Source organism: Adiantum capillus-veneris, chromosome 26 (assembly GCF_014529385.1).
Source record: "Adiantum capillus-veneris isolate H3 chromosome 26, ASM1452938v2, whole genome shotgun sequence".
Taxonomy (NCBI): Eukaryota; Viridiplantae; Streptophyta; class Polypodiopsida; order Polypodiales; family Pteridaceae; genus Adiantum; species Adiantum capillus-veneris.
The window spans coordinates 55,970,533-56,042,621 of NC_140956.1; the positions used below are offsets into that span (position 1 = coordinate 55,970,533).

The 72,089-nt window shown below is 41.2% G+C and overlaps 1 protein-coding gene across 3 annotated transcripts; it reads left to right on the forward strand.

The window, feature by feature from the left end:
* Nucleotides 1–39,645: 39,645 nt before the first annotated feature.
* Nucleotides 39,646–47,881, forward strand: LOC147423490 (auxin response factor 6-like). Of its 3 annotated transcripts, none has more exons than XM_086501638.1 (15): nt 39,646–40,677; nt 41,768–41,880; nt 41,960–42,058; nt 42,302–42,358; nt 42,457–42,609; nt 42,692–42,776; nt 42,859–42,949; nt 43,009–43,176; nt 43,287–43,409; nt 43,486–43,561; nt 43,715–43,850; nt 43,997–45,463; nt 45,545–45,804; nt 45,889–46,079; nt 47,039–47,881. In XM_086501638.1, exons 1-15 carry the CDS (start codon nt 40,671–40,673, stop codon nt 47,190–47,192), a joined length of 3,180 nt encoding a protein of 1,059 aa, XP_086357764.1. In that variant the 5' UTR covers nt 39,646–40,670; the 3' UTR covers nt 47,193–47,881. The 3 variants fall into 3 exon arrangements, with proteins under 3 accessions (XP_086357764.1, XP_086357765.1, XP_086357763.1); XM_086501639.1 differs by having other exon boundaries at nt 39,647–40,677; nt 42,499–42,609; XM_086501637.1 differs by lacking the exon at nt 39,646–40,677 and having other exon boundaries at nt 41,722–41,880.
* The last annotated feature ends 24,208 nt before the right edge of the window (nt 47,882–72,089 follow it).

A 72,089-nucleotide genomic window follows, 5' to 3' on the forward strand; every position in this document is an offset into this window, starting at 1 on the left:
CAATTAAAATTGAAAACTCGATGAGGACTGGATTTGCTTAGAATCGGTCCCCCTCCAAAAGGACTTATATTATAATTATCTCAAAAGAGAGCTTGGTTGCAATACATGTGTTTGCTCTTGCATAGCTTTTCTTGAATTGAGAAAATGGAATTTTTCAAGATTCCATGGTATAACCCTCCTTCCCAAACCCTAAACACCTCAGCAAGGAGAAAGGAACTACACAGTGAGAGGAAAATGAGGGTGAAAAGAAGTATTTTTCAAGCAAGAGAATTGATACTCTATGTATGCTTGCTCATGGGAAAACTCTTAGTATAGCTTAGTATAATAGAGTAGTAGAGATGGAGAGGAAGAAACTGGCTTGGATTTGTATCCATAGCCAAGAGCTTGAGCATATAGTCTATCTCTAGAGCTCCCATGAGAGAGAGAGAGAGAGAGAGAACTTGGGCACTTGAGAGAGTATGTAAGAGGAGCAAGAGTGCAAAAATCCAACGAGTCCCCCCTTTTATGCTTAGGCTAGTATGCAACTACTCTTGTATTGGAATGCTTGCAACTTGACCAATGAGATGGGAACACCTCATAATGCAACTTACACTTATTCCACACTTGTCCTAGATTGACTTTCATGAAGAAACCACCCCTCCTCATCTCCTCTTAGACCCTTCTTGGACAATGTAGACACCACAGACACTCACACATGCTTGTTAAGTTCACCCAAAGCAAGTGTGTGCTACTTTGGACATGTGGCATTGCCAAGTGTTAACCCTCACGGCTCACGAAAACCCTATTACCTACGACGGGCGTTGTAACCTACGGCGGACATTGTATTATTTATTTGGTAGAGTCAGGTACTGGGCTTGTCGGTCCAATAGGAAAAGGGTAAGAGTGATCGCCGATGAGAGGCGCACTCTAACTGGAACATTCAAGGGATTAGTTGGCTAAGCATGGGCGCCCAAGTGTGAATGGGGTGAGCTCATATAAAAGTCAACTAAACCTAAAATTCACTCATTCTCTCATTTGTGCAATAGAAGAGTGCTCTTGCTCCATCTCTATCTTCTTCTTCTTCACCTCCTTGTGTGTGTGTGTGTATGTGAGAGAGAGAGAGAGAGAGAGAGAGTGCGATCGAGCATTGCGGTGGCACGGCGGCAGCACGGCGGTTGAGCGCGGCGTAGCGGCGTCTCCTTCTTCTTCGTGGCGAGGAATCCTCCACGAAGCAAGCGTAGAGCAGTGAGTGACACACCATCGCCTTCTTTGAGCTTACTAGTTTAGGCTTGTTGTGTGCTTGGAGCCATTTGTGGCTCGCACACGGTGTATCGGCAAGTTCCTTGCATTGACACGTGCGACATACACGCACATTTTTGGCGCCGTTGCCGAGGAGTGCCATACATGAAGCTCGAGTAGCACTCTGTGCTTCTCCGTGGTGCAATTTCTATTGTAGGAAAGGTAAGGAAGGAGTGTGTGTGTGTGTTGAGAAGAGGGATTTGGTGTTATACTGTGTGTTTTATTTATTAATGGAGTTTTCAAAGGTTCTGTGTTTATTCTCTGTGTATTAAGGTAGTTAGTTTTCTTTGTTAATAGAGATTTCAAAGGTTCTTTGTTTATTCTCTGTGTATTAAGGTAGTTAGTTTTCTGTGTTCAGTAAGTAGGAAGGAGATTAGTGAGAGTTAATAGAGTGTGTTAGTGTGTAAGAGTAGGTGTATTAGTTAGAAGTAGGTAGAGAGAGTGTGTGTGTGCTCTCGCGCAGGCCGCGGCGGCCTTATCCTTTATTTTTTTAAAAAATTAAAAAAATTAAAAAAAAATTAAAGGTAGGACCGGGATTGGGAATATCTCGCAGATCCAAGCCCAGACCTAAGCCCAAGCTCACGCTCAGGCCTTGGCCTCAGTCGCCTTTTAAAAAAACGAATTTTAGCTTCACACGTAGCTAAAAATTGATTTTTGAGGACCAACGGAACGTCAGATGCCCGAAAATTGTGTTGTAAAGCACACAGTGACCCTTTAAGTGATACGCTCATTTCGAGCTATCACACACTTCAATTAAAAAAAAATCAAACATTAAAAAAACATCAAAAACAAGAAAAAACCAAGTAAAAAACGGGGTGCAAAACACCCACAAAACAAAGCAAGTAACTTTTAAGGGTACTTGCCGACACTCGTAGGTCACCCAAAGCACATGTATCTACGCTCTGGTCGTGTGCTAGAGTCCGAACAACTAGCTAGTGCTTCGATTTACAGGGGTACTCACTATCCTTCCACGCTAGGGTCTACGCCCTCGGCGGGGACCCAAGGTAGTGTAACCCAAGACCCAAATATAGTGGCTAGCGACTCTTCCTCTGACTACGATATTATGGAAGAGCATCTTACACAAAGCCCCGGGGGAACAAATGAAACTGTGCCTAGCTGGGCCCAACAACCTCGAACTAGTGCTTTTAGCCGTTTGATGGAAACTTTTAGTAGAACTACGTGCTCTGAACCTACGGCTAGTGAAGTAAACGAAGGGGGTGGGGAAGTAGAATCACCATTCACATCTCCTGTAGACCCCACACTCCCTCAGAGTGTCCACGTGGACATTCTACCTACCTCATTTAATGAGGTCCCTAATGAGCTACCACCTTCCAAAGTCGCCTCTAAGGTAGCGGTGACTAAAAGTCAAAACACGGGAAGCAACATTGCATCCACCTCACGGCAACCCTCTAGTACACCAAGTTTGGACGGGGTATTTCTCAATGAAAATTGGGAATATGACCTACACACAGAGACTTTGACCGACCTATACATGGGCTATCTGCAATGTCATCCATAGGATTATCCAGTCCGAGAGGCAAAATCGAGGAATAAACATACCTTCGACGGGTCCTATGCGATTTTTAGACACGGGCAAAGGGAAACAACCCACTCTATCACAAATGGAGACTCCCTCAGTGAGTCCCATCGATCCCCCATATGTTGTTTCGCCAGGGGTCTCAATGCAATCTGAGCCCACAAGTGATAGCTTTACTTTTCCAAGTCTAGCTCATCTTTTCGTTGATGACACCACGGCTACCATGCCTGGGCATGCCAAGAAACACGCCACGGACCTCGTTTGTTAGTAAAGCACCGCTACATGGTAGCTCAATGCCTGCAATAGTACCTACAAGTACGAACCAATCGTATGCACCTATGGGTCCACGTACTCATGTAGTCCCTACCCCTCCCATTGTTTCAACTACCTATGTTCCACAACCACAATACACAAGTTCTTATTCCCATGGGACTATACCGGATAGCATTAGCATGTCACATCCGACGTCTGCTATGCCTAGGGCCACTCATATGAACTATGGACCACCACATGGCACAACATCGTACCCAACGTGGAACCCAAGGGCTTCCTATGCGCCAAGCCCAATGCCAATACCTACTCCACGTGTAGTCTCTGGAGCACCTTCACCCATGGTGCCTGCTCACTTAGGTGACTTGGCAACATTTGCTCAAGCTATTGGTCGATCTATTGCTGAGAATATGCGTAACACGCCTGATAGAGAGCCTAGAAGTAAGGCAGTACAAATAGCCAAGCTCACACAAAAATTTAGTGGAGACGGGGATGTGAGAAAGCATATCGAAGTGTTTGAACAAATATGCGATTCTCTAGGAGAACACAATGACCTATATAAGAGCAATGCTTTAAGCCTAACCTTAAGTGAGAAGGCAGGGGATTGGTATAGAACCCTAGGGATGGAAGAAAAAATGATTTACCCTACTCTTAGGAGACTGTTCTTAAAGGAATACATACGAGAGGGAGTGCTTTGGGGTGTAGCCTCTCAGCTTCAGAAAGCCCAACGAGAGGAAGGAGAGTCGGTGAGAGACTTTATAAGTCGTTTGAAGCATTTGAATTCTCATTGTAATCCAAATGAGCGCTTCAACAATAACCAATTGCTTGATAGATTCATTAGGGGATTACGACATGAGGATATCTACAATGGCCTAGTCATTAGAGGTATCACCACTTGGGAAGCAGTCACCACCAATGCGATCCAATTGGAGGATAATTTAATGATTCAAGGAGAAAGAGTGTATGTTGAGCCTAAATCTATTAGCTCACAAGCATCGGGGCATCAGCCAATGACCCTAAAGCCTATTGCTAAGGAGCCAAAGATATCTGAGATGACTTTAGCAGATCTCACCAAGGCTATTCAAGAGAGTCTTAGAGACAATCGTGCTCCGTAGAACAATCATATGTATCCAAGAAGGGAGCAGCAATGGTGCTCAGTATGCTATGGACCGCATAGTACCAGTGAATGCCCTACTTTTAGAGTAAAATTCAATGGGAATTGCAATGCCTGTGGGAGGTATGGTCATCAAGCTAAGGACTGCATATTATTTAAGCGCGTGATGGCCAATAGACCAACCTTAGCATGGATAGACACACCTCGAGTGCTTGCATTGATTCCGGCTCCACCTCTTGAACAAACAGCACACCACATGGTCCCTAGGGCCCAAAATGTTGTTCAAACAACACCCTTACCACCTCCAGTGCTAGGACCACAACCACCACATCCGAGAATCACTTCTGTGAATCAAGTGGGTTGTGAGTCATCTATTTCTTGTTTGGAAGGCTATGAGGAAGATATAGATCCTAATATCGTCTATGGGATGGATGTGCTTGAAGAAAGTCCACAATACTACATGGAGGACTATTGGGGACAAGTCAAACCTGTATATCAAGTAGCTGCTCTTGCGGCAAGAGGCCAAAATATCAACTACACTGCTAAGAGACCACCTCTTCAATGCTATGAGTGTGGAGGTCCACATCGTGTAGCCGAGTGTCCTATTAGGCTACAAAGGAACGCCACACTGATGCAAACCAATCAAGCGAGCACGTGTACAATGCCAATACTCATGTGTAATCGATGTGGCATAGATCATTTGATTGCCCAATGTCCAAATAATCCAAATGCACCGAAGATCACGCCATTAAACTTGATTGAAGTTGCCGAGGAGCCATCACCAAGTACACCCGTGGTACTAGAAAACGTACTCACACGATCGATGCTCCAAAAACAAAATTATATTCTTGAGGAAAGAGACACGGCATCAATTGCCCAATCTCAGAAAAAGAAGAAAACACAAAGAAGGAGATCGCAAAAAGCAGCGAAGTCAGACCCCAGTTCAAAGACCAACATAGGGACTGGTGACGACCCCGTATATATGAATGACGCTGAAGAAGATTCTGACTCTGGTGAAACCATGGAGACCAAAACGACCACTAACATAGAAACCAACAAGGAAGATCTTCATGAGCCACAATGGCCAGGATCCAAAAAGAAGATAGGAACTTACCCAAACCCTACAGAGGAGATTGAGCGAGTCAAGCAATTAAGGAGTTTGGTAGAAGATACCCAGAGGGATCTAGAACCAACACCTAGGAAGATCCAGATTACAGACATCGTGTTCCCTACACAACAACAACCTCACCAAGTCCATAGACCCTTGGACATACCTAGTGTCATCCAAGAAGAAAGTGACTTAAAGTCATGGGAAAGTGGGCGTACTCACTTCTTGATGGAAAGAATGTTTACAGAGGGACTACCTGATCCTATCGAAGAAATGGAGATCCCATCTTCCCCACGTCAAGGGACTCAATGCCAAAAGGTGCCGTTAAACATTGCCAAATTGATGGATTTCATGTCTTTAGAAGTTAGAACCACCATCATGTCCAAACTATATAAAGACCCCGAGCTAGTTTCAGCTCTTCGAGCCTTCCTCAACGGAGAACTGAAGTTTGGGCTACCACAATTTGCACAGATGGATGGAGATGGGGAGATGCCAATAGAGGAGGAATACATAGATCCACAACCCAACCTAGATGAGAACCTTGTTATAGAAATACATGTTAGCAAGTTGGGACAATACTTTGAGGGTGATGAATCCAATGCGACCATACCAATCACTACTAAGGGATTAACTGTGAAGGGAATCCTTGATGGTGGCGTCGGGGTTAGCATTGTGACTAAAAATTGCTGGGAAACTATGGGAAGACCTCACCTTGCGACCACAATCATAGTAGTGAAAATGGCCAATGGGTATCGTTAAACCTATTGGGATGCTAGAAGACCTCAAGATCAAGGTCTTTGGACATAAAATAAGAGTTACCTTCATTGTTATGGATTTCTCCAAGCACATTATGGCATCGGAGATGATCTTAGGACGTCCTTTCATGAGGGAAGCAAAAATGGTGCATGACTGGTCTAAAAACCATGTCTACTTGCAGTTCCAAGATTCTGTCATTCGAGTGGATCTTGTGACAGGTGGAGCACATCCTGTAGGAAACAGGTTTATAATTGATCATAGATCTGACACCACAGTTCACTCAGCCCCATTGCAGTATTGTTATATGTGTAAAGCGAACACTAATGTTGGGGAAGATTCTCCTTATATGGATGTATTACCTGGGATGACTGAGTCGGACAATGTGGATTGGGTCCACGTAGCAGCAACCATAGACACTTGGGGAAATAGGGGAACAACCTGGGTAACACCTGAGGGGGATGAAATACCACCACTTGTACCCTTAAACATGCTAGAAGCAATGCATATAGCTTCTGATGATCTACAAGATGAAAGTTTGACCGGCATTGAAACCAGTAGCGCCTCACAAGACTATAGCCCACACGATTTGGGGTCAGAATCATCAGTTGAAATTGACTCTGAGGACAAAGAATCTGAGTTAAATCTTAGTGCAAATGTGGGGACAAACCATTCAGGGCCCAGTGGTAACCTAGATGATAATCTATCCAAGGGAGCAGAAGACACAAGTTGTGATTCATCTAGTGAGTCTTCACTAGAAATCGACCGTAATCGAGAATTAAACAAGAAGAGTAAGAGATATAAGAGGCGACGATATCGAGAAAATGTGCGTGTTAGAATAAATGAAAAGAAATCTATCGCAGAATGGCTTAATTATATAGGGGCATGTGATGCTCATCGAAAGTTGGTAGATAACTAGGGTGAATACCTTCAAAGCATTATGTGGTGTAGTCCACAACCCATTGACATCACACAACTAGAGGCTACAGAGAAGCCAAAGTTGAGTCGTACCCTAAGGAGACGACAAAATCGAGAGTTAGCTCAACAACAAAAGGAATCAGAAGTTAAATCACAGTCCACAGACCAACAGGACCCCACAGACTTACACCTTGCACCTGAACATTTCAAATCCTATACCACAGAGGAACGTAAGGTTGTGTATACAAAGGCTCAAAGAAAACCTATCGATGGTAGCAATGGAGTCTATGATGGTCCAACGATACTTAAGGAAATAGAGTTAGCAGACCTAGGAGAAGAGTCTAAACCTGTTTTCATTGCCCAAGATCTGACCAAGACTGAGGAGTGTGTACTTAAAGAACTTCTCAAGGAATTCAGGGATATATTTGCCTGGACTTATCATGATATGAAAGGTGTTCCACCTTTCGTGGTGCAGCACACAATCCCCATGAATAGCATGGCTAAACCAGTTCAGCAGACCCTACCCAATGAATCATAAATATGCAAAGATCGTTCAAGAAGAGATTGAAAAGCTTGTGGAATGCGGATTCATATACCCTATTTGAGCACTCAGAATGGGTGTCTCCAATAGTGATTGTGCCAAAAAAGAATGGGAAACTCAGAGTGTGCGTGGATCTCAAGAAGGTCAATGCCGCCACTAGGAGGGACCATTACCCCTTGCCATATTCAGAACATGTGCTTGAAAGAGTTGCAGGGAAGGAAGCTTATAGCTTTTTAGATGGGTACTCTGGTTACAATCAAATCACAATTGCGCTAGAGGACCAAGCTAAAACAACCTTTATAACCGAATTTGGAGTGTTCGCATTTTGTGTTATGGCTTTTGGCTTAACCAATGCCCAGGCTACCTTTCAAAGATTAATAAACAGTGCTTTTAGAGAATATTTGAGGGAGTTTTGTGAAGCTTTCTTAGATGACCTTTGTGTTTATTCCTCTTGGAAAGAACATCTATCATGCTTACGAAAAGTGTTTAAGAAGTGTAGATTGTATCGCATCTCCTTAAACCCTTTCAAATGCCAATTTTGGGTTAAACATGGAGTCATTTTAGGGCATATAGTATCCAAAAATGGGATTTCCACAAATGAGATCAAAATTAAAGCCATTGTTGAATTACCACCACCTACAAACTATAAAGGAGTTCAAAGGTTCATGGGCCATGTTGGTTATTACCGACGGTTTATTTTAAACTTTGTCGAGATAGCTCGTCCTTTGTACAAGCTTCTTATTGAGTTCCAATGGACTACGGAGTGTGACCATGCTTATGAGTCATTGAAAAATACCTTGACTAGCGCTCCTATTCTACGAGTGCCCGATTGGAATGTAATTCTTCATGTGCATATTGATGCATCGAACTTTGCTATTGGGTGTGTTCTAGCTCAACCAGGAGAACATAAACTGGACTACCCCATTAGCTTTGCAAGTCGTCAGTTGAATGATGTCGAAAGAAACTACACCACTACAGAGCGAGAAGGTTTAGGTATGATTTATGCAGTGAAGAAATTTCGCTACTACCTTCTGGCCAACAAGTTTGTGTTCTATGTTGAGCATCAAGCCTTGTTGTATCTAGTAAATAAACCTTGTTCCACGGGAAGAATTACAAGATGGTTGTTAATTCTCCTTGAGTTTGATTTTACCATTGTGGTGAGACCTGGTAAAAGACATGTCATGGCTGATCATTTGTCTCGCATACCCAATGGGGAAGCCCCTACTGGAGTCGATAATGAATTGCCTGATACTTCTCTATTCCTAGTCGAAACCATACCTGAATGGAGTGAGAAGATTGTGAACTTTCTAGTTAATGGTTTTCCACCCAAAGAGCTTCGTAAAGACAGAGCTCGAAAACTGTTAAAAGAATGTGAACCTTACTCTCTCATTGCGGGAACTCTCTACAGGCTAGGGAAGGACGATATTCTGAGACGTTGTGCCCGTGAGGATGAGTATTTGTACATACTCCAAGAAGCCCACATGGGTATAGCCGGAGGACATTTCTCAGGGAAACTAACAGCTAGAAAGGTCTTGCAATCAGGCTATTGGTGGCCAACCTTATTTAAGGATGCATCACTTTTTGCAAAAGGATGTGATGAATGCCAGCGTTACAAGATCACACAAGAAAAGGATAGGATGTCCTTACATCCGGTTAAAGTGACTCAACCATTTGAAAAATGGGGTTTGGACTTTGTAGGCCCAATTAGTCCTGCAGCTCGTAGCACTCAATCTCGATATATTATCGTTGCCACTGACTATGTGACAAAGTGGGCGGAAGCCAGGGCGACACGTAAGGCCGATGCAAGGTCAACTGCCAAGTTTCTCTTTGAGAACATTGTTACAAGATTTGGTTGTCCCTTTGAGATTGTGAGTGACAATGGTACTCATTTTATAAATGGAGTAATAAAAGAACTCACTACCAACTTTATGATAGCTCACCATAAATCCACACCTTATTATCCACATGCAAATGGCCAAGCTGAGAGCACCAATAAGACCTTAATCTCTATCTTAACCAAAACGGTGGAAGCTCATCACACAGATTGGGATTTAAAGCTTACATCACCTCTATGAGCTTATCGTACTGCGTATAAAGTTGCCATTAACTGCACACCATTCAAGATGGTGTATGGCCAAGAAGCGGTTATGCCATGGGAGTTTGTCGTTCCTAGTCTTCGAGTAGCTTCTCAAGAAGGTTGGGATGGTAACCCCTTAGTTGAGCGATTATACATCCTTGAAAGGCTAGATGAAGAGAGGCAATTAGCTGTGAAAAATGCACTTGTGGAGAAAGATAGGAGGAAGAAATGGTTTGACCGTCATCTAAAGAACAAAGATATCAATGTTGGTGATAAAGTCCTCATGTATGGAGTGCGTAACGAAAAGAAAAAGTTGAAATATGTGGGAAAAGGACCATATAGAGTATGTGAGATCACCCCACAAGGAACCATTCGTGTGGAGACTCTTGATGGAGTTGAAACCATTGGATTCCTCAATGGGAGCAAATTTAAAAGATACTATGATCCTTTAAGCCAAGAGGAGTTGCGTGCCATCCATACAAAAAAGGCAGCCAAGGCACAAATAGAATTGAAGAAGATACAAGCTCAAGCTGAGGCTAAGGAGCGACAACAACGTATAAGACGAAAACGAGAGGCTAACCTTGGAGTCACACATACATTCCGCGTTGAAATCGACGAGGATTGGTTGGACTCTGACACACCTCTACGATACCCTATTGAGCTAAATAGCACCTATGGAAAAGTGCTATATAACGCCTTATTGGACACGGGTGCTAAATATAATCTGCTATCATATGGGGTGTGGTGTCAGCTAGGGAAGCCACCTCTATCTAAGAGTATTATCCAAGTCAAGGGTGTCAACAAGAAAAAAACTACGATTTTTGGAATCTGGCACACTTCTGTCAATTATGACAATGGGGTTGTAGCTCAAGACTTTTTGGTCATGCCTGTTGGAACTATGGAGGGTAATATAAACCTAGGACGCACGTGGATGATAGCCACCAAATGCACTATTGATTGGGGGACTGGGGTGTCACAACGCAAAAACCAACTCTTATCCCTACCACTCAAGCCATAGTCCCTGAGATATTGCATAAGGAAATAAAACCCAAGACATTGCATGCCCAAGAGGTTAAACCATACGTCCCCATAGCCCAACTCTCTAGAGCTTCAAGTGATGTAGTTGAAAGAACGCTTGAGACACACAAGAACCATCCCAATATAACAAAGAAAACATACAAGTGGGTCCCTAAAGCTTCTTTAGTAACCATAGCTGATGCTAAAAAACGGAAGCCTCATAAGAAACGTCCCCCTCACTCCAAGAAATTTAAAGAAATATTGCGTTGGATTCCTAAACGACTATTGGAAGCCCAAGGATACTATGAAGGTAATGATCAAATCTGGGTGCCTAGACGTAAATTTTACTCTTACCTGTCACCGGGCCCATGTGAGCTCAATCATGTGGCTCCAAAACAAATTGAAGATCGTGGAAAGGAAAAAATCACAGAATGCGACACACCTGCTCCAGAGCTAGTTTGGGTACCAAAGAAAGAACAATTTGTTCCACATAGCTCAGGAACAAGGAAAGCAAATGAAGCTTCTTGCTCTTCATGTAGTTCCTATACGGAAATAGAAGCTTCGATACAACCTCCACCTACCATTGTACATATCCATACAAGCAAGAAAGAGTTTACACCTCCCGTTGTAAGTTCACCGCCTACAACGATGTTGCAAATAAAATCATGGGAGAGTACCTTACCACCCTTGCAACTAGATGAAACGCATAGAGTGGTCGAAAAATATTGGTTAAAGCCTTCACCTCTAACAACTTGGAACAACTGGTTTCAAAGGGTGACGACATCATTTCAAACGGTATGATCTACCCAAGGAAGGGGGGAGTGTTTGTTGACATCCATCATTCACTTGCTTCCCTCTCAACCTTTCTCCCTGACCTCTTAATCTCCAATCTTAGGGAATGTATATATAAAGCCTTATACTCACAAAAACAAGATAAAAAAGTAAAAGAGCAAGAGCAACTAGCAACGAGAGAGCACCCTATCAGATCCTACACATAAGTCTAAATTCACCATGTCACATCAAGCAACACACAAAAACAACTCATGTTTTAAATACCTAACCAAATCTATTTGTATTCTCAGAGATGGCTAGTTCACCAGAGGCATGCGCTTCTATTTTTTATAAAAGGTACCCTTTTTCTTTTTCTCAAGTGTTTCACATCTGCTACCCTGTACTTTCTTGCGAATGGGATTTGGTAGAGAGACTTGCACGTGAGCGAAATTTTGAGGAGTTAGAATGGCTGATACGTCCATTGATAACTAGTGATCCCTACCCAGTAGCGAATGTTTCTCCGGTGGCACATGCATATTCTTTTGCACAGGATGAGTATCCACGCATCGCGAGGTTCTTGATTAACACACTTGCCCAAGAGGATGATGAAGAAGAAATAATAGAGACCGAGGAAGACTATGGCCTCACGAAAAATGATTTCGTTTATCTAGATGATGAGGATAGAGGCCTAGCCTTAGGGTGGCCACCCGGTTTATATAATATCCTCTTTCCTTGATTCTAAAAGGGATGACAGATCGGTAGGTTAGGGGTCTGGATTGTGTTTTGAGTTTTTTTTCTAGGAGTTTTAATTTTTTCACACTGACATGCCTCCTAGAGGTATAGTGCTTGTTTTTTGGATGTGTTAGGTAGGACTTATATGGATCTCCATCCACATGGTTGAGGACATCTGCTTCGACGAAATGAGCAACTCCATACCTCCAGGTGTACTACTTTCCATGATTCATGTTGGTGGATATGTATAATTGCTAATAATGATTTTTCATGGTTTATTTGAGTGCAATAGTTATGTTTGTTATCTGCCATTATAGATATATAAATTTGTCTTTGTTTAAGTTGATGGAACTAGAGTTTAATCTTATGGATGAGCCTTGAGATTAGGAGACCGTGACTTTAGGTTAACTCATTTACTTGACCACTAGGCCTAGCTGATAAAATTATCTGAGTATTTGAGACCTTAGGAATGTTTAAGGCATAGAAAAGCTTGCTCACTTAAACAACAAAAACACTAGTGAGAATACAAAGGAAATGGAAGCAAAAAACATAAGTGCCATAAATAAAAAATCTAATGCTGAAAGAGAAATCTTGGCTTGATTTGGTACTTCACTCACATGTATTGTCTATGGTACTAAAGCCCTAGAGGTTCCCAGTGTGGGCGCTTTTCCTTGAGAAGCAAAAATCCCCGGACATACAAAATAAGCACACACGTCAAATGATTGTGAACCAAAGAAAAAAAGAGAAAAAGAAAGAAATGAATGACATTTAAAAGACTTCCATCGAGTTTACAGTTAACATTTCAAGCTTTTGTTTGCAGTTGTGAGAGCTAGTTGGCTAATCAAAGCTGAAAAGCACAATTAGGGAATCTTGCATTTAGATAATCTTCTTAGCTTAGCTAGTACTAGAGTAGTTGTTTTAACCTTAGTCATAGCTAACTAATTGATAGACTCACCCATAAGCCCAAAACTCTTGATTAATTAATTTACTCAAAGTGCGATTTATTTGTCCTTAATGGCAGTCTAACATTTCATAAATCTTGCATTTACTCATTTCCACATGTACTTTACATTCCCCTCATGATTTATGGAAATATAATTCCGCTTGCTGAAACAGTGACTTTGCCTTGCAGATTCAAATCCAGATACTCTACAACATGGACATAACAAGCTTCAACTCAATAGCTTCCGAGGACGCAATCTACATCAGGAAGGGGGGGGGCATGTTAACCCTCACGGCTCACGGACACCCTATTACCTACGACGGACGTTGTAACCTACGGCGGACATTGTATTATTTATTTGGTAGAGTCAGGTACCGGGCTTGTCGGTCCAATAGGAAAAGGGTAAAAGTGATCGTCGATAAGAGGCGCACTCTAACTGGAACATTCAAGGGATTAGTTGGCTAAGCATGGGCGCCCAAGTGTGAATGGGGTGAGCTCATATAAAAGTCAACTAAACCTAAAATTCACTCATTCTCTCATTTGTGCAATAGAAGAGTGCTCTTGCTCCATCTCCATCTCTATCTTCTTCTTCTTCACCTCCTTGTGTGTGTGTGTGTGTGTGTGTATGTGTGTGAGAGAGAGAGAGAGAGAGAGAGCGATCGAGCATTGCGGCGGCACGGCGGTTGAGCGCGACGTAGCGGCGTCTCCTTCTTCTTCGCGGCGAGGAATCCTCCACGAAGCAAGCGTAGAGCGGTGAGTGACACACCATCGCCTTCTTTGAGCTTACTAGTTTAGGCGTGTTGTGTGCTTGGAGCCATTTGTGGCTCGCACACGGTGTATCGGCAAGTTCCTTGCATTGACACGTGCGACATACGCGTACACCAAGCTTAGTAAACAAAGACTAAAGTCAACTTACTAAATGGGAAAGGGCTGACCTAACAGCTTTTTTCTTTCATTCATTAAAAACCATAAACTTACCCTTTTATTAATCAACTCGGGTGCAAGACCTTTCACTTGTTCTCTTTTTATTTTCCATGGACTTAAGTGGCCAAATTAAGATGGAAAATACTTTTAGAAGGTGTTAAGGCGGTTACGCCGCTAGCGGAAGCTAAATAGCGAGAACTCAACCAACAACAGAATTTGTCAGACGAGGACGAAGCTTGACCCGTAGGCGCATGGAAACAACTAGGTGGGTGTCAAATCACCTACTCGACCTTCTAATGACAATCACTACTAAGGAAATCAAATCTAAGTTCTAAAATACGCAAGTGACTGAAATCCGTACTACGAACGAATGCTATACGAAACAGGATCTAGAATCATCGAATCGATCTCAAACTCAAGGGGAAGTCTATGCACTAGGTAAGAACAACACCCTAAAGACTTGAACTGCAAAATCAACCTATAACCACTCCGTGCGGTAAACGCGTATGAAGACAGGCCGAAAAATACAGGTGACCGAAACTTGACCCCGATGGTACTAATGTGTAGCTCTACTCGTTGTGGTTCTATAGATATGCTGCACGCTCCATTCCGACACACGAGTTGGAAGAAAACTCACACCGAAGCTCGTAGGAACTTACCACACGTAGAAGCCGATAGCGCGCACTCTTGGTATCTGTGCGTAGCTCTCACCGTTGCTAACACAATGGCGGTGTCGCTTCTCCAATGGCGGTCCCGTAGCTCGCGTAGCAAGGAGATAAGACTCTCTCTCTCTCTCTCTCTCTCAGACACAGTCACGGCGCTCAAAAACTCACTTTGATTAATAATTGAATCTCCTTAGGTTACAAAACTTTGGCTTATATACCTCAGCCTTGGAGGTGAGAACATCTCTAATTATTTACATCAGCAGGTGAAATTAAGTCGGGATTACAGGCTGGAAACTCAATTGAGTCCCGTTACTTAATGAATGGCTCAAATCAAAATTAATGTCGGAAAGACATTTATTACAATCAATGGTTACAAAATGATGGGTGTGAGCAAAAATGCGGGTGTGATCCTCTGCTGGCTCAACACTCCCCCCCTCCGCGTTCATGTCGTCCCTGACATGACTTTTAGGCTTGGTCAATAGAGTCCTGTCGTCTTGAGCATCTGCAAATGTGATTCGTAGCGTAGGTTGCCGATGGTCAAGGTTGGGCCGAATATTTTGCTTTCGTGAGTGAAAAAGCCGGTGTAGAAAGCTTCTTCGAATGTTTGCATGTGGAAGCTAGGCAAAAACATAATTCTTTGGTACAAGAGATGTAACACCTTTGGTGATGGTTGCAATGAAAGATCATACATCATATCCGTCACTGTGTCGGCCGTCGATAGTAGACTCGAGGTCGTGGCTTTATCTGGCGCGAACACTTCAATGCATGCTAAGAGAGTCCTGCAAATTTTCTTTAGCATCTGACACGAAAGGTCAGGAGAGCCAGTAAAGAGTTTGATGGTGCCCGTTAGGGTTTTCACCATGTAGGCTTTACCTATTCTCTCTCCTTCCTTTGGTCCTGGCATCCTGGGATAATTAAGCCAATTTGGCTTCTTTTCTGCAATCCTGCCATGCTCTTTCCAGTTTCTGACTCTCGGCACCGGGCAGAAGGTTGCATCCTCCCGAATCTCCTTTGGAGCCTCTACCAAGTAGATGAGGTAGGCTGGGTATTTGTTCAGCCAACCTTTCCTCCATCTAGGTTGAGAATCTACAATCTTCTTTGATTGTTCATCCTTTGTGATGTCGCCTTCATAAAGAGCGACATACTGCTCCTCTTCTATTCTCTTTTTCGTCTTTATCACTTCAAATTTCATCAGAGGGAAAGGCAGGCTGGGTTGCATCCACTCTTCGTGGAGCACTTTTGTGTCTAAACCTTGAAGTCTAATGGAGATGAGGAGTCTCCTTTCCCATTCCATTTCCGCCTTGGCACTTTCCTCTGTTGACTTTTCTATTTGGTCCTGGAGCCTTTGTTCTTCTTCTTCAGAGATTCCTGAAGTCGAGGCCACTTCTTGAACTGGGGCTGGATCTTCGATTGTGGTTGCCTCTCCAGTTTCTGGTAGCTCTATGGCTGCTCCCCCTGCTTCTTCTTGTGGTGTCTCTGTTTCTCTTCTTTGTTGCTCTTGGAGGTCTTGGAGCTGTTTGCGGAGGGCCTCATTTTCTGTCCTTAGTGTTTGGTTTTCTGATGTAAGTCTCTCCTCTGCAGCCAATGATCCCTCCGCCATGTGCAATATTTGTACTTGCTCTAACCTCAGCTCTCTTTGCAAACTTCTGACCTGCTCTTCCAGAGCTGGTACGAGGGCTCCCTCTTGTTCTGTTCCTGCTCTGCTAGCTCTAGGGGTGGTCCTGAGTCTCGTGATTGTCCTTTCTTGAAGTTCGACTCTTTCCCTCAGCTCAATGAGCTCATCCTTGGCTGCCTCCAGCTCATCTTCTATTCGCTCCTTTGCTTCCTGTGAACTTGTTACCTCTCTTGAAGCTTCGGCTAGTTGGAGTATCAAGCCGTCTCTCTCGTTTTCTGCGTCGTAGAGTGATGCTTTATGACTTTCAGATTCAGTCATAGCATTCTCTAACTTCTTCTGCAACTCTGCTTCCTTTTGTTTTGCTGTCTCAAGTGCTACTTCCTTTGCTCTGGATCTTTCTTTAATCTTGCTGAGCAGTTCATGCACCATGTGCATGTCTTTTTCATCTTCATCTGTCAACTTGACAGCTCTTTCTGCCACCACCTCCAATGGCTTCGGCTCGTCCATTTTTTCTTCACTCTCCATTGTACCCTTTGTCTTTTCTTTCGTCCCTTTCCGATCATCTTGTTTCCGTAGGGATATCCCATAAACTGCCTCCAGGGCCTCTTCTTCACTGTATCCGATCGCTACTAGATCCTCATAAACATCTTTCTTTTGCTAAACTGGATCTATCTCCTTTTCCTTGGTCCCGGCCTCCGGATTTTCCATAACTTCTGTTTCTATTTCTATTGTGGTCTCCTCCACAATAATTTCCATCTTCTTCGGGCTTGGTACAACAGTAAAAGAGGGCTGATTTTCCTCAGTCATCTTGGCTTTCCCTTTGTTTGCTTGCTCGTCTTTCTCTTGAGGTTCAGTAGACTCATCCACTTTCTTCTTCCCCTTGTCGTCCTTTTGCAGCTCAGCTTTTAAAAGCTGTACTTCCTCTTCAGTATAAGGCTCGACAGGTTGCTGCTCCAGTATGGCCTCCGACTCCTCATAAGCTCTAATATATTGATCATATTGATCAACATGTGGCCTGGCTGAGCTGGTTCCGACTTTACTGGGGTCCGGCACCCACATTTCTTCGAAGTCCCCCTTTAGAGCTCTTTCCGCTCTAAACTGCTCCACCAGCCTTTCCATTCTTGCGGCTTTTTGACTTTTGGTTTGCTTGGGATCGGCCTTCTTCTTCACTTTCTTCTTGAGCGGCTCGTCCACGGCCTCTTCAGGTTCTGAAACTATTTCTAGTTTTCGGCGTGCTCTTGTGGACGCCCTCTTGGATACTTCTTGTTGTTCTTCCTCCTCATCGGCTTCTCTAAGCCACTCATTCTGGGAGGGAATCTGTGGCCCTTGATCTCTAGCTCCAATAGCTTCGTAAGCTATTCTTGTTAGGATTTCTCCTCCTCCTATGTACTTTGGTTTCTGGTTGTGCATGGCGATTACTTGCTCGTGGATGTATTGAGCATAATTCACCTCTTTTGGCACGTTGCTCTTCAGTGCCCATGTGATGGTTGTCGCAATGGCATGGGGTGGTGTAGTATACTTCTGCGGTCTTTTACTGCACACATGGAAAAACTGGTTGTATAACCGGCAAAGGGTTGCCGCTCGTTGATCTGCCATATCTCCGTAGGTTGTATTTTGTTTCTTTGATCCATAGACCTCTATGGCCTCCCTTCTTTCTCTGACAGAACTCCCTTTGTTGTGCAGCTTCAATGCATCTGCAATGAGCTGTGGAGTGATCTGTACTTCAATTGTTTCTCCATCCATGGCTGTCAACGTGGCTTTCCCATCCTTCTGAATGGATGTTGCCAACTCATACACTCTTCTTGTGTCTACACCTGATGGTCTCGAGGTGAAGAACCTGTGTAAGTCAGCCTTTTCCAGGTATCTGCTTATGTTCTCTGATCTGCTATAATCCACTAATTCTCGTGGGATCATAGGTACATCGATCGATTGCCCTTGAGGATCTCTGAAAGTCCCCTAGTAGATCTTTATTCCTTCTTTTTCTAGTACTGCTTCCTCCACCCAAGTCTTGGTTGGCTTGAGGGTTTCTGTTGGAATATCAAAAGGTTCTGCCTCTGCAAGAGCATCCTTGATGGTTGGTCTTTTTCTCTTAGTTGCCGATGACTTAGCGGAATCCATGGATCCTGTAACTCCAATTTCAGAAGTTAGCGTCTTTTTAGTACTGAAAGCCGAAATGAAGCTTTTAACTATTCAAATGACTTTAAAATTGAAACATGAGCTATTCAGGGCCTAAGGATGCAATGTAGGTGAAAAAATATGCAAACTGGGCTCAAAAACATGCTTGAGACATCATACACGTATGATGTCTTTTGTGTCAGAATGACTTCATATTGGTTGTGCTTGTAGCTGATAGTGTATACATGAGTATCATATGCTTGGATTTGAGTTTGGATCCCATTTGGTCAAGTTTTGGCCAGTTTAGTCCAATTCAGGCTCTTGGCAAAATTTTGAAAGGGAAATGGATTTTATGATCCAAATTGGATAAAACTTGGTGGATTACTTTCAAATGGCATGTAGAACACTTCTGTTTGGTGGTTGAAGCCCTTAGATGCCAAAATCACATAGTGAGACATCATACGCGTATGATCTCTTTTAGTGCATTTTTGGACCAATTTTCTCTATAAGCTTGGTTTTGGCTTTAGATAGGCTTATTCAGTGGATTTATCAAGTTTGGATAGAATTGGACTAAAAATGGCTCTGGAGACATCATACGCGTATGATGTCTTTTTCATCAATTTTTCATGGGATTGGTTCTGTGGACTCTCCATGTGCTAGTGAAGGACTGTTTATACTCAAATCTTGGTTTGGACTTGAATATGTTGGATTTGGGACAAAAATAGGCTTTGTATGAAGGATTTTCTCTTAATTGGGCTAATGGGGTGATCCACTTGACCAAATGGTTCCAAAATTCATATGTAGCATGTATTAGATATATATAATGGATGTATGATGACAAATGAGCATTTTTGGCTCTGTAAGTGCAAATAGACATCATACGCGTATGATGTCTTTTGTGTCAAAATGGTGCTTTTTGGTTCCAGATAGCTTGTAGATGTGTTAATCAACAATCCTACAAAGTTTCAATGAGTTTGGAGTTATTTTGACAAAATTAGGACCAAAAATCAATTTTATGGCCTACTTTGCGTCTTTTTGGTTTTCCTTGGGTTTTCTAACTCCAATTCTCATGATACTTGGTTCATAGGATGTGATTAACATGTGGAATGAGGCTATGCACTCAAATGTTGAAATGGATGTGAAAATCATGCTGTGAGACATCATACGCGTATGATGTCTTTTCTTGAAATGTTGGTCTTTTTGTGCAAAGAATGCTTTGTGCTAGTGCCCTAAGCCCTGCTAACTAGTTTTCAACTTAAAAAGTCATTAGTTTAGCTAAAAAGCCCCCTTATAGGCATTTCAGTCTCCGAAGTCGTCTTTTTGCCTTGGAGTTGAATTTCTTCAACTTTTCTTCTTGAGAGTTGCATTTCCAGCTCATTGGATATGTTACGAAGCCATCCAGTTGGTTGGACTTGACTTTGGCTCCCCGTTCTCCATCTTTATCCATTTGGTTACTCGAAAGCGTCTTTTTCACCATCGGTAAGTGAATCAGCTTTCTTTTGGGTTTTGCTTGCAAACATAAGTCATCCATGTATAGTTGAAACTGCTCGTGAAGTTTCATGTCATTTGGTCGTCAATTTTAGCCGTTATGCCAAAATGACGCTTTGTGTGTCCACAGCCGAATCGGTTGTTCCGACCTACTTTTGGTGGTCCAAACCTGGAGATACTCCATGGTTGCATTGCCCTCGATGTTGTTAAGCTTCCTGAGAAGTTTTGTGTCGTTCCGACAACTTTTTTCTGTTTGCCTCTTGCAGGCTCTGTTGACCTAGGGTTTTTCCAGTCGTTCTTTCTCGAGCTTTGAGTGCTAGAAACTCATCTTCTATGTTAGGGTAACCCACCTCTAAGTTCTTGTAAGGTTTGGTTAGGCGGTTGTGCCCCTACCTAGCGTTCTTCCCCATTCCCCGTCTGCTCTTGTTTCTTGGTTTTGGTGAGTTTTCGCGACAAAAGTTAATGATAAGCATCAAAAGCTTATGGCAACGAGTCTACCTCTCATGTCTGGTGTCCTCTGAGCTCTCGTAGCAGTCGTAGAAGGCGGTAGAAGGTCGGATGCTCCTGTGTGCTCTTTGCTCTCTCCAAGAAGGTAATAGTGGAAATGAGCTTGATAGTGAAGTGAAAAATACTTAACTTCGGGCTTCCCGGATCACTTGTTACCAAATTTGACATGTGCTCCTATCTCGTCGTGAAATGCACTTTAGGATTTGAAATTTCTCAATTTGGACTCCGTTTGACCTGTTTCTGAGAAATTTGTCCACTTTGCCAAAATTCTGTCATTTTGGGCTTTCCGCAACTTTTTCAGAATTGTACCCAATTTTTACCATGGGTTGCCCTTGTCATTAGGACCATCACCATCTATTCTTTTCTTTTTTCCGATCTCATTTCACCTGCTTTTTTATTTTTCTTTTATTTTTATTAAGAAAATCATAAAAAATAAAGGAAAATAGTAAATTGAAGCCAAAAAATTCCAAACATACATGATAAATAACTGGTAACCCTGTGTATATGAATATACACTTCTTTGTGATTTCTGGACTTGGATTACCACTTTTTTCCACTTTTTAGCTCCAAAAACACTCTTATTTAGTGATATTTACACATATAGAGACCCAAATTCATCATTTGATCTCTTCTTGTTGCAAAACAAGGTATATAAGGGCATAAATATTATCAATATCCGCAATCAAACATAAAAAATTGCAAAATCATGTAAGACATTGCCCTTGTAATATAATTTTTGTTTTTCTTTGTTTTTCCCGCTTGTAGCTGCTTTGTAGCTCCTGTATACCTCCCCCCCTCCTAGTTTGAGTCCTCCCGGACGACTATGAAGTGTCTGTGGGTGAAGCATTGTAGTTGTTTTGGTCATAAGTTCCCAATGCAATTGTAGAGCGATGATACAACAGTCTTTCCAATAAAGCTGCTCTTTGTTTGATTGAAGGATTGGTGGTCGGGTTTTGGGTTGGTTTTGGCACTTCGGTAGTAGAATCAGTAGATGGATTCTTCGTTACCTTGTTGTCTTTTTTTACTATCCAAATCTGCTCCGCTCTGCTTGTGCTTGCCACAAACTCTTTGCGACCCAAACCTGCTTTGTTCTGTGTGTTGATTCCTTCGCCTTGAAATACCTAGGAGTTTCCGTTGATTGTATTGAAGTGAGTTCCTTTTTACAAATCTTTGGGATCCAAATTTGCTGGCTGTAGCTTTGTGCCGTCATGAACTTCTTTGGAATCCAGATCTGTATCACTGTCCTTGATTGTCTGGGATCACTTTGTTGTCTGGTATTGAAGACTCTGTTTTCCACCTTTTTGTTCTCTGGCACAGCCTTTTTTGGTCTCCATACCAACTTTGACTCCGTTGTTTTCCAAGGTTGAGCTGTTATAATATTGCTTGTCTTCCTTACCCAATGTTGAGAATTCCTCGTCGAAGAGTAATCCGGTTGTATAGACACTTTTGGTTGCCATTGCTTCGTCTCTTTCTCTGTTTGTTGTTTGCCCTTGTCCGTGGATTCTTCCTTTGGAGTTGGCTCTGCTCCTTTGGTGAACTTAATTGATTGACTTTCACCTTCGTATTTGATAAGCACTGATTTAGAACTCCAGTCAATCATTGCATTGTATTGCTTCTGCCATGGTTGTCCTAGCAATAATGGATGTTGTGTAGCTTGGTCTTCAACCACGTAAAACATATGAGGATACACATATTGGTTAATCTGTATATGTAAAACTGTGCATCCGACAGTTTTGATTGAATTCTCAGAGTAACTCTTTAACTCTTGCTCGGCAGTTTGTAGTTTAGTGTCATTTGTCAATTGTCTATACAAACTGAGTGAAAGTAGGTTAGCTTGAGCTCCTGAATCCAATAGTGCTCTGGCTTTGATTTGGTTGGTCCCTACTTTGCATTCAATGATGGGTTCTTCTTTGTCATTATCCATTTCTGTTATAGTGACTGCGTTTATTCGTATTGCTCCTTCATTGCGCTGTTTCTGACGCAGTAGTCTTCTTTTCTCCATTCTTTCCTTCGCCTCGGCTTGCGCTTCCTCCTCAATCTTTTTCTTTTTCTGGACACGCAGCTTTTCTTGATGTATTTTGAGAAGCATGTCTTGGGTTAGCGGCAAAAGATACTTTTTCACTCTGCATCCACTAATCCAATTGGGCATTTCTTCTCCGTCTAATGTAGCAAGCTTGACGGCTCCACTTGGTGATAGATCTTTAATCACCAGAGGTCCCATCCCTCGCTTTTTAAGCTTTTTAGCATGTTGTTTCAGAGTGTAAACTAGGACATAGTCCCCAACTTTAAACTCTTTAGTCCGCACATGCTTATCAAAAAAATCCTTTTGTCGCCTTTTTTGAGCGTAGATGGAAGCTACTGCTTTTAGGCGAAGCTCATCTAGCTTTTCCAGGTCATCTATTCTATCAGTTTCTTTTTCGAGCACAGTTCTCAACATGAAGTAAGGAACCACATCGTACCCGTCCTTGTCGCAAAATTGCGTTGTGGGACCATCCGGAATTGCACAAACATCTAGGGTTGCTAGAATGTGTGTCCATTCTAATGGTTCAAACGTGTCCTCTGGAAAGGGTTCTCTTACATAAGTTTCGTCTTCGATAGCCCTTTCTAAAACACATTCTTCTCGTTTCAGACTTCCACATTTCGAAGCTCCACACATCCATAACTCCTTGGGTTTACCTAACCAAGCTGGAAATTCGGATCCCGCCAAAGTAGCTGAATCAAACTCCTCTACCGGTGTTCGGTTCACATCTTTGTAGCTATGGTCTTTCAGGTTCACACGTGTAGTGGTTTCCATACTTCTCAAGTATATGTGATCGTAGCCCCAATCTTGGACCATTTTCAACTGTCTCATGAATGGTCTTCCCAGTATGATATCATAGTTATTCTCCTTGCCAAAATCGACAATAGCAAAAGTATGTTCGTATTCAATGCCGCAAGAAGTCACTACAACTTTCTCTAATAACCCCATAGGTTTCTCCATGTGTCCATCTGCTAATTGGAGTTTCAACCTAGTCTTCCTTATTGCTGGTTTCCCCCATTTTTTCCAGATTTCTTTTGTAGCTATGGCTACCCCAGCTCCGCTGTCTAGTATTGCCATTGTGTTCACTCCTTGGAATTCAACTGGTAAGGTTGTATTCCCCTCTTCACCTTCGCAATACTCTCCGACCTTGTTTAAGGGTACAGGCTTAGCGTTCTTTTGTGGCTTGCTCAGCTCCTCAATGCTCTCTTGCAATCTCGATGTTGGATCTTTTATCCCGAATTTCTCCAAGCATTTTCCTACAGTGGTCCACATATGTGGTCTTAGCCTCAAAAGCTCAGCTAGAGTGATAGTGCATGTCACTGGTGTTGACAAAATCTCTATCAATCCTTGCGAGTCCATGACTTTTTCTGATGAGATTTTTCGTGAGGGAAGTGCTCTAATCTCGGATTTTGCTTCATACTCTCCTAAGTATGAAGGTAAGGTTTTCAGTGAATGAGGTTTGCTCTCCATTGTTCTAACAGAGCCCCCATCTCCCCAGTAAGATTGCAGATCCAAGTCTACTTGAGATCCTGCCTCAAATTCCACTATGGGAGGATTCCTGATGTCCTTTTCCCAATTTGTCTGATTAGCTTGGCAACTTAGCTCGTTTGCAAAGTTTGCCTCTCTCACTTGTTTCCAAAATTCATTGTAATCCTCATCTTTTCCGTAAATCCTCTGTATGAATGGATGAAAACTCTCTATCTCCTGATCGGTTGTGTTCAATACTATGCGGTCATCCTTTTGTGTATTTTCAGGCTTTTGTGCACTGGGAGTCTTTTCAGCTACCCGTGAAACGATAGTCTCTTGCTGAATTGGGTTTTCCTTTCCACAATTCATTGTTTCTTTTGGTGGTTCTAATAAGGCTTGTGCAGTCTCGATCATTCTCTGGCACATTTCAAGTCTCTGCTTTTCCAATTCTGCGTTTGGGTATGTCATCCACCTCTGTTCTTGTGTTTGGTTGTTCTTTAACCTAGCTTCGTAAGCTCTCATCAGTGCGTCCAATGGTTCGTGTACTTTGTCGACTAGCACTGATCCCCCTGAGCTTAAGCTCGTTGTTTCTTGGATACTCTTTTGTTTCGTTCTTTCCGGGCTCATCTCTCGTTTCCCGTTTTGACTCTCAAGTTTTTCTAATCTAGCTTTAGTTTGCTTTAGTTCCTCAGCTAGAATAGCGTCTTCACGTTCTTTTCTCAACTTCATGCGTGCTTTTCTAGCTTTCCATGTGTTTTTCTGACTCCGCGGTCCTTGACTAACCACTTCAGTCGCTAACTTTCCATTCTCAGGTTCTCTAGTGGTTTTCTTAGCTTGAGCTCTAGTAACAACTTGCGTTGGTATCAGAGTTTCATTTTCAGACCCACTGCTGGTAGGAATAGTTTCTAACATATTCAATGTCGTCTTTTGCACTTTGTTTGGATTCTTTGAACAATCCTCAATGAAGTGAGTAACCCCACACTCAGTGCAATAAGCGTTAATTCGAATGATTTCCGTATGTGGGCAAACATTCATCAGATGGTCACCTCCACACTTGTAACAGGGTCCTAGTGCTGGTCTTGGTCCCGCTTGATTCGTCCTTTGTGGGTAGGATGGTCTTTGTCCTGTTAACCCTCCATGAGCTATGAACATCAAGGTTCTTGCGTCCATATTGTATCTCTCTTCATCAGAAGCACTGGTAACTGTGGGTATTCCAACATTCCCCATCATGCCCCATGGTTCTGGTTGTTTTGGTTCTTCTGGTGGGTAATAAACTGTCGGAGACATGTGTGCACCCGATTCTTCGTAATAGGCTTGAACATGCACTAAGGCTTGTTCTTCCTGATTCTCTAAGGTTGGTGCATATCTAATGCCTACTGGTCTTGCTCCTGGTAAAGGTGGTTTTTGTCCCAATACCGGTTGCGGTCTTTCTATCCCCATAGGTCCTGGTACATTTCCCGTTGGGTATCGAGGTACTGGATGTATCTGAGGTGGTGCTAATTGAGCAGGAGGTGCATACTGGCGCTCCCTTACATACCCTTTGTTGTAATAGCACTCCTCTGTTGGATGATTTGTCCATTTTTGTTCAATAGCACACCATTTCAGTGTTTTTGGCAATGGTTTTTGGTATGGTGCCATCCTTTTTAGAGCATCTTCTATCATTTGCTCTACATTTGGCATGGTTGTTGTTTGAACATTCTTTTTAGTGGTAGTCTCGCTCGCTACGGAGGAGGAGCTACTGGATGCAAAATCTGTATCCGCTGACACCTCTCCATAAACCGTACAGTTATCCACTAAGTACAATGCCTCTCTCGTTACTTGCTCGAAACTTGTACAAGCTTTCAAGTGCAAGTCCTTCTTGAGAGTGTCGTTCCTCAGTCCCTCAATAAAGAGAACAGATAGTCTGTCATCTTGTGGTCGTTCACGTACTGGACATCTCTCAATGTATTGTTTGAAGCGAAGTGACGCTTCCTTCACTTTTTCGTGTTCTCTCTGTTTAAAAGCATATATTTGTGAGACCGTATTGTGCTTAATCCCTCGTTTTGAGAATTCCTCAGAAAACTCTCTTAGCAAATGGTCAATGTCATGGAATCCCCCAATGTTCATTGGTTGAAACCATGTCAATGCAGTACCTTCTAGAGTAAGACCAAATCCCTCGTATTGTGTATGGAAATCTGTTATCTGCTCAGCTCTTAAGACTTGCTTAAAGAGTGACACATGTGCATACGGATCTCCTGAACCACCATACTTCTTGGGCATACACTTGGCTACTTGAGATGGTCTCATACGTCTATGATCTGCTACCAATCTCATTGCTCCTGTGTCTCGGCTAAAGCTTTCTCTAGCATCATGGACTTCATGGGTTACCCTTGTCGGTTCCCTTGCCCTGAATCTACTACTGGGAGGTAAATGTGATGGTTCCGCTTCAAACCTTGGACCTGGCGTGGTATAGGTGGGGATTGGAACAACACTACCTCGATTCGTCTCCATTGACTCTCTGGGATGTAATGATCCCATTGGTCCGAGCTTCGAGTCCCAAGGTTGACTGAAAGAGTTAGCAACCTGAGTTCTTTGTCCTCCTGTTGTCATTGAGTTTTGCACTCCAGTTGTTGGTGCTGGTCTATGTGAGCTAGAAGTAACATAATACTGATGTAGTGGTCCCCCAAAGTATGTATATCCTTCTAATTCTTTCTTGCCCATTGTTGAGTATTGCCTGCCATACTTATCGTAAGCGGCAATTTTCACTTCCGATCCCTCTGTGTAGGTAAAGACATAAAGTCTTTTTTGGTCTGTCAACTCTCCGGTGTAGGGTTCTTCACATCTATAATAGAGATCTTGCTCCCCATTATTATATTTGTATAGCCCCACATAGATGTTATCAGTGTTGATCCTTGTAGTTTCATTCTCTCTTCTTAACCTCGCATTAGGGAAGTTCATTATTGGTGCTTTCTCCTCGAGTTCTTCATCTATTTTGGCTTTGGTGCCCATCAATCCCCACTTGTCCACAATGTTAGGGTTTAGGACTACCAAGTACATGGTACCCTCGTCATCGAGATATCTATCTCCGCTATAGTTCACAGGCACTAAGTCCTTGAACTCACTAGGTCTATCTTCTATCTTTACACAATAGCGGTCCATTCCATCTTTGTAGATCTTGGCACCTTGCTCATTGTCGTACTGGTATTTTATGAACAATAGCTTCATGGTGGCGGAAGGGTTTGATGATCCTGCTGCCATATTTCCTCTGTTGTTCAGGTTCAAGTGTTCCAAGTTTTCGGTGAAAATCTCGTAAGATCTCTCCGAAGAAGTATCAGAGACACTTCCTTCAAAGATCGGCTCTAATGGTTGCACCCAACTTTGGTTTACACTTCCCTCGGTTGATATGACACTTGCTGGTTCCCCTTGTTTTGGTTGATTATTCCGGAGATTCCTGCCCGATCTCAAATTCATCAATTCCCCTGAAGGACTTTAACTTTTCCGTCTCGGCAATTTGTTTTCCCAGGTTTTTGTGGTCAGAATTGATCCAAACTGACTGATACTTGGTCAATTGTTTAATCTTGTCAGTTGGACAACTTCTGTTTCATCAAGTGAGAATTTTGTTACTGTTATGCTGAAAAAGACATTATACGCGTATGATGTCTTTTTTCACAGATTTTGACTATTTTGGTTATGCTCACTCTCAGTGGCCCCTTTATGCTCTGTTCACTCACAAAATTCAGTTTGAACTCTGTTTGAGCAAGTTGTGGCTAGTTCAGGCTTTTCTTGGCAATTTTCCGCTTTTGACTTGTTTTTTGGGTCAATTGTGATCCAAATGGGATGAAACTTGAAATATAACCTCTAGACAGCTATTACAATGGATCTGTGTTAGCAAAGTATCAAAATATGTCCAAAATTAGGTCAAAGACATCATACGCGTATGATGTCTTTTTCATCAATTTGGGTCCAAACTTGATATTTATGCTTTCAACAGTGTTTGTAACAATCTTGTCAGGTCAGATTTCAAAAATAAGTAGTGGATGTGCCAAAAGACATTATACGCGTATGATGTCTTTTGTCCCAGATTTTGACTATTTTTGGTTTTAAGCCTTCTCCAATGTTTATAATTGAGTTTCAAGTGTTTTTGTCAGGTTTGAATGTAAAAACAAGATTTGAATCCAAAATTTCCTATTCTTTGTGTTTCTTGGACTCCGACTTGTCTTTTTGGGTTCCTTTGAGTGTTAATGCTCTTGTTTTAAGTTGATCTTAGGGTAAAACCCCCCATCTAAACACTCAGGCAATGTCAAATTTTCAATTTTAGTCTCTGTTTAGGTCCTAAGACATCATACGCGTATGATGTCTAAAGTTGCAGATTTCTAGTTTTTCAGCACAGAACTCTTCCAATAGCTCTTTTAAGTGCTCAGCAACAATCAGTTACACAGAAAATTTTTCTGAACTTTGTTTATTGCATATTTCACTACCAAAGCGACTTTTTCAGTGATCTAACATGCAATCAAACACATCAAGCGAATAGAACACCAATTGATAGCTCTAGATCAGGATCAAATCACGCCCTACCTAAGCTTCTTCTAATCATAAAATGGATTTTTTGCAATTGAAAATATAAAGAGATTTACTACCACACAAGGAGTAGCAAATGCTTTTTATGTCAACAACCACTTAAACACCATCAAAAACAATCTAATCTAAGCTAAACTAAAAATACTGTCAACGCGGAAGACCCAGGAATACCCCACTTCCTAGTATCTCTCGAGACCTTCGGAGTCCACCACTCCTAGATCTTTTCTAACTAAAGTATACAAAGTAGTTTATACGACTCACCTCGTAGGATTAGTCTAAGGTCACCTACTTAGGGCTCTCGTCCCCGGCAGCGGCGCCAAATGTTAAGGCGGTTACGCCGCTAGCGGAAGCTAAATAGCGAGAACTCAACCAACAACAGAATTTGTCAGACGAGGATGAAGCTTGACCCGCAGGCGCATGGAAACAACTAGGTGGGTGTCAAATCACCTACTCGACCTTCTAATGACAATCACTACTAAGGAAATCAAATCTAAGTTCTAAAATACGCAAGTGACTAAAATCCGTACTACGAACGAATGCTATACGAAACAGGATCTAGAATCATCGAATCGATCTCAAACTCAAGGGGAAGTCTATGCACTAGGTAAGAACAACACCCTAAAGACTTGAACTGCAAAATCAACCTATAACCACTCCGTGCGGTAAACGCGTATGAAGACAGGCCGAAAAATACAGGTGACCGAAACTTGACCCCGAAGGTACTAATGTGTAGCTCTACTCGTTGTGGTTCTATAGATATGCTGCACGCTCCATTCCGACGCACGAGTTGGAAGAAAACTCACACCGAAGCTCGTAGGAACTTACCACACGTAGAAGCCGATAGCGCGCACTCTTGGTATCTGTGCGTAGCTCTCACCGTTGCTAACACAATGGCGGTGTCGCTTCTCCAATGGCGGTCCCGTAGCTCGCGTAGCAAGGAGATAAGACTCTCTCTCTCTCTTTCTCTCTCAGACACAGTCACGGCGCTCAAAAACTCACTTTGATTAATAATTGAATCTCCTTAGGTTACAAAACTTTGGCTTATATACCTCAGCCTTGGAGGTGAGAACATCTCTAATTATTTACATCAGCAGGTGAAATTAAGTCGGGATTACAGGCTGGAAACTCAATTGAGTCCCGTTACTTAATGAATGGCTCAAATCAAAATTAATGTCGGAAAGACATTTATTACAATCAATGGTTACAAAATGATGGGTGTGAGCAAAAATGCGGGTGTGATCCTCTGCTGGCTCAACAGAAGGCTAGCAATTAATATTCATGACATATTTGAGCTAAGACAACCCACAGTGAGAGCTCATGTGCCTATTGTCCTAGCACTGCACATTAGAAAGAAAAAATTTATACCTCCTCGTCAGTCGTGCACTCTCCTTTGCGCTAGATGGATCCCTGGTCCAACCTACCACCTGCCTTGCGTACCTCCTCAGGCTACCTCACACGACAACTGGCCCATTGTTTCCCTTTCCCATTTTATGACAGAGGGGTGCAATCTCTTTAGATTGCTTTTAAAAAGTGAGCTCCAAAATTAGTATCACAAAATATTAAAAAAATATATAGCTTCCTGCTCTTGTACGCTGCTCCCCATAGGATTTGACGTACGTGTGTCCGATGTTGGCTCCTTTCAACCTAGTCCGCAACCCCCCCCCACCCCCCCCCCCCCCCCCCCCCCTCGCCTTTTCTTTAACTTTTCACTCAAAGCTCCCGCTAGGATCTTTCTTATATGGGTCAGAATTGTGCCCTCCCTACTGGGTCAAATCCACTCACTCATTAGCTAAAATCGTCACAAATGCTAGCAAAGATACCATCTAGCCTTCAAACGTTGCCAAAACCCACTTTTCCATTCCTAACAATCGATCTCGCCATGTTACCTTCAAAAAGAGCCTCTAGCATAAGCCACTTCACCGCACGCTACTCACTACTATGTGCACAAGCCCTTAGATTTTTTATAAAAACTATGATGTTCGCTCCTACCTTGCCTCCCACTTGCTATGCCTTTGTCCCCACCACCTAGCTGGCTTCCTTGTCTCACACTTCGACAAGCACTTTGTCTCTTCTTGCCATTTGCGCCCTGCCCCTTGCCTTAGCTAGCAACCCCGTCCCTTTTTCCTCTATTTAATGAAATAAATCTAGCAAGATTGGGCTTAATGAAACCGAGAAAAAAAAATTTATTCACCTGCTTGTATCCCTATCTATTTATTAACTTCACTTTTCACTCAAAATTTGCATTGGGATCTTCAAAGAGCCAACTTTCTAGCTACTTGGCTAGCCTCTTAATGAGGCATGGTAGCTTATGAAATATGCAATTTTTTTTGCAATATCTCACCTTCTTGCCATAATGGTGGCTAGGCATTATGGTGTGTTGCTCCTATAGTGTCTTTGATTTCTTTTAAAAATGCATGGAGATCAAAAGTTTAGGATATCATAAGAGATCATTTTCTTTTGTGGTTCAGCGTTTCTAGCAATATTTATTTGAAATAATTCTTTTGAATGGAATTCTGGCTATAATTTTGAGCAATCACGAGCAAAAGGGACAATTATTGTTCAAGTTCAAGAAAAAAAATCTCCACAATTTCTCATTTTAGATTTGCACACAAAAAGAAAAAAATTGTGCACCTATCTAAGCCAAAATAATTCTCAACACAATTTCAAGAGAGCTCATGATGCAGAGTGCTATTGTAGAGAGCTCATGATGTAGAGAGCCATTGTAAATTTATAAGTATTACCATAGAAACCAACTACAATGGATTAAACCTCAATTAATTTTATCATAATGTTATGGAACTGGTGTGCAAAGATTCCAAATGCTACTGATAAGGGGACATGTTGGATAGATTAGACATAGTCAATCTGGAGACAAGGAACTCCTTTGTTGGTAGCTTGCACTATATCTATAGATGATATGTGAGATGTTGTAGTATTCAACAAGAGCGTGTTGGAAAGAAAACAAATACACGTTCTTCGATCATAGCACAACTTGATAATAAGAAATAACTCAATTTTTGACAAATTGTCTCAATAAATCTCCTTGTTTCACAGTAAGATTATTTGTTTAAAGAAGCAGAAGGTTTCCAAAAACTAGACAAGTTGTCATTGTGTCATGTTCAATGCTTATAAGCCTCAAAAGGTGGAACAACTCCAAGAGATAGCTAGCTAAACATGTAATGCTTTCTTTTATGCTCACAAGATCGGAGGATATCCTCCAATCTTGTGACACTTCTCTGCTGGCACATGCATGCAACAACAAAGGTCCATAAGAAAAAAAACAGCATCCAAACATGTTCCACCCACTTTGCAGTGGGATTGAAACTCACTATTCCTACTCCATGAATACTTTAACTTGCCAATATATTACTAAAAAAAACAAGAAAAAATTGGAGCTAAAAGCTTACAAACATGCTTCACACTTTCATGGGATTTTTTAAAAAAGGGAGAAGAAAAATAGTATGGTTAACCCACCCATTAGCTTACCACTCAAGCACTCTCCTTTCCAAGAATAGAATTTAAGATAAAAGCATTTGATAAAAACAAGATCCCAAAGGTGACAGTTGGCAAACCACACTATTGAAGTTGACAAAGACAAAGACCTTTCTACTTCTTTGCACTATTCAATTGGATTAGTTTGAGCACCATGAATTATGTGTAGTAGCCTTTTGTAAGGGGTGAAAGGGACATGGGGTATACTAAACTTTTAGTGACATTTAGATTTGGCATGATTGAATCTAATAATAATAGAAAAGTTCCTAAGCCAAGGGGCATCTTTCTAGATTCTCCTCAAAGAAATGGTTTTCAAAATTGTACCCACCTACCCTACTTGAATGTTTTGAGGCCCTCTGATAACTGATTGTTTACCTATGGCCACTCTAACCAGTAGCCTTTCTTACAATCTAATGACGACAACTATGAAAAAAGATAGCGGTAAATAAATCATTGAAAAACTCGTGATCGAACTGACTGATTAAGCAGTATAAAATATGTACCATGTGTCATTAAATCTCCCAGGTATGTGTGCATATGCATGTACGAGAGCTTAACATACATGTATCGATGCATGTAAGAGAGGGCTAGTGTGTGTGTGTGTGTCGCGCACGCACACACACACAAGTATGTATGTACTATCACTACATGTAGTATGAGGTAATTGTGATCCATCATCACATGTACAAGGAGATCATACAACATGAGAAACCCACAAATTTCTGGAAAAAAAATTTCACAGCAATATTATAAATTTGTGATGGGGTGAATCCAAAATTGGAGATGAAAGGCTAACAAAAAGATAGGCTCTCCTTCCACTCATTAACCATGTGAATTAACTTGCTAAAAGGGTAATGAAAACCATACGAAGATATACTTTTACACTAATTCCAATTGCTTTATGGTAAGAGTTCACAAGACTTTGGGAAATTGCCATAATGTTTTTGGAGTGTATGTTGATTGTGACAATCTTGTGAAGCATAATGGTCATGGCCATATAATATGAGCCCCTTTTGCACTACTTTGCTTATTTAATCAAGGTAGGGTTCGGTATGATGCATTTTAAGAAGGATGTAGATTAATTAAGTCAACATGGGTTATTGGGGTGTGGTGAAGTGGCCAAAAAAATAATAGCAGAGGCTCAAACTACGAGCTGATGCATGTGGCCAATGAGGCCATCGAGATTAGCGGCAATTTGAAAGAGGAATGGACCCTGTATACTTTTTTATGCGTATCGTAGGCCGCCCCTAGTGTTTCAAGATATTTTTTTGGCTTCCCAAGAGAGAAAGGTGTTAGCCACACAAATTGCAGGCACTTGTTATTGGTGCTTATTATGCAATGTGCATGCATGTGAAGCTTTGTGCAGTCAAATTCCTTTTGGGAGAAGAAGAAGAAGAAGAGAGGAGGGTTTCTTGAATCTTCATTGAGTTTTGGGTGGTAAGCTTGCATTTTGCTGACTTTTTTTTCATTGCAAGAGAGACAATTACTTTAAGAAAAGGTATTGGGCTTTACATGTGGCATTGGGGTGTAGGGATCGAGGGAATCATTCAAAGTCTAGCACACAAATGTCAATTTGGGCTTTCATAATAGCATGTGCTATCACATTATCTCAACTTTTCCCTATGACTTATGACTAAAAATCCATAATAATCAATCATCCCCATCTCAAGGTGCTGATGAAGATGGCTCTCTCTTGTGGCCACCTCCTTGGAAACATCTAGGTGGCTCTTTTGAATGATTAATTTAAGGAGCTTGCTAGTGGTCCAAACAGTGTTCGCGAAAAATCATTTTCACAAACATACAAAAATCCCTCCAAGAAAAATTTGAACCGGAAATTTTACAATATTGGCCAATATTTTTGCAAAATTACACTGCTTTCCATGTATTTTAAGCGGATTTTTCTCTCCTTCTTGCCCTCCCCTCAATCGGCTACTTTGATTTTGCAACTGGCTCAAGGCTAAGCTGAGGCACACTTTTCCCGAACACTGGGTCCAAAAGTGTAAGCACAAACTCATAAGAACATAGCCACATAATCTCTTGCTTGAAAAGGGAATATCTATGTCTTTTTTTTTTGGCAACCCATTGAGGAGGTGGTATGTGGGATCCATTGTTTAGGTATGTTAAGGTCATTGGGTTTGCAAAATTTTGGGGAACTCCCAAAAGTTTATTGGCAATATTCTACTACCTCAAAGACTACTACTATACTAAGCATGCCATTAAGGGAGATATTATCCCATTCACACCCTTTTGGTAAGCTTATACTCTCTCTCTCTCTCTCTCTCACTCACACACACACACACACACACACACACCTTCTCAATGGCCAATGGATGTGACAGATTTAGCATCAAAGTTGCTGGCCCTTAAACACCCTCCATCTATTGACATCTTTTGTCATCTCTCAATATGCATCACACTTTTCACACAGTTTCTCCAATTGGACACCACCTTAGGCTTGGACGTTTTATAGAAAGGTTGGGGTGAAGGACATGTTGCAAAGAGAGTGAGGTTTTCCTAAGGACAAAGATAGGTCCTTATTGAGGCATCCTTACATATTTAACCCCTTGGGATCTTACTAAGTTGTTGAGAAGGATGTCTTGGCTCTCTCTCTCTCTCTCTCTCTCTCCCCCCTCCTCCTCCTCTTTAAATCTACATATCTTTATGGGTATCTTTGCTTTCGTCCTCTTCCCTCCCATTGTCCTTTATCCTCTCAATGCATTAGCTTTCCTCATGGTTATAAACATAAGTGGTAGTATGGAGGTCTTGCATGATTTTGAATGCATGCTTGTAAATTGGATACTAAACCTTTCATCAATCTCAAATTCTTTAGCTTGGGGTATTTATTAAGGTTTATTATATAGTGTCACTTGAGTGTACAATAGAGGGGTTTCATAAAGAAAAAAATATAGATTTTACAAAGGAAGGGTCCATATAAAAGTCAAAAAGACAATTTTGGTTCATGAAAGTGATGTATTCCTGGTACTAATCGTGAATCCGTCGGGTTCCTTAAAAACATGATACATCAAACATACAAACTGGAAGGTCGTTTTTTTGCTTTCTAAAGCAAGTCTCATTGAGAAAGAAGGGAGTTAGGGGCTAAGTTGTGTTATGCATAGTTAACATGTCCCCCCCCCCCCTCCCCCTCCCCCTCTTTTTCTTTTTCAGGAACCAAATTTTTTTCTTTCCTGCCTACTTTGTTCTCGAAAAATCCCTTGGTGTGTACACTAAACTTTGCAATGACATTTTTGTGCCGAAGAAAATCTTGCTAAGAAAATAGTTAGGAAGATGTTTTGTTTTTGTTGGGGACCCGCACTTGCACCCGCGGGAAGGGGGGGGGGGGGGGGGGGGGGGGGTAAGAGTGTGTTCATGTTGAGGTTTTCCAAGTTTTCACAAATATCCTTCTATAATCACATATGTGCCAATTGATATTTACAAAAATTGAGCTTCAATGTATTCTTTTTTTTTTTTCCGGCCAAGAGATGTTAGAGGCGATTTGCACAAGGCGTAGTTAACCCGCGCCTCATAATGTAAGCCTACTCTTGTTCAGGATTTTAACTCTGCCGAAATGGGTAGAGTTCTCTTCTCTTACCCACCCAATTGAGCGTTCATACAACGAGTGAACAACAAAAGGTCAAGATTACTCATGGAAGCGAAAACCTTGCATGCTTGCGTGCGAAACTCCTCTTATATTAACTCAACAAAGAATACATTAAAACTCTTAAAAGATCGGGAGCTTTTACTTTTTTGGCAATTCTCTCTCCGATAGAGAGCTAATTTGTATTGATAGAAACTAACACATCTAAACTAACATAATATGGTGAAAGGGGGAGCCCTTTGCACGTGTCAAAATGTGCGGCATGAAGGCTAAACTCCAAAACTTAGAGAAGGCCCTATGCACACGATAAAGAGGGACAGAGAAAGAGAGAGAGGCTCTCGAAGGCGGCCAGCCGTACTAGTACAAAATAAATCCATGCTCTACATCAAGGCTCGTTTTTGAAGAGTGACCCTTATCATTTATCATTCATAAGAAGGGTAAGTTTTTACCTATCTTTCATCAAGCTATATTTAGGCAAAAATCAGAAGGGCTACTTAAATATTTTTCAATATCATATCTTTCTTTTGAAGGGTACAAATATTTTTGCCCTTCACTGAAGGGTAAAAGTGCCTTGGCTTTGGCCATGACTTTCTCCGTCCACTCCTCATGAGCAGCCATGTGGCATCAAGCTCTTATTTATTGATTACTATAGCTTCGTCTAAACCTAATTGTGTTTGTAGACCATGGCGCAAACTTGAGGAGAATGATGGAAGGGGGGGAACCTTGTCTCCAAATGGCACGAGTTGGTTGAGGGGGTCTATGGTGGCGTCGGGGATCATAGGCAGTCTCCATCGTTGGCTCAAGCAGGTGAACTAGGAGGTCTGATACTCCACGATACTATTTGACACCTCTCTTTTGGAAAAGGTCTACGGTCCCACATCGACATTGACCTCGGAATGTTTGCTCCCTTTGGGGGGAGGGTCTGGGTGGGCTTTACTAGCAGCATTCCAATCTTGATGCAAACTCCTTCCCACTATGCTGATGCACGCGATATTTGGAGTAGTTCAGCATGCCCATATCTTAGTTCACACCAAGTTCACTTTGCGTTGACCGCAAGTTCCCATCAAGTTCACACCACCAAAATGCAAGGCATGTAACTTTAGGAGTTCACATCTAGTTGGCAAGCAAGGTCACATTCTCCCAAGTTCATACCTTGTTCACATTGTGATCTTCACCGACTCGCAAAGCTATAGTGTCATTTAATGACGAGAGATCTTACGATCATGATCACTGGTTCACGTAATCTCAGCCGTAGATTCCACATAAAGGGTTCCAAGTGCCAAAAAGGTAGGTTTTTGCACGGTCGAAATGAAAGAGTTTTGTGTACGTTAGCTCTTTTTGTAGACTATGTCAAAAATGGCAAAGTTGGCTCATGAAGGTGGTGTTTGAAGCTTAGGCTTGAGAAAGAGATGAGCATTCTCTCGTGCCGCAGCTTCTCAGGTTGAGAGAGAAACGAATTGGCTGAGTGCAACAAAATGCGACCTACGTTGCGTGTGAATGTGCTCATAGCGGCATGTTGCAAGGGCCCAAGGGTAGTCAAGATCAGAGGGTACAACAAACATGAGACAGTCGAACGAGAAGCTGGTAATGGTGTCATGGGGGCGGGGGGTGTAGATGATGTATGAGATGTGTATGTGTGGAGTATGGGGGCACATGTGGGCGATGTGAGGGATGTGAATGTATGGGCACATGCGCATGATGTGTGCAACAGTGTGTATGGGGGCGGGGCCCTTTGATAAAACTAAGGTGAACCTTTATAAAGTGGAAGGGAGAGCGCGTGGGGTAGCCTATGCAATGCATCATATCATGGTGGTGCATGAATGGTCATGATGTAGAGATGGTCATCCGCCTCACATGCTCTGACAGGCCCAAAGTACGGAGATCGAGCTTCCCCGACAGCGACGCATCTCCCAATCAGCCTCCGCCACGTTTTCGCTGTCCTTTTCGCACACGTCAACCGGCGCTGGGGGTCCGCGAAGCCGGGAACTCGGAACTTCACTGGAGGAGCCTTGAGGGGTGGAGCCGACGGGCAGCAGCCGGTGACCCGGTTCCCTGTTTACTCGTCATTCAAACGATGTGTCTCGCTGTCTGCCGGTCTGGCTGTCTCCAACCCAATCCAAATCTACAATGTATAAGAAGAGTTTCTCACGTCGCAGGGTAGAGTGAAAGCTTACGGGATCATTTTTGTCCTCGTACTACCGCTTGCTACGTTTAAGCCTCGCTCGCGTGAATTGCCTCTTATTTTTGTCCTTGTGCTACCATTGCTACGTTTAAACCTCGCTCGCGTGAATTGCCTTTTATTTGTAACTCTGTGCTACTTCAAATGTTTAACCCTCGCTTGCACCAATTGCCTCTAATAAGAGTATATCCCCCATAGGCCCTCCGGATTGGAGGGACCTTCAATAGTTGGTTGCAAGGCTCTTTTGATAAAAAGCAAACGCCCATCCTCCAACACAAGCAAGAGGAGAAACCTCTCATATTATATGTAGCATAGAACTTGCTTAAACTAGTGCGAATTTAGGGTCTAGGAGCACCATCCATTCATAGTGCAGGGCAGCATTTTGAGGTTCAATCAATGGTAGTTTAGAAGTGGACAAACGTCTATGGGTACATGAGCGGCGGGAGCCCTTCCATGGACCAAGTGAGATGAGGCTCTTACCCAACAGTTGCGGTTATTTCATGGGTGCTTGGAAACTCGAGTTCGTGTCCCACACTCGTGTATACTTTTCAAAAACTTGTTTTTTGGAGGAGGAAAAGGTCCATAGGCCTTTAAGTACAACATTTGGCATTCAAATGTGGACCATTGCGGGAAAACTTTGTGTGGTTTTGCATTTCACATTGGCTGATGCTCAATGATAGAATTGTTGTATACAAGTGTCTTTCTGTGACTAGCCCTTACACATGCCCAAATCCTACTCTTGGCTGTGCGTAATTTTTGGATGAAAACATCCATCAACTAGCGAGTTCAAAAACCTCCTCAATCTTCCTCTATATCGCCGCACAACAAAAGGTGCCTTTCACTAGTGGAAGGATGCACAACAAGCTCCATTTTGGACCAATGAGCCTCATCACCTACAATACCAAAGACATTCCTAAGGGTGATTGACCTTAGTTTAGGTTGATTATTTTCACAAAGGACCTAGGCCAACATACAAAATATGCACACATTAGTGGTGCCCAAACTTATCATCCATATCAAGTATTCCTGCTCAAGGTATCTTGGGGTTGGGACCATTTGTTGGAGCTTGGGATCTTGTTGAGATCAAAAGGGAAAAATGCATGATTTCACAGTGCCTTTACTTGTCTATCTTTTTGCTTCATGAAGAGCTATATTCTTTCCTCAACACCACCAACAAACTGGTTGCAACCAATCCTCATAGTAGCCCTCATATTGCCCTCTAAGAACTTCAAGGGACATGGCTCTATCTAGACGTTATTGCCATTCCAAATCCTAAGAAAATGCTATATTTATGCTTGAAAAGATTCAAACATCACATTGCATTGCATGGTGGATGGATGCCTTCAATTTACAAGCGGGCCAATATTGAAGGGTTGTGTATTATATCATGAAAGACAGAAAATGGTTGCAAACTGGCCTGTGGAATAAGAGACTGTTCTTAGCCTTCTCCTCCTCCAAAGCACTTTTGTGTAATCTCCTCCAACCCATGTGTATGTGCTTAATGTCAAGCACATACGCAAACAATAAGTGTCACTCAAAATGGCAATGTCACCTTGTTTGTCTCACTTTTGGCACTAAGTTAAACAAGCTCATTCATCTCATACCTTGTGCGTATGTGCTTAGTGCCAAAGTACATTAAAAAATGGCAAATATTACCTGTAGAATGGCAATCACAGATATGATTATGTTGCTTTTCAAAATAGTAAGCGAGCAAAGCTCATGCATTTGCCTCAATAGTTGGTAGAAAATGCTCACTTTCATGACTATATTTGTTTGCTCTGATGCAAGGAAATAAGAGACTAGCATGTTGCCTACTTTCCTTGATCGAACTCGACACTGGGGATGGAATTGGGTTCAAATCCCGGCTCCACAAAATTTCATGTATGTAGAGGTGTCAAAAAGAGAGTGACAAATCAATTGGCTACACACTCTTTTCCTTTTGAAGTATCGAACTGGTTTTCCTACTAAAATTCTCACCATCTCCTTCCTCATCCCCATCGTGCTGCAGCCTTTTTCTTGTTTACGGGAGCCTCCTCATCGGGCACACAAGCGCGCGCGCACACACACACATACGCACACAGAGGAAGAGGCGCGCACTGTAGCAAGAGATAGAGAGATAGTGGAAGTGGGGGAGAGAGAACGCACAAGAAGACACACACAGTGAATAAGAGAGAGAGAGGGAGAGAAAGAGAGATTACTTTGCCAAAGTTACAGCTCCCCCATTTCAGGCTTTTTGTGGCCACGCCATTTTCTTCTGCATCGCTTATGGGCCCCCTTTCTTCTTCAAGCTCGCCATAGCCTGAAGATAGCTTCACAGTGCCCTCTTTGGAAGCTCCATTGGCTGTAGCTTTGGCAACGCAGCAGTTTCTAACATAGCTTAATTTAGAAGAGAATGAGCTTATGTTGACAGACAAAATCAACGGACCCGAGTTTCATCAGCAGAGGGAAACCCTTGTTTTCACATGCATAGGATTGGGGCTTGAGCTCACATTCGCTATGCGTGTGCCCAATTGACAGTTTGAAGAGCAGGAATTTGGGAATGGAGATTTGAAGTAAAGGAGCCTTTACACACTGAAAATCTTCCTTTTTTGCAAGGTTTCCCTGGCCTGCAGCTCCTTTCTGAATGAAAGCGCAACAGATGGCATCAATGGAGACCTGCAATTGATGGATGCAAAGCTCTTCACATTAAGTCACTACCTGGCTTTCTTGAGTTTCATCACACTATTTGCAGGGACATCTCAATAAGGGCTTTGCTGGATCTTTTGACACCGTAAAACCGTGGCTATGACAGATATTCGTTCAGTTATTTGCTAGATCTGCAGGTTGAGGGAGACACAGAACTTTCTTGTTGTGCACAACGGATGGTCAGCTCTTTGGTTTTTCCTCCGTAGAAGCTGCATGCAGATGGCCATTGTTGCCCAACTTACATGCCTTAGGATGTCGAACCTCACCTTCTTCGCCAATCTTCTATAGCAATTCTGTTACACATGGAAGGTAGACTACTATGCTTTTCTTTAAAGTGTATGTGTTTATGTGTGTGTGGAGATAACGAGAGAGAGTTCTCTTCTTCCTTCTTGCGCAGTTGTGCTCACAACTTCTTCAGTCAACCTACAAGGGCAAAAGATTGTCCTACTTGCATTTCCAAATTAGGGTCACAGCAGTTGAAGGATATACTTTCAGCTTATGAAGTAACTCTACAAAGTAATGGAAAGTTAGGTTGTTTTGTGGAAACATCCTTCACACGGTCATGATACACACCAACAGTCATCCACATGCGCAAGTGCCAATGTGTGCATGCACACATGCACATTTACACTCACTAGATTGGAAGGGTTTGGCATTGACCGTACTGATAGGTAGAAAGCATCAAAGAAATATGTATAAGGCATCCGCCGGGCTGGGTTGCGTGTATTTGCTTGTTGTAGAGATCATCTTCCTAGATGGCTTATTTACAGCTACCCAGAACAACCTTTGCATTGTATGAAATGATGAGGATGGAGGATCACAAGATATATTCGTCTTAGAGAAAATCGGCAACTATGCCTTTCTTTATTCTGTAGAGCTAACTTTTGAGAGAAATGGTTTGCTTCAGTGGCAGTGGAATCAAACAGTTAGTTACAGCAGCTTGCTGTCTTGGGCTTAGGAGGGACGGACTTACCGGATGCTCTTCAACACATCTGATAGTGTAGGATCCCCCATAGAGAAGCTCTCAAGTATATGTGAATGTGGGGTTTTGCGGTGGACTTTGAAGCCTCAAAAGCTTCTGTGTGGGGGAGCATTAAAATTTGGAGCATTTGACTGGAGTTTTGGTATTCCAGTTTGTGGAGTGTGCAAGAGCGCTTGAACACTACAATTCAGAGGCTGTTGCCTCAGCAAAATAGCCTCTGCACTTCGTGCTTTGTGTGAAATGGACGCTGCAGTCATCTCTCCTTATTTATCACTCCTTCAGCTTGTCCATGGTCATTCTAAGTTAAACAATTCTTCATTTTTTGAATCAAGCCTTGTTTTCGTGAATAGCTAGAATTTGCATCTCAGCAGGTTCTATTCTGAACAATGACAATAAAGCATTCTGCTTCTGTGGCAGGGGACAGGAGAAGTGTTAATTCGGAGCTCTGGCATGCATGTGCAGGGCCCCGCATATCATTGCCCTCCATCGGCAGTCTTGTGGTGTACTTTCCGCAAGGCCACAGTGAGCAGGTCACAAATTAATCTCGTTGAGTGGTCTTGTGCCTATAAAATTTGTAGATCAGCATAGATTGAGATGGTTGTTTTGCAGGTGGCAGCATCAACCCTCAAAGAAGTGGATGGACACATCCCAAATTATCCGAACTTGCAATCTCAGCTAGTTTGTCAGCTTCATAATGTCGCCCTGCATGTACGTCATTTCTTATGTGGTGTTTCAGCGTAGTATACATTCATGCTTTGTCACGTAGACAAGAAAGTTGCTGGAATGAACCTTCACAACATCTACACTAAGCCAATGAAAGTTTATTTAACCATGTGGTTTGGTATCTTGACTTGAGTTTTGGTCTTAGAGAAATGACTTTGTTTTTCTTAAGAAGCACATTCCACGGCGAGTGAAAAAAAAGTATGTCTTGATAATACTTACTTGTTTCAGGCCGATGTGGAGACAGATGAGGTCTTTGCACAAATGACCTTACAGCCTGTCAACGATGTATGTATAATTCACACGATTTACGGCAGCATCACATATATAAACAAAAGGCTTTAAGGAATTGCTGCCTTTTGTCATGTTTATATTTGGTGTTTCAGCAAGAAAAAGAGCTATATCTGCCTCCTGATGTGGGTACACAGAATCGACAACCTAACGATTTCTTCTGCAAGACTTTGACTGCCAGTGACACCAGCACTCATGGAGGTTTCTCTGTTCCAAGAAGAGCTGCTGAGAAAGTCTTTCCGCCTCTTGTATGAGCATTCCTTAAAACTTCATATATTTGTAACACGGCTCCTTACTACATTGATAGTTGATGCTGCTTTTGTGCATCAGGACTTCACCAAGCAACCCCCGGCCCAAGAGCTTCGAGCCAAGGACTTGCATGACCATGTCTGGACTTTTCGACACATCTATCGAGGTTTATGGCATGAAGATTCACTAAACTTCTACAATAGAGTTTATCAAGTTATGGTTTGTTTCTGAGATGACCTTTCTCGCAGGCCAGCCGAAGAGGCATCTTCTTACAACAGGATGGAGTGTGTTTGTGAGTGCTAAGCGTCTTGTAGCAGGTGACTCGGTGCTGTTCATCAGGTAATGAACCAAGGACTTAATACTACTTGGAGTGCATAGACTTATGAATTCCTATACAGGGATGATAAGGGTCAATTGCTCCTTGGAATAAGGCGGGCCAATAGTCGACAACAGGCTGTAATGCCATCTTCTGTGCTCTCAAGTGATAGCATGCACATAGGGGTACTTGCAGCTGCAGCTCATGCTGCTGCGACAAGCAGTCGTTTCCAAGTATTCTACAACCCAAGGTTTGCACCAAAATCGACAACTGGCTACTTATAAATCTGTAATGAAACAAGCCTTCTAAGAGACCCTTTGGGTGTTCCTTGTCTTTGCTTTCTCTTTGTTTTGGTGGCAGGACAAGTCCATCAGAGTTTGTGATTCCATTGTCCAAGTATAGGAAAGCAGTTCATTATACTCAGGTATCTGTAGGCATGCGTTTTCGGATGGTCTTCGAAACTGAGGAGTCAACTTTGCGGAGGTGAAATTTTGTGGAAACATGGCTTTTGCTATCTACAATTGATAAACTGCAATATGCTGACCATCCATTGTGTCAGGTACATGGGAACTGTAACTGGCATTGGGGATTTAGATGCCAGTCGATGGCCACACTCCAAGTGGCGGAACCTGGAGGTAATTGAATTAAGCTGTTGCAGCACGGTCCATTAGTTCTAAATGATTAGAATCACAACTAAATCTGATGCAAGCATTTCTAGGTTTCTGTGTCCAACCCACGTAAAAAATTATAGTTAGATATTGATCTTTTTTACTATTTTCTCTGGAAAGGTTGGTTGGGATGAATCAAGTGCTGCAGAGAGGCCAAGAAGAGTATCACTCTGGGAAATAGAGCCGGTGTCAACTCCATTTCTCATATGTCCTCCTCCTTTTGCTTTGCGACCGAAACGCCCTCCTGGTTTGCTAGGCATGCTCCCAAAAGCCTACTTATACGAAAACTTTCTTATCATTTCACTCTGTTTAAGATGGCACCATGTCTGATGATTATGATGCTGCAGTTTTTGCTGTTATAATTTTATAAGGATCTTACTGTTTGCCATTGTTGATTCTTAGGAGACGAGACCGACTTAGAGGGAAGTATGAAGAGATGTCTGACGTGGCTTCGTGGAGAGAATAGTGGTAGCAGTAACTTCATGAGCCCAACGATTCAAGGTTTGGGAGGAGACTCTTCATGGTTACAATTCCAACAAAGGGCAGATCCAGCAAAACCTGAGATGTATGATGCCATCACTGCAGCTGCATTGCAGGACATGAGAACCTTGGATGCATCAAAGGTTCTACAGCAATCTCCCGTATCGCAGGGGCAATTTAGATTGCTCCACCAGAGGCCGCAACCAGTGCAACAGCTGGAGCCGCAACAGCAACAATCGCATATAATGTGGTCACAAGCTAATAATACTCTCCAGCAGGTTTTGCAAACACAACAGCAGCTAACCGCAATTCCACAACAAATTTTGCAATCAACACAGCCACAAACACCGCTAACTTCACAAATGCAACCACTGACGCTTCCTCAAGGACCATCACTAACAGTCACACAGCCACCATTATCGGTATCCGTAACACAGCCACGCTTACAAAGCCCTTTGTCGCATCATCTTTATTCTGGTCAATATCAGCAACATCAACATCAACATCAACATCAACATCAACATCAACAGCAGCAGCAACAACAACAACAAGCACAACATCAACAGTTAGTTTTACAATCAAGCTCGCAAGGGCCATTACAACAAAGCTCACAAGGGCAATCTCATCAATCATTATCACAGACACTGGCTGTCTTGTCGCAAGTACAGCCGGTCTTACCACAGGGCCTTCAATCTTTAACACAAACGCACCAACATCAAACCTTAACGCAGACACAAACTCCCTCACCACTTACACCACAATCTCTACCACACACACAACAATCCTTGTCCTCACAGGTGCAACCTTCCTTGCCACAAACGCAACAACTAAGTGCCCAAGCAGGGCAACAAAGTTCACAAGGAGGAGAGGTTGCTTCTAACTTACCCCAGATGTCGTACTCTCGCTCTCAATCGTCACTCAATTTACCCACAATCAGGCAATTTTCTACATTTACTGAATCTGATTTAGGGTTTGGCTCTTCTTCTAGTAGTACAAACTACTCTTCTTTGCAAGGTATGCTTGGAAGAAGCCAAGGAGGCCCTTTTAGTTCAGATGACAATGGGCAACTGACAAGCTTGTTACGAGCTAATCAAAATGTTATGCAATTGCCACAGCAGCAACAAAATGTTTCACAACAGCAGCACCTGGGTGTGCAGCCGTCACAGCCAGCATTGCAACAACAGCAGCTGCAACATCCGCAGGAAGCTTTGCCGCCTGCACTCTGTAGCTTACCACAAATAGAGACACAATTGACGGGTAGCTGGTTTCCATTCCCAAGAGACGGCGCCCAATGTGAATCACCAATGTTATCTAATGTTCAAATAGGACAGTCAGACACCTCATCAGCTATCACATCATGCTCCTATTCTCTCCCTCCCGAACCTCTAGGTCAGAGCACTCTCTATTTCGGTACTTTATTTATGGAAATTCGCATTCCTAGGTTTTCTAACTGTTCTAAAGTGAATGCAGATAACCCTCTTCTTGTACCAACTACTACTGGGTCTCTGCAAACAAGGTTCAATAACATGAGCAAAGAAGGGCAGGGTCGGCCAATGAATGACGCTGTCATGGGATCCTTCTCATCGCCATCTGGGTCATTTACATCCACGACACCTGATGGAAACCGTGTGAATTCAGGACTTGTGACGAATGGCGTCCTAGACGAGGCCGTCCTGCCTCGCACCTGCAGTTGGTCGCAAGTGCCAGCACCTGTCCGAACCTTTACCAAGGTCCTAGCCTCACAAATTCATAACTCCATGTGGTCATTAGACGTTATGCTATCTTGTGCTTGACTCTTACATGTGTGATTTCAGGTTCATAAGTCTGGGTCAGTTGGAAGGTCAATTGACCTTTCTAGGTTGAAAAACTATGAAGAACTGCGATCGGAGCTTGCCCGAATGTTCAATATAGAAGGGCAACTGGAAGATCCTCCTAGATCATATTGGCAGTTGGTGTTTGTGGATAATGTTGGAGATATTTTACTAGTTGGAGATGATCCTTGGGAGTGAGTTGCAAAGACTTTTCTTTTTAAGCACTGGCATTTCATTTTGTGTATTGGCATGATTTGGCTGTTCATTGGATATAGGGCGAGAGATACAGGCTATCATAGATCATCATATCGGTCCTAACTAGGAAAATGACAAGGTTTGCCACATGCGTATGTGAGAGAGAGTTGAGTAGTAACTAACCCTTAATTTGCAATTGATGGGCCTAAGTACTCACAGTGAGTGGCAACAGGGAGGATTGGTGTGATAGTGATGCTTGTCAAATCATCAGTGATGAGTTTCGAATGAAACCAAGAGGCAGGAAGGTTAGTGTTAAGTGGCTGCAGAAAAAGTACTGGTGGGAATCAGCCAGGAAGAAGGAGACAAGCAAGGAGGAGCATACTTCACTGTGATGCTCATGATAAGTAATGCTGATTAAGAGTATGGTTGACAAGGTTTAATAGAAGATCAATAGATGAGACAGAGTTTGACCATTGAACAAACATAAGCCCATCGTGTGTTCAAAGACCCCCCTCTGACCTCTCAGATGGCATTTCGTCTGTAAAGTAATTAGTGATGAAGTTTTTGGCATTCTAAACATGTCTTAGAGGAGAAGGGAGAAAGGCATCTTTGTATGCCTTACATTGTTTTGGAAATGGGTCCCTTCACTTAAGGCCTTATGAGACTTCTTCTTGGAAAAAAGACAAGAGTACTACTAATATATAAGTGTATAAAGACCACTTTTTCAAGGTGAGAAGAAGACCCATAATGGATGAGAGGAGGGGGAAACTTACTTCCAAGTTCCTGCCCCTGCTAGTATAAAGTTATCAGACGGCTGTGTCAATTGGCAATTGCTTTTTTGATTCTGCATCCTGCCTGCAATTTGTGCAAAATTTCAGCATGTATGGTTCAAGCATGTCCGTTTTGTTTGCATGGTTGCTTTGGGTCTATAAACTTCTTGACTGGTTGTTTTGGACAGCGAGTTCGTGAGTTGCGTGCGATTTATCAAGATTCTTTCGACAGCCCAAGTTCTTCAGATGAACCAGGAAGGTTTGGAGCAGCTCAGCAATCTTCCAATGCAGCAGCAGACGAGTAGCAGCTCGGAGGATTGCCAAGTTTGGAAGGACGCTTGACATATTGATGATGGGGTCTCCTTCATCCATGGTTTTGAGCTTGAAGCCTGATGCTGCTGAAGAAGGCATTTTGACAGAGTCAAGAACGTATTTTGCCATTTATACTAGGCCCAGCTAGAGAGCCTAAGGGAGCTTGTTTTTCTTAGCTGTCCCAACTCTTGGAGCCTGGAAATTTTTGATGCTTTCAGGCAAAGTAGGAGTTGAGAGCAGAGTCTAGGCTCTCGGCCGCTGGTGCCATGTGGCTGCATTAAGGCTTTGCAGCATGGGCTGAATGCTTTCTTGGTAGTTTTTCACATAAGGGCACCTGCTGCTGCAAGCTTTGCAATGTGTTTGTCCATGCTTAATAGGCTAGCGGCGCAATGAGGTGAGTGCAAGCGGTGACATGCGACGCATTTGCGACTTGTGGATTGCAACGGTATGGTCTTTGTGGACTCGGTCCAGCATTCTTCTCTCATAGGAATAGTGTGCTGACAAATCTCACAAATCTCAGGTTGATGGGGTGTTTCCATCTCTCACCACGAGTCTCATTTGTTTTTCATGGGTTGGATGTGTATCATAAGTTGTATAGTCTTGGAACACACACATGATGTTTTGAAACTGTGATCTTTGAATTTGCTTTGTACATCCTTTCAAGAGATCCATGTATTTCTTGATTAAGACCACTTAAATGAAACTCAAGCTGTGCAATATGTATTGGTTGGTTTATTAGCATACATACTAATCAAAGGTCATCAACTAGAGAGAGAGAGAGAGAGAGAGAGAGAGAGAGAGAGAGAGAGAGAGTGTCCTAGGAAATTTCTCCCTAAAGTGCAAAAAAGCCTACATGCAGACATCTGAGGCAATTCAATATTCCATAACACATCAGTGTGGGAAAATTTGCCAAATACATTGTGTGAGTTTGGACATATTAAAGCCAATGTGAGCACGGGTTGTGCGTGGGTATCCCATCCTCACAACCCACTAGAGTTAACAACCAATTTCCTTGAGCTTTTCCTTCAAAAGAACACAGAAGCAAGGGACACAAGAAAATGTGTAAAGAAAAACTAAATCACCTTATGTGTCTCTATATAGAGATAGGTTAAAAAAGACCATTATTCACTTGAAAATGCTTTTAGAAAAGGCAAAAGCAAAATAAGCGAAGCTTACTTGATGGCAACTTTGAAACAAGTACTCAAGTTTCAATGTTCTTATCAAGCATAAGGCATCACAAAGACTTAATTCTAGAAATTAGACTCCACACATCAACTTCCAAAAGGACATAATCTTAGATCCTAATGTAAGCTAAAGACTAAAACTAGAAACTACTACCTAGGGGCAAAACATAACCAAACCTATACAAACTATGGAACCAAAATTGGGTGAAAAATGTTTCTCTCTATAGCCACACCCAAAAGCAAGGGAATAGGGGTTGCAAGTGGAGATTAACATGGATGATTATCCCATGACCCATACATAAGGTTGAGCTATAGTGGGCAAAATGGCCACTTGGTCCACTTTTTTTTCATGTTTTGTGTTAACTCATTCTTAGTTTCTCGTTACCATGCAAACCATAGGGCAATCTCTCTTAGGTTTGGGGAGTGTGAGGATTGAGGAAGCATCACCTAGGCTCTTAGTGATTTTTTACGCTCATGCAAAATCCTTTCTCCTCCTCTAGTGTGACCGCAAAACCCCCTCCCTCTCTCCACCATCTTCGTTAAAGTGTAATCATCATGATTAGTAATCATCCTTAAAGAGATTAGCAGAGTAAAATTATCTAATTTTGATTTTCTTGCAATCTTTCCCTACTCTTTGCATGTACTTAAGGCTTACAGAGAGGCCTTGTGAGGAAGGGCTATGATTATTTTTCTGTTCAAGGAGCTAGCTATAATATATTGTTTGTGAACATTTTAGCCTTGACAATCCAAATTAGCTAAACAAGAGCTCAAATCAGATTGCAAACAAACTTTAATTTTCTTGAATACAAGTTCTTTATGAGGGGAAGTTGGCCTAGTAAATCTAGCCGTTATCAAGTCCCTTGCTCTTTCAAATCTTCTCTATTAGTGCTAATTACTCAAAAGAGATGTCTTGCTATTGTTTTTATTGCACGCTACATTGTTAATATATATATGTACCAAATTGATTGCAACTGAAATGGCTAATTCGATAACATGTGGTATGTAACAATGTGTAATTTCAAGAAGAAAGCTGTATGCATTCGTACTCTATGCTATAGTCGGGAACGTGGAGGGTTTGTAAGTATACAAAAGTAGCATACTATTAATGACAAAACCATTAGATTTGCACACTTGGCAACACATACATTCCTTGTGCAAGAGAGATTTTTTTTTGCACATATTTATTTATAGATTTCTTTAATGCCCATAATGATTATAAATTGCATGTTCGGTCATAAAATGACCATTGCTCATAATAATGAAATACCCATAAACTTGCTATCCTTTCACATAGTCCATAAGCCAAGCATGCCTTTGTCCCCTATCGGATAGAATAAATAAATGCTTATCAATTTTCATTACATACTTGTCTGTTAGGAAAGAAACTATCCTTAGTTGCTATGTTATTAATTTACAAATCGTGCTTGTTAAGAACAGTTGTTAAAATTATGTGTCAAAAATATCATATATCAAATAAAAATTCATCTACTGAAACAAATTAATTTGCTTATGCCTTTCGTCATCCACATACTACCTATTCATGAGAATAAGCCATGTATGCCATATCCTAATGTATCAAATATCATTGGTAACAATGATCATTCAATAATTGATTATGATTAATTTCAAATTTAATTCCATAAACACTATCGACATCAAATCATCATAAATTAATTCCATCCAAATCACTTTTATAATATGCGTGCGCCAACAAAACCACACAAAGGATAGTGGTGGCCATCCACTCTAACATGATTTTGTAATCGGTGTTGCCTAAATCGGCAAATTGACACCAATTGGACGTGCTGTTTAAATTGACAAATTTGCATTTGTGCTACCTAAATTGGAAAATCTACACTCATAGCTGGTGAATTTGTTTAAAGTGGTAAATCTGTCTCTGTTTGTGTTGCTTAACTCAATGAATCTGTCCTTGTAGTTGGTGTTGCCTAAATTGGTGTATCTACACCAAAATGAACTATTGCACATTGTGTGATTCGGTGGATATGTGTGCAAGTGATTAATGGACTAGGCAATGCATAAAAAACCACACATAGGTTACCTGTTTGACACCAATTTGGAGTAGGTTTGAGTAGTAAAGTACTTAAAAACTGTCTTCAATTATCCCAAAGAACTTTAGCTCATGTGAGTAGCTATATAGCTTAAAGACAAATCATCTCAGTAGGAATTTCATTCAGTGCAAATCATAGCCACAACATGAGAGATGGTTGACATCACAACTCATAAGACAATGCACGTAAGAAAAAGAGCATTGCCTTCTAAAAGTGTCCAATGCTATTCTTCCTTGTTGCAAACTACTTCCCATTAGGTATATCTCCAAAGAAAAGAACTCACAAGAAAGTAAAGGAGGTGAATATTATCACGGTAATATCTTAAATTGGTAGATTGCGATACAAGCAGATGCTGTAGGAGACGGTGCGTGATAATGAGATTTTGAGACAAAAGTGAAATAGATAGCAATAGCTCGCTCTCTCTCTCTCTCTCTCTCTCTCTCTCTCTCTCTATATATATATATATATATATATATATAATAAGAACTAATTCATGAAAGAAAATTCAAATGCGTTGAGATGTCCATGATTAAAGGTCACCAATAAATTACATAACTTGAGGTTCTGTGCCGATATATCTAGTAGCCAAAATAATAAGCACACTTTATAATTCAAATTTGAGAATTACTGCTCATTTTGATGAATGGGATGAGTAGACTCTTTGAGAATTTTGGCAAGGTCTTGTACTAGAGAGCTACTATGTACAGACAACTAAGGACTAAAAATTACACGCTAATTAGGATATTTGATTGTATAACAAGTAGAGAATTCATCTTAGATTCTTATAGAATGTTGCTATTGTAGTACCACCATAATGTTCTAAGTGACTTTGTAAAGGAAAAGCAATAGTAGAAGATGACTTATAATGTTATGGTTGAATCTTGTCAAAAATCATCCTGCTCATTTGAAGTTAGTGATCAAACGAAGAATGATTTTTTTAGATGGACATAGTTAGAATCATGAGCGGCTAGCAAATCTAGATATTCTTGGAGTTGCATCCAATGAAAGTAGATGATTAAGTAAATAGGTCATATGGGAGTCTTGTGCGATGTGAGAATATTCTCTTAGAAAATGCAAGTCATTATCTAATAATTCAAGTATGAAAAGAGGGAGCATTGGTACTGGGTTAGTAACAAAAGTAAAGGTTACAAATAAAAAATTAATAACCACTGCATTCATGTATAACAAAATTCATGGCTTGATATAGTTCCTCGTGTTTAGCTCTCTCAGAATATGCATTGTTTTAGTACTTTTGAGTAGGGAAATTTTTTTGCTAATATTCCAAGTAAGTTTAACTCATGTGTTTAGCTTTACCTGCAAATGTATTTCTCAAAGACAAAGCACTAAGTATGATTTCTTGTTAAATCCAACCAAGGATATAACTACACACTAAATATATTAACACTTTGGAAGGTCCTTAATTACAAAATTTGTGAGAAATTGAGGTTGTTTGCTAGTAAAAATAAGTAATGAAAATGGGTGAAATTGAGTACACATGAGCGGATAATGAAAGAGCTATATAAATATGCAGAATGGTTTGCGAAGCTGTGGTAGTTAGAGGATATTGGACTTGTGTCAAAGTAGTACTAAGATAAATAAAAAAAAGTCCAAATGAACCTAGACTAATCTTGGCACTTTATTTAGAACATTGTCAAAAAAGCTATCCCTAAATATGGCTATGTGTGTACATAGTTAAAATTGTAAAATTTCAAAGCTTGCATTCAAAAAACTGGTAAATTTAGTTGTAAATATCAATAAATGATTCAAAATTTATCTTGGAAATTGGGACAGCTTTGTTTATTTTGGTGGTTTGGTGCCCGTTCGGTGGTCAATAATTTTTGGCATAGCGTGTAGAAGGTCTTACGCTTTGAATCGATTTCTATACATGATGTGGAGAGCTTAGATTTCACAAATAGTTTGAGCAAGTGTAAGAATATGAGAGGCCTCTCCTTTTCATTGTCAAAACAATGTAAGAATCCTAATTGTTGCAAGCTTCAAGAAGGTATGACAACTCTATGTTGATATTGCTAATGACGAGAGAATCTTGTTATCTGGATGCTAGGTGTGGATTGATAAGCTACATAAACTCATGGTGGTATATCAAGAGCTCTATCTGAATTCTTTTCTTACCTTATCTCTTTGCAGTGATGGCCAACACCTTGAGTATATTATACAAGGTTACCAAACTAAATAAATAAAATTCAAGCATGTTCAAGAAGTCTAGAAGGGACTACAAAAAATATTAAAATGGCTTCAGGGAAGCAGGTTCAAAGAGATCATATAAGGGCTGTTGATGACAAAAAAAGGGAAGGGAATTGTGCTAAAAGTGTGCCATAGAAATGACAATCTATACTAATACGATATCCAACATCGGTCTTTGGCGAATCAATGTCCTCCTCGGTGAGTACTCTAATTGTTCGTCTCCCATGTCATGCCAAAACAATCCGGACCCTCTGATGCAGCTTCCACCGATGTCTCGATGACCCTCACAGTCGTAGGCATTTGGATCTCCCAAGCTCAGTGGCACTGTGAGTTAGTGTACCTATAGTACATGTGGACTCTGAAGTCTGTTGTGATGCCTGCTCATCTGAATGCAACATATGTAGTCCGAGGAAATCAGTGATCTCCGTTTGTGAGTGTCTCCTATTGTCTGGTCTCCTCAAGAGGCACTCCCTATGTCTACGTAGCTCCAATAAAAATAGCCCAAGGCATGTCTGATCTCATAACTTTGGCTAGTGGACCAAAACCCTCTTTGAATAGGTAGTGGAAGCAAGGGGTTTGAGGGTAAGAGGCGCCATTTTACTAGTTATAATAATAATATCTTGGGAGAGCGTGTGAGGTTTTTTTTTTTTTTGTTGCTTTTCTAGCTTGCATGGCATCTACACCATCATCCGTGCCTTCGAAAAGCCTCTATTGTAGCATACAAACTTGGATGGCTATGCTTTATAGCGGTGATGAAAGGTTGTTTGACAATCAGCTAGAAATTGACTGTGAATGTGAGCCTCTGCTGCATGCTGTCACTTGGGTGATGATTGGATGTCGACTATGGCCAATTCAAGTGTGTCACTAGCTACCGGCCAACTATATGACAATGCTGATTTTCCATGGCATAACTGCTTATCTTCCTAATGTGCATGTGGGCGAGTCGACTCATGCCGTAGTTGGTGCTTTACAGTCCTCAAGTCGATGCTTGTGCTAAACGGCATTGTGACTTACCTCAACATCACGAGCTTCTGTGAGGGAGGTGCCGCATACCTAGCTAGGTACGATTGGGGGCAGGGGACCGCCGGCCCGGTGGTTGGGCCGGGGGTCCCCTGCTCCCAATCATACCTAGTTAGGTATGCGGTGCCTCTCGAGCAGAAGCTCATGATGTTATTCATTGTATGAAAAACACTGGAAAAGACTCCGTTTTCCTACATAAGAAAATTTATAAATCTTCTTGTGGTGGTTCTGATTACTATTGCATGTTGCATTTAACTCAACCAGAAGGTGATAGTGGATAGTATGTTGTGTTGGTTATTGCTATGCTTCTCTTCATCTCCTAAAGCTCTCTTGGGATTGCTTCCTATCTTCTTATAAGCACTAGTCCCTTAGGTTTGTTTCTAATCTTTCGATATTCGTTCTCGTGAATTTAAGACTCATGCGAGAGATCTTTGAGTTCTCATAGGGTCACATCTACTCCATCAAGGATTCTCCATCACCCCATCTACTTAACAAAGCTACCTACAGTTGCTTCCTATGAAAAGGGGATGAAACCAAAAAATAAAATAAAATGATTGTGCTTGTTCTTCTTCTTCTACTACTAATTACCTACACACACAAAATCATATATGATAAGCAGGTTGCAATGAATTTAGGTTTTGGGGGAGCTCGTCGCACTGACCCTGCGGCCTGCGGGGTGCAAGGGGTAGGGAGGCCAGAGCTTGACTTGCGGCAGGGCGGAAACAGCACGGCTGGGTTGGTGGAGCAAACGAGCGTGGTGGCGTGCCCTCGCGTGGCTGGGTTCCCCTCGGGTGGAGGACACTGCAGCCCCAGCCATGATCACCTGCTTCATCTTTATCCCCTACCTGATTTTAAGGCTTGGTGGAGGGCGCCCCTCCTTGCCTTAGGCAGAAACGACGTCTAGTGTTGCAAAAGTGTTATGTGCCCCTGATCTTTCTCATGTTCGGCCTCTTGCTGGTGGCAAGGCTGGTGTCGGTGTCTTTGTGCTGCTCTTCTGCAGGGTTTGAATGATTATGGACGTCCTTTTTGGATGATCTTCTCCGCTTTAGTTTCTTTCTGGTTTATGAACTCTCCGAGGCAACTTGTGCACTAGTGGCAGTTGTGCCCTATTGGTGTCGACTCGCATGGCTTTGCGGCGGCGATGGAGACTTCAGGCCTCGCCCTTTCGGCTTTACTCCTGTATGCATATTGGTATTTGTTCAGTTGGCTTTTGTCGGGGTTGGCCTCCCTTGTTTAGGCTAGTTATCCTTTCTGAGTTGATTTATGGTGTTCTCATGTTGTCACTTGTGAGCTTGGTTGATGCCGGTGGATGCCATGGCCCAATTTGGGCATGGTTACTTTTATGTAAATTTTTTGCTTTAATATATTTTTGAACTCACAAATTGTGAGTACTGCCAAAAAATATATATATCTTAATTAACTAACATAATCCTTTTTTTTTGGGCAAAACTCACGAAGTGTGAGGGAACATATTGAAAAGAAAACAAAAAAGAATACATACAAAACCATGCTCGTATCGAGCCATGGTTGCAATAGACAACATAATCCTAGTGCGTTGAAAATTCTCTCATTCTTCTCCTTCCATCAAGATTTAAACATTCTCATGCCTTACTATTATCTATATCTTCTTTATCTATAACTAGTGTGTGACCCGCGCATTGTTGCGGCAAAAAAAAACATGGCCATTGGGACACACACATTTGTAGGTGTGGATAAGCGTCCGTATGCACACAAGTGGGGAGAGTGGATCACTCCAAGAAAATGAAAAATCAATCTCTCTCTCACACTCTCTCTCTCTCTCTCTCTCTCTCACACACACACACACACACACACATACACTCATTAGATCTTGAGATCAAGAATTGTCAAGTAGATCTTTGATATCTATTCTCATCAATAAAAATTCTCTTCTTCTTCTCTCTCTTCCCCTCCCTCTCTCTCTCTCTCTCTCACACACACACACACACACACGCACACACACATGCACACAAAGTTTTGAGGTGGATACTTGTCAAGTAGAACTTTGAGAGATCTCTCAGTGAAATTGTAACTGGAAGCATGTCTAATAGATTGTCTCTACAAGAATTTATATGTAATACAATTCTGACAATTAATCCTTGTTGGTATCTTCTCCACTATTGATATGTTCAGTTGCATGGCCTTGATCTCTTTATGTTGAATAAATTTTCAAGATTAACAATCCTTCAAGCATTTGATGCCTCTATATGAAAAAAATCTTCAAAAGTTCTATGTCAAAATGCAATGTTTTATGTAGCACAAATGTAATAGCCTTTTCATAAAAAAAGTTGTTGAAATCATTATCTAGATATCCAAACTGAATTGGCAATATAATTCTGAATACGTTAGATAATCTCATGAGTTCAAAGCCACATTCTCAAATAACACTTCTCATTTCTCACAAATGAACCATCCTTTGCTTTATTTTGAGCGTCAAAAATACGACCTCAATAGTCAATAGTGTAACTATTTCAGTCCAACACAATAGTTGTACCTTCTTTTCGTTTTCACAACCTTAGGTCTCAAGACTTAGGTCCTTGAGTCGTAATCAAAAGTATATCAATGTCTATTATGATATTTCATCTTTGGCTTTCCCTAATCTTTCCCTCTCAAGGTTGGCATGTCTACAAACTCAAACATTGACACTCTTTTATTTCATGGAGTATGTGAAAGCGGAAGTAGTGAGGGCTAGTTAGATAAAGCATTTCTCATTGCAAAATTTCTAACTCCCTTTCTCCTTGAAATGCTATGTAGTTGCTTTAGGAAGGCTGCTATTTTGCCAAGGAAATCTCTCTCTCTCTCTCTCTCTCTCTCTCTCTCTCTCTCTCTCTCTCTCTCTCTCGTGTTGGTGTCCATCAAGGGTGTAACAAATTTTTGATAGGTGCACCTCTCCTCTTTGTGCATAGCTTGTGCTCGAGGTCATAAGAGAGTGATCGTGGATGTGCTGAGCGTGCGGCTTTTCAACACCTCTCATGTCCTTCCATCTTGGGTCTGTTGGAAACCTATGTTCATAAAAATAAATAGAGTTTAATGTATTTTTAACTGGCTAAAATTGTGAAACCTGGGCTACATTCTAAGCTTGCCTTGAACATAATCAATAAATTTTGCAAGTTTCAATGTAAATATCGACATTTCTTCATACTTTAATGTTACTGTGGTAATTCTTCATATTTTAACCTAAAAATTGAAAGAATTATATTTGAGCTCTTATTTATTAAATTATTTCAATTAGAAAAAATATTATAAGTAGATGAAGCATTTCTTATCGTAGAATTGACTCCCTTTTTTAAAACAATATGTAATTGCTTATGGAGGGTTGCCAACTTGTTGAGAAAACTCTCTCTCTCTCTCTCTCTCTCATGCCAATGTCCCATGCGAGAGTGTAATAGATTTTTGAAAGGTGCACTTTCCTCTTTATGCATAGTTTGTGCTTGAGGTGGCAAGAGAGTGACCATGGATGTACTCAAAAATCCAAGTTTTCAGTGCTGCTCATACCCTTCCATTTTGGGTCTATTGGAGACTTGTGTTCATAAAAAAAGGGCTTAGTGTATTTTTAATCTACTCAAATTGTAAGACCCGAGCTACAATCTAAGCTTTATTGTAAATATCGACAATTCTTCAAATTTTAACCTAAAAGCTGGAAGGGTTTTATTTGTTTCTTTTATTATTAAATTACTACAATTAAGAAAAATAATATAAGTAGATGAAGCATTTCTTATCATAGAATTGATTCCCTTTTTCTTGGAACATTATGTCATTGCTTTTGGCTGGCTACCAGGTTGTTGGGGAATCTCTCTCTCTCTCTCTCATGTCGATGCTCCACGTGAGGATGTAACAAGTTTTTGATAGGTGTACGTCTCCTTTCGTCACATACTATCCTTGGGGTGGTAAAAGAGTGACAATGGATGTATTAAGCTTCCAAGTCTTCTACATCCAACATGCCCTTCCATTTTGGGGCTATTCAAGACCCATGTTCACAAAAAACCGAGTTTTAGCGTATTTGTAACTAGATAAACTTACAAAATTTGGGCTATATTCCAAGCTTGCCTTGAAAAAAACCGACAAAATTTTGTAGGTTTTAGTGTAAATATTGTCAATTCTACAAATTTTGACCTAAAAATCAAAAGAGATTTTATTATGCCTTTATATGTTTCCAATGTTTGCAAAAATTGAGGGTTTACTACATGTGGAATCATGGAGAGCTTAGCATATGCTATTCTCAGGTCTTCTTCTTCTCCTTTTTCTTTGTATGATTCATGGTCCATGTTCATATGGGCACAATGTTCCTCAATGTTATGAGATGGCCCTATGGTGGCACCAATACTTGTACATGGTTATGGGTTACCCTTTCTTGTAGATAGCCTTGTGAACTTGTATGGTCGGTTGGGTTTTCTCCTCATGGCCATGGCAATTTTTTAGCATGAGGCTTATGTATTGGTGGTGGTTTTAATCTATTAACCCTTCTAAGTATTGTTATAAATATTTAAAATGATAAAATATCAAAATAGAGTCATCCTTCAAATTTGAGCACTCTCTCTGGATTTGTGTAGAAAGAAAAGGGGGGTTTCTTTATGGTATTCAAAAGGAAAATTAGAGCCACTCTTCAAATTGCCTTCAAGAGGGAAAATAGAGTCACCCGGCCCAAAAATTAGTACCTAAACCAATCATCATATTGCTTCCAGGGCTCATCTCATCTCTCTCTCTCTCTCTCTCTCTCTCTCTCTCTCTCTCTCTCTCTCTCTCTCTCTCTCATGCTAGTGTTGCACGTGAGGATGTAATAGATGTTCAATAGGTGCTTCCCTCCTCTCTTCACAAAGCATGCCTTTGGGGTGAGGAGAGTAATCATGGATGTACTAAGGATCCAGACTTTCTGTCTATCATCCCTTCCATTTTTGGGGCTATTCAAAATCAGTGTTCAAAGGATCCAGCTTTTCTACGTCTATCATCCCCCTCCATTTTTGGGGCTATTCAAAATCAGTGTTTACAAAAAACCGAGGTTTATTATGTTTGTAACCAGCTTAAATTGTAAAATCCCAGATAGATTCCAAGCTTATCTTGAAGAAAACCAACAAAATTTTCAAGTTTTAGTATAATTACCATCAATTCTTCAAATTTTGACCTAAAAATTGAAAGAGTTTTTAGTGTGCCTCTTATTTACTTAGATTTTATTTTGATTAAACAAAAAGATTTGGTGCCCTCTTCAAGACCCCCCCCCCCCCCCCCCCCCCCCCGCCCCCCCCCCTCTCTCTCTCTCACACACACACACACACACACACACACACACACGCACACACTTATCTAGCTGACAATTCCTTGACTAACACTTGGTCGATTGCTTCCCTCTTTGGTGATCTTGCTCTCGCTATTTGGACGGCAGTGACTTTGTTAAACCTTGGCAACTCTCCTCAGGGATGGGGGTGGATCACACACACACACACACACATTTATACGTGACGGTCTGTTTATTATCTCGCTTTATCAAAATTGTTCTATAACCTTGGCTAGGCTCTCAACCATCTTTGCTATTTATTGTCATGATAGGCTCGGGAACGGATAGTGTTTCCCCTTCTCGTGCGTGACTTGCTCTTGCTATCTCTCATTGGGAAACATTGGTAGGTTGCTAGCCCACATGCTCTTTTAGTATTGACCACTTGTAATTGCTGGTTGTACCTAATCTATACCACATTTATACCACACCCACACCCACACCCACACCCACACCCACACTTGCTTACTTAATATAGATACTATTATCCCTATTTGGCCCTTCTCCACTCACGAACGATGTATCCCTCTGCGAGCTGACAACGTGATCGATTTATATATCTACGCTATGCTTGTATATTGGACGTCCTTCGAAAATCCTTTGCTTGCGTATACGTCTTGATGTTCCTCACCCTTCATACTGGCAGTACACCTACACATCCAGGTATGTTATACCTCGCGAAGTGTTTTCACACACACACACACACACACACACACACACACACACACACACCCCTACACCTGCACCTCTTGCAAAGAGAGAACTCAAATTTTTCTCTTACGCATAGCTAGTAGTAGATTCTTTCATCATGGTACGATGCATATGGCCGAGTGCCCCCCCCCCCCCCCCCCCCCCCCCCCCCACACACACACACACAGGCACAGGAACTCGTGGAATTGTGAACATGTCGAGACACATGCATACCTAGTGATGGCTTCACCTTTGCTTACTCTAGCCCACCTGGAACCTGGGAGATGTCGTATGCTGAAGACCTCCCGTGCATGCAACGACACATGAATTTAAGTTTTTGGATGACACACACAATCAGAGAGTGTTGGGCTTCCCAACATAATCCTTACAGCTCAGAGATAGACAAAAGCACATTTTGGGACTTTGGAGTCTACTTTGGGCTTCTAGTACACATGCTTACGATGGATGTTTATCTCAAAATACAGGTAGGTGTAGTTGCACCTACTCAGTCTGGTTTTGGTTTTGTTTTTTTTCAAAGTAACATATTTCCAAATTTTCTCATATATGTTGGTGAAAAGGGAATATACAACATAAGATAAATAATAGACAATCGGAAATTTTTCTCATTTGATAGTTTGGAATTTTACTAAATCTGGAGTGAAACTTGCTGATTTGTTGAGAGGAGATAATTTGATCTTTTTTGCTCATTGGTGGCATAAAAGCATGGTTAGATGTTGTTGTGAACCATATTTTCCACCTCGTCATGATTGCTGGCTTGACTTGAAGCCTGCCTAAATGTTGGGGTTCTCTCACACTGACACCCTTTGTCTGTGGAATTGATGTCACTACTTGGTTTGCATACATATTGTGACCTATATACAATACTTTAAATAATGGATATGCATAGATTGTGGACAAATGTTTTCAATTTCAAATGGTTGTTAGAGCCTTAAACCTCATGTGAGGGTCTCAATAGAGATGGCAGTGTGACTGGGATTTTTTTAAAAAAATTTGTCTGTGATACAAAGGAGATGTTGCCCAAATTTTTCTTTTTTAGAGATCTTTAATACTAAAAGCTGGAGTGGTGCTACATGCTGCTACCTCTCTTTGGTTTTAATAATAATTTCAGGCTTTGTATGCTACTTTACAAAAAGCATACATTGAAACATGCATTGAAGATCGTGGCAAGATCGTTACATCCGGAACGTCATATAGATAGGTGCTTATGCACCTACTTAGTACATGTAAATTTTTTGGATTCTCTAAGAATCGATCTATCTTCTTTATTAAGCATACATGTATAAATTCCGAAAAAATTTGTTTCAACATTTAAGGGACTTGGACCTTTATCGGATTACGTTACCTGGCTACCTACTTATATGTAGTGCATAACATAGATTCCGTGCCATGGTATTGAACTTATGGTAACTCTACCAGACTTTAGGGTTTGGAAGCGGATTTGTGTTACATTCAAACTGGTTTTTTAAATGCACTTTCTAGTCCTATAATGCATTTGGATGATGTTCTACTGTTATTTTTGGATAAATGGTCAGATGCACAAGCGAATTGTTGGCATAATCCGTGCTCAGCTGAAAGTTAATGAAAATGGTTTTTTACTTATTCTTTTGGATCGATCTAAGAAGTCTCAACGAAAAGTTAAGGAAAAAGTTGTTTTACTCATTTAGATCCATATTTAGCCATAGGAGGCATATCCCTATTACTGGTATGTATTTCCTCTGAGCCAGAAATGGTACAAGATAACGATAAAGTTTGTGTACTTATACTTTTTGATGCACTTTTGGATGCACTTATGGGTCCTATAATGCTACCTTTCTTTGGTTTTTAAGTAATTGCAAGCTTTATATGCTGACTGTATAGAACAATTCAAACATCCACTGTTTTGGTAGACCGGTGTTGGGTATCCATTGGCACTGGTATCTGCCTGGGTTTCTAACTACGTTAGTCATTTGGTTAAGGAAAGATCTTGAGAAAAATGTTATATTCACCTTGTAAATTTAGTAATAGGAACTTCTTTTCAACACTTTCCTCCTTGTTGAATAGATGCATAACTTTTGAATTTAGTGTTAGTGCTTTACTTTGACATTCTCCAATGTTTTTAAATAGAGCCTTAATCCTCACGTGAGGGTCACGGATGAAATGGTAGTGGACTGGACTTTTGAAATTTAATTCAAAATACAAAGGAGATGTTGTTCGATTTTTTCTGGAATTAAATGATGAAAACATTATCGTAAATAAATGATTATCAATTTTTCATTACACTCTCACCCTTATGTGTGAGTAATCTTACAACAACATGATCCAATGTCACCTTGAGGTGACTTTTATATCATAACAACAAGGAGAAGCCATCAAGCTACCTCACTAATTTGGCCTAGCTTTCATTACAAGCTTAGCTAACGTTTGTGGCCACTAGAAAACTATAAACACCATTTACATTGAAGTAAATTGTGTAAGTATTACACTCTATTAAACCCACCAAGCTCGTAAGATCAAGAAAATTATATTTCCTTCACATAGTGATTTCCATGCTAGTGTCCTACCCTATATTCGGTCTACTTACTTTTTATTAGATGGAATCTGTACTGATTTCCTCCCTGTCCCCTCCTTCCCCAAAGGAAAATTCCAGCTTGCATGTCCCTTACCATTCCCTCCACACCCTCGTTCCCCCCTTGTCGTCCTCTCGCCTTCCATCGCCCGTCTCGCATGAGCAGACGTATGGGCCGATCTCCCCTATGCCCCCCCCTTGCACACAAGCTACTGCTTCTTCATTGGATACGCCACTGATTCCATGTTGCCCATGCCATCAACCACAACTTCTCCAGATTCGTCATGAAGCCTTGGAGCTTGGCTTAACACTCGTGCAGAGCAATGGCTTCCACTTACTCTCGGCTCCACTCTTGTAGCGTGGAAACACACACACACAACATCTCCATTGCTGCCTGTACACCTACTGTCGTGGTTTCATAAATAACTTTATTTGCATGTTTTCAAAGAGAACTGGCAGGCAACAATGGAGGTGAAGCCATGTTGGAGTTGGCTGTGCAGAGCAGTAGAGAAAGAAACCACGACACAACAAAAATTAACGCCCTTGTATATTTGTTTAAAAAACTATTACATATATTGAGTTGCACTTCCCATGCAAAAATTCTAAATGAAGTGGAGTTTATACGCATGCTTTAGGAGGAGTTTCGCATGGGCTTGAGCATTAACTGAACCCGGGCTTGAATGCCCAACAATCCCCTCCTCAAGCCCGAACCATTGACAATGGTCTCGAGACAGACCATGGCAGAGTTCAATCACTCAAAACTGTGAGTAGAAGGCCCCCCCCCCCCCCCCCCCCGACAACAACATAGGTGTGTGTGTGTGTGTGTGTGTGTGTGTGTGCATTTCCCTCAAACAACTATCAGTGTGAGACTATAAGAACTCAAAACCAAACATAAATGGATGGTCTTATCACTGATGTGTGGCGGTGTCTATAACCCGTACAATTATTGACAAATGAATTACATAAAAAGCAGCATAAAACAAATTAAAAAAACTACAGGACATCACTATCTACGAGAAGCATCGGTGCTTCACCATCTTCATCACCTTTTGTCATTTATTATTCTTAAAATACTTATCCGAAGGATGGTTGGTCTTTCTATAGTGGATGCAAGGATTTTTGTTGAAACAATCCTTGGTTTGATGATTGTTGCAACCACATATCGCACAAGGTCTAGTGTTGGTAGTAGGTCTGGTTGAAGTTGCAGCCAAAGTGCAACCACGGGCTACATATACAATAGGTATGGCAAAACTAACATGTGGTACTCGCTTCTCTTCTTCCTGGAATGAATTAACATACCATCCAAAGAAGGCAACAGATCCTCTCCTTAAAAATAGTTACAATTTGACAAAATTTGCAGGTAGGCTATTAAGGAAAACAGCTATAAGATCTTCATCTGAGTGCGGATGCTTTTCAATCTGTTAGCTAAATCTACAATATTCTCATCATCATGCATGGAAAGAGAATACAGATTTATTTTAAGGCTCATTTTGGAGTACTTGGCTATAGGACCAAACACTTTTTCTAATTCCATCCAAGCAGCGTTTGAAGATTGAGCATCATCCAAATAATGAATAAAGTCATCTTTGAGAGATGTCAAAATAATAGATAATGCTTGCTCGTCCTTGCGTTGTTGCTTGGCAGATAGTGCTCTCGTAACTACAGTGGAAGTGCCAGCTTTGTCAGCTGATAGGGATTTGACCATGCTCCACAGATTCTTTCACATAAGATAGCCTTTTACCTTTATTTGCCAAGTATGGAAGCCAGTTCCATTGAACTTGTTGACTTTTGACGCCATATTTGAAGTCTTTGATGACAAAGCCTATCACCACCACTTGTGAGAATTCACCACCATTGCTACATTGTCACAAGCTTTAAGAGATGCACTTTTAGACCACACAATATTTTGAGAAGCCTGCTTGATACACTCAACACCGTGAAGACAACATGTTGGTATGCCTTTGCTAAGTGGCTGCTTTGGATGGCATTTCAGAACACCCACAACACCTTTGAGAAGCCTGCACTATGTTCTTGCTCTCTAGCAACATTTTAAAATGCGGCAAAAACCAAGCATTTTGATATGCCCCTATGTTGTTGACTGTGTATTTGGGATGCCCTATTTGCATAGCGTTTTAAAACGCTTGCCTGCCAGCACCCTCGCATGTCTGCTTCCTGATGCCTTTCTTTTCTATGCCACCAAATCAAGCACCGTCTGGAGGGGGCTCTGATACTAGTTGATAGGACCCTCGCTATGGGGGATGCCATTGAGGTGAAGCCATGGTAGAGTTGGGCGTGCAGAGTAGTAAAGAATGCGAGAGAAAGAGAGAGAAATAAGCTATGACACAACAAAAATTAATTCCCTTGTATAGTTGTTTAAAAACGTATTACATGTATAGAGTTTCACTTTCCATGCAAAATTCTAAATGAAGTAGAGTTTATGTGCATACCTTAGAAGACATTTTCCAGTGGCTTGACACATTAAATGAACCCAGGATTGAATGCCCAACAATATATTCCAATTGAGTGAAGTTCAAAAATCCACATGAGACAATCTAGATTTGAGGAATTTTTCACAAGGAAAAAACAATTCCTCCCTCAACATTTGAGCTGGAAATACACTTGAAGAAATGCACATGAAGATGGAGAAGATGAAGGAGAAGCTCAAGAGCACACAACATAGGCAATAGTCTTACTGAGTTGTGCCAATTACAAAGATAAGGCTTGCCCAAGAGTGACGACAATTTATACAAGGCAAAAAAATAAATAAAAAATCCTGAAGAGACAAAAAAGTGGCCCAATGGTCCTAAGTATTCACATATATCACCACCATAACATGGCAACGAAATTGTCCTGAGAGTGAAGTAGCATGAGTTGCAATTCATGTATAGAGAAGATCCAGATTGAATGTGATCAGTCCACAAAGGGGAATAAGCCCAAAGCTTTGCAGAAAGCTTCAAACTTTTCATGAGCATTTGTGAAACAATGAACAAGATTTGTGTTAGCATGGAACACTAGGTTCCTTACAATTGCACAAAAGCAATTTGACTATCAGTAAATATGGTGGTGGTAGAGTGATGTCCAACACCCAAGTCAGAAAAAGGTGTTTGAGACAATCGCACTCAGTAGTATCTGTGAAAGCTACCCTACACATAACCTCACAACTAGAGGCGGCTACAGCAGGATGCTTCTTGCTCAACCACTAGATATGCAAGAACTACCAAGTATGAAACAAAAACCACTAGTGGATACTCGTGTGTCATAGCAACCAACCCAATCTACGTGTAAAACAACATGTAAATATGGCAACGATGATCTCCATTGTGATAAAACAACCCAAGATATATTGTGCCACATAAGTAGAAATATATCCACTTAATTGCCTTTTAATGTGTAGACCCTAGGATACACATAAATTTTCTCCGCTGCAAGATTGCATAGTGAACATTTGGCCTTTTAATGCATACAAAAATGAGGCAACCAATAGCCTATTGATAGAGATGAAGGGGAGGAGTCGAGAGCACAGAAAAAGAGGAAGATGAATACGCACACACACTCACACACACCACCATAGCCACACACAGGTTGGAGCGGGAGAGCCGACACACACTATGTGCCACCTTTCTTTCTTCTCTATCTTATGCACTTAGGCACAATACACACTCTACTTTGTGTTAGTGGCTCACACAAGTGTATAGTTGTACACTTAGGGTTAGTAGCAGTTAGTGATGGGCAGTCGGACACATGGCCGTTATACCTAACATTCTCCCACTTGATGGCCAATATGGGAGACCATAAGAATGGAAGAGAACCACGCTTCACCCAATGCCCATCAACTCATGATAGTGTTGAAACTGATGGCTGGAGAGACTTTTAGTGAGTGCATCCGTTGTGTTCTTTGACATAGAAATCTACACTAAATCAAGGCTCTTGTTTCCGGGCATTCACGACTAAAATGATAACGCACATCAATGTGTTTCGTTCTGGAATGAAACACTAGATTGTTAGCCAAGGAAATAGCACTCTGACTGTCACAATGAAGAATTGGTATACAATGCCCAAATCCAAGATCTTTCACTAGGCGAGAAAGCCAAATATATTCTTTGTATGCCTCACTCAATGCAACATACTCTGCCTCTATGGTAGAAATGGATGTACAATTTTGAATAACGGATCTCCAAGAAATAGCAGAACCAGCAAATTTGTAAATCCAACATGTTGTTGATTTACGACTGTCAACACAGCCTACATAATCACTGTCTACAAATCCTTGAATGGATGACTCTCCATGACCATAGCATAAATGTCTATCTGCAGTGACACTCAAGTATCTAAGAATCGACTTGACAATATCCCAATGCTTTTTACCAGGGTTAGACATAAATCTGTTAACAACTCCCATTGCATGTGCAATGTCAGGTCTTGTAGCCACCATGGCATACATGAGACTACCACAAGTGAAAGAATAAGGAACCTTAGCCATCACAGCTTTTTCCTCAACAAATTTGGGACAGTCGTTCTTGCTAAGTTTCAAATATGCAGGCATTGGAGTACTCAAAGCCTTCCCCTTCTGCATGTTGAAATGATCAATAACCTTGTGCACATACTCTTTTTGAGAAAGGTACAACAACCTCTTCTATTGGATGCACCTTAATCTTTCATGTCAAATTGACATTTTAGCTTGGTTTTCAAGTTAGCAATGTCCTTCTTGGAATGACCAGCAATAAGCATGTCATCTACATAAAGGATGAGCATAATAAGTTGTCCATTGGGTTGTCTTTTCACGTCAATACATGGATCCTCATTACTGCGCTTATAGCCTAGGGAATGCATAAATGCATCAAACTTTTGATACCATTGTTTGGATGATTGCTTCAAGTGATAGAGACTTTTTAGAAGCTTACAGACCAAATGTTCCTTGCCCTTTAGCACAAACCCTTTAGGTTGCTACATATAAAACTCTTCCTCAAGATCACCATGTAAGAAAGTTGTAATGACATCCATTTGATCAAGCTCCATATCTTTAGTGGCAACCAAAGTAAGCAACATTCTCAGTGTGGTCATCTTGACCATTGGAGAAAATATTTCCTGGAAATCAACACCATAACCTTTGGCCACTAAACAAGCTTTGTAATTGTCAATCTTCTTCTTGTAAACCCATTTACAAGGCAATGCTTTTCTACCTTTTGGCAACAGACAAGTTCCCATGTTTTGTTCTTTGCAATACTGGACAGCTCCTTCTTCATAGCATGTTCCCACTAAACCTTATCATTGGCTAGCATAGCCTCTTTGTAACAAGAAGCCTCACCACTATCTGTCAGCAAAACAAAATCCACGCCTGGAATAAAACGTTATGGCAGATGTGAGACTCTTTGAGATTAAAACGTGTACTAGCCTATCTCGTAAGTGGTTCAAGAGCTATCTGGATAGGAGGTTATACATTGGAAAACATCACTTTCTGGGATTCAACCTCTTTCATTGGTTGTCTATGCATCTTAGTCTCATTAAAGACAACATCATTGCTACGGATCACTGATCGACTTTTTGGATCCCATAAACGATAGCCAAATTGACCATCTACACCATAGCCAATGAAGATGCATTTCTTGGACTTAGGATCTAGCTTAGTACGCAACTCCTTGAGTACATGTGCATAAGCTTCACAGCCAAATGTGTGGAGTTTTTCATAAAACAATTTATGTCCTGACCATAACTCCAAAGGTACACAAAATTGTAATGAAGCATGTGGTGATCTATTGATCAAATACACGGCTGTGTATAATGCTTCGACCCCTCAGCCCAAAACGCTTGCGATAAATTAGCATGTGATAGCATAGACAAAGTCCACTCTTGGATGGTCCTATTAATTTTTCCGCAATACCATTTTGTGCAGGGGTATAGCTATAAACTCACGCTTAAGTCCCCTACTTGAACAAAAGTCTATAAACTCTTTGGAGACATATTCTCCACCATTGTCTGAGTGCAAAGCTTTCAACTTATGTTGAGACTGAGTTTCAACACTAGATAAGAACTTCTTGAAGCAAGAAAAGGTCTCATCTTTAGACTTCATGGCGTAGACCCAAACATGTTGTGTTGCATCGTCAATGAATGTAACATAATAGGACGCACCACCATGGGATTTAGAAGGCATAGGCCCACATAAATCATTGTGCACAAGCTTTAAAGGTTTTATTTCTTTTTCAAAAGAATGTGTATAATGTGTCTATGTTTTCTTTCTATATTGACAGTGCTCACAAAAGGGGAAATCAGAAAATGACAAAGACGGTAAGTAGCCCAAACAAGAGAGTGTCTCCATCCCTTCTTTAGCATATGTCCTAACCGGCTATGCCACAAAGCAACGTTTCGTAGCTCGGTTACAGAAAGAACATTGTTTTTACAACACATAAAGAGGATAAAGTAAACCAAATTTAGAACCATGGGCTATAATAAGATGACCCTTCGCAACACGCCAAGACTGTTGATGAAAAGTGACTTTGTAGCCCAAGTCATCAAGACGTCCAACCAAAATGAGATTGCGTGTCAAGGCTAGAACATGACGCACGTTATGGATGATAAATTTCACCCCATTTGCCATAACCATGGCAATATCACCTATGCCAATAATGTCACAAGAGTAACTGCCACCAAGAATTAATCAAAAATCTTGCGTAATCGAGCTAGGACATCAACAATTCTTCAAATGTCATAGAAACCATCAAGATACCAAAGTAACAGGCTTTATAGGGATCCACCCTCGACACTATATATTGCCATAATCAACCCCACTACTTGGCTGCCATGGGTAGCAAACAAATCTCGCCACCACAAGATATGTAGTCTCCCAAACAAGGACCTTTATATGCTATATGTGTGTGTGTGTGTGTGTAGCATATTATAAGCATTTTGAAAATCGTGGGGGGGTCCAAGCTTTTCATATATTGTTTTACCTATTGAATTGAAAGCGTCCAATCAGATCATAAACAACATAAATCATGAAAAGAGGCTTGTTTTTTGGCAACCCAATGCTTGTTTGTAAGTAAGCCTTCTCATACATACGAATTCAGGTAAACCTTTCCTAAACTAATTCCACGTTAGTCTTTCAAAACACACAAGTGTGTGTTTTTATGATTGTTCTTCTTGCAAAAAATATATAATAAGTTATGTGGATGCAAGTGTGTGTTTTTATGATTGTTCTTCTTGCAAAAAAATATATAATAAGTTATGTGGAATGCATCCAGACATCCTAGTGTGTCTCTCCCTGAGTGCCCCTACATTTGATTGATAGATAGATTTTAGGGAAAATTACCAAAATACCCCTCTAATTTGAGGAAAATTCCCAAAATACCCTTGAATCTATTTTGGTTGAATTGTTCAAGATTTTCTAATCTTCATTCATTTTTGACAATTGAGATCCTTTTTTGAGTGTTCAGCATGTAATTTGTCACCAGTTACCATCGCAAAAAAGGAAAGTATGTCTAAAACTAATGAAGCAATTCATCTCCAAAGCCTACATAACCAACTCAAATTGTAGTTTTAGCATCTTGTACTATAGACAATCAATCCTCTTGTGAAGATCTACAAAAAAAATTATTTTTGGAAAAATTTACTCTCACAACCAGGGGTATTTTGGGAATTTTGGAAAATTTGAAGGGCATTTTGGGAATTTATGACAAAATATCGGGGGTATTTTTGAAATTTGAGGGGTATTTTGAGAATTTCCACAAATTAGACGGGTATTTTGGTAATTTTCCCTAGATTTTATTATCATCCTTGGAGATCAAATATGACATGTGGGGCCAAACATACATCTGATGTACTATATACTATGTACATATAATGGACTGTGTATGGGGTTTTTAAGTGATTCTTGATGCTCCTAGATTGTGATGATGAGAATCACAATGGAGGGACCACACTATGGCTAGGAGAGAAAAGTGTGTAGATATGTGGCTAAAAGTGTGTGTGTGTGTGTGTGTGTGTGTGAGAGTGAGAGAGAGAGAGAGAGAGAGAGAGAGAGAGAGAAGCTATTTGAAGCTACTCCTCTTTAATTTCTAGCACAACAAACATTTGCAATTATCTTGTTGCCCCAATCAACTTCATTAAACAAACGATCACTATCAAAAGAAATAAATTTCTTTATTGATAGGTATTTTGTAATGGCTTCAAAAGAAATAAATTCATTACATTTGGTGTTGTGATAGACATGTCCTTCTTCAGTGACTATGGGAAATACCTCTACATGTGCATACCTTTTGCTATTTACATTTAGCTTATGAGTTGTAAGCTTTTAAGAAGGGCTACATGGAGAGTTATCAGCGGGATAGCCACTCGAGCTTTATGCATAAATAAAGCCCAAGCCTATGTTGTACATACACTAAGGAAAAGTATTATTAGCAGCCTTTTGTGCATTGAGTCCACCTTTTTCAAAAGTGTGTGTACTTATCTCTCTAACTGTCTAAGCTATGGATGCCTTCACCTTCAAGCCACCTTGAGCTTACCACTCTCAAACCTAACAACTGGTATCAAAGCCGGTTATCACCGCCATTAGCTTAGCAATACCGCACACACTTGTTTTGAAGGCAATTAAAGCTAATAATCAGCCCCTACAAATGATGCTATCATAGCTGAAAACCGCCCCTCCTTGCATCCTCTGATCGAGCCCCTACGAAGCTCTTGCCCCCTCCATCAATACCAACAATTGGTATCAAATTGAAGGAATCTAGCTCTAATCAACGAGCATCCACTGATGCATGCAACTCAACAGCATATACGATATCCTATTGGGCCAATGCAGTAGTTTGCCACTGGTTCAATCATAGGCTGCGCTTATCGGTATCTTATTTGAGTGCAATCACATCAACTAAAAGCTATATCACGTGTGTGTGCATAGTACTCATACACTACAATTGAAGGTACAACAGGCAGAAGCATCAAATTGGATGGAGAAAATGGGAATTCAAAAGGCACACACACAAGCTAACTCGTGATTTGCTGCAGGGCCATTTTCACACACACACACACACACACACACACACGAGCAGTTCATGATTTGTGTGCAGCACCATTTTCATACACACACACACACACACACATACACAAGCGGGTTCGTGACTTGCTATAACGCTAATTTAAAAAAAAAAAAAACACACACACACACACACACACACACACACACACACACGCGCGTGCATCATCAACATGCTCAACAAAACCTCAATCAGCCCACACGGATTCAATCAAGAGAGAAAGGCGCTCCTACTTAGCTCCTCACTTCTCAAAAGGGCTTAAGCCTTCATTCCCAAGCAATTAGCAATTGGACGGCTTCTGCTCGTTCTTTGCAATCAACACAGCTCGCAGGTTTTTTTTTTTTTGCTTTGCAACCTTTATGTTAACAAACTTGTTCCCACACTAAGTTGTCGGCAGCAGCCGCCCCAAATAAACCCTTTCTCGCGTGGTAAAAATATTCCACAAAAGCCCTACCGACCAGCTCATCAAAGAGGGAATTTCGACTTTAAAGTACTCACGATCAAAAGCTTCACAATCGACTCAAGGCACACAATCAAGCTTCAAAGTTTTTTTTTGAAACATTTCAACTTTGCACATCTCTCAAAGATTCAATCGTTTCGAAATGCATTTGTACAAAAGCATTGCATACTTCTTGTTTCATTATGCATTTTATTTTCTCTTGCATTCAAAGCATGATAATGAAGCCTTGCCTTTCATTATATCTATTGAAACTATCTACAAGAGATGTGAGAGGACTAGACATTGCCCCAGTTATATCTGGAGGTAAGACCTTCCTCGAAAAAAGCCCTCGTACAAACATCATTTGCACGCGGTTATGTATGCTAAATATCTTTTTCAAGAAGAGAACCGAAGGTGAAGCTATCATCGACAATATATGCACAGGCTGCA

What these genes read in the sequence shown, in the direction of transcription:
- LOC147423490 (XM_086501637.1), top strand. Translation starts at nt 41,737, where the DNA reads ATGACAATAAAGCATTCTGCTTCTGTGGCAGGGGACAGGAGAAGTGTT. An exon ending in CGCAAGGCCACAGTGAGCAG is followed by an intron (nt 41,881 to 41,959) that starts GTCACAAATTAA and finishes GTTGTTTTGCAG; the next exon opens with GTGGCAGCATCAACCCTCAA. An exon ending in ACGCCCTCCTGGTTTGCTAG is followed by an intron (nt 43,851 to 43,996) that starts GCATGCTCCCAA and finishes GTTGATTCTTAG; the next exon opens with GAGACGAGACCGACTTAGAG.